Source organism: Ranitomeya variabilis, chromosome 3 (assembly GCF_051348905.1).
Source record: "Ranitomeya variabilis isolate aRanVar5 chromosome 3, aRanVar5.hap1, whole genome shotgun sequence".
Taxonomy (NCBI): domain Eukaryota; kingdom Metazoa; phylum Chordata; class Amphibia; order Anura; family Dendrobatidae; genus Ranitomeya; species Ranitomeya variabilis.
This window is the reverse complement of record NC_135234.1, coordinates 75,886,739-75,958,827: the sequence shown is the minus strand read 5'-3', so window position 1 is coordinate 75,958,827 and position 72,089 is coordinate 75,886,739.

Sequence of the window (72,089 nt, the reverse complement as noted above, 5' to 3'; positions counted from 1 at the left end):
GTGGGCTAGGCACAACTGTCCCGAAATTGATGTCCCCTGAGGACCCTGCATCCACCACATTCACCCAGTGTGCCGTGATGGACACATAACGTCCCTGGCCATGCCTACTGGTCCATGCATCTGTAGTCAGGTGCACCTTTGTACTCACAGATTGCCTGAGTGCATGGACGATGCGCTGTTTAACATGCTGGTGCAGGGCCGGGATGGCTTTTCTGGAAAAAAAGTGTCGACTGGGTAGCTCGTATCGTGGTTCAGCGTACTCCATCAGGGCTTTGAAAGCTTCGCTTTCAACTAACCGGTAGGGCATCATCTCTAACAATATTAGTCTAGCTATGTGGGCGTTAAAACCCTGTGTACGCGGATGCGAGGATAAGTACTTCCTTTTTCTAACCAGAGTCTCATGTAGTGTGAGCTGAACTGGAGAGATGGAGATCGTGGAACTTGCGGGTGTGCCGGTGGACATGGCAGACTGCGAGACGGTTGGAGATGGTATTGTTTCCGCCGGTGACCTAGATGCAATATTTCCTCCTACAAAACTGGTGATTCCCTGACCCTGAGTGCTTTTGGCTGGCAAAGAAACCTGCACAGATACTGCCGGTGGTGCGGAAAATGGTGGCCTTACAGTGACGGAAGGGATGTTGCGTTGCTGACTAGCTTCATTGGCCGAGGGTGCTACAACCTTAAGGGACGTTTGGTAGTTAGTCCAGGCTTGAAAATGCATGGTGGTTAAGTGTCTATGCATGCAACTAGTATTGAGACATTTCAGATTCTGACCTCTGCTTAAGCTAGTTGAACATTTTTGACAGATGACTTTGCGCTGATCAATTGGATGTTGTTTAAAAAAATGCCAGACTGCACTCTTCCTAGCATCGGATCCCTTTTCAGGGATTGCAGACTGAGCTTTAACCGGATGGCCACGCTGTCCTCCAACAGGTTTTGGCTTTGACACGCGTTTTGGGCCAGATACGGGCCCGGCAGATGGAACCTGTTGCGATGTTGATGCCTGCTGTGGCCCCTCCTCCACCTCCGCTTCTGAACTACTGCCGCCTGCACCCTGTTCCCCCAATGGCTGCCAATCGGGGTCAATAACTGGGTCATCTATTAACTCCTCTTCGAGCTCGTGTGCAACTTCGTCTGTGTCACTGTGTCGGTCGGTGGTATAGCGTTCGTGGCGGGGCAACATAGTCTCATCAGGGTCTGATTGTGGATCAGTACCCTGAGAGGGCAATGTGGTGGTCTGAGTCAAAGGAGCAGCATAGTACTCTGGCTGTGGCTGTGCATCAGTGCACTCCATGTCAGAATCAACTTGTAATGGGCATGGCCTGTTAAGTGTTTCACTTTGTAAGCCAGGGACGGTGTGTGTAAAGAGCTCCATGGAGTAACCCGTTGTGTCGCCTGCTGCATCCTTCTCTCTTGTTGTAGTTTTTGCTGAAGAGGACAAGGAAGCGACTTGTCCCTGACCGTGGACATCCACAAGCGACGCGCTGCTTTTACATTTACCAGTTTCAGAAGAGGAGGCAAAAGAGCTAGAGGCTGAGTCTGCAATGTAAGCCAAAACTTGCTGTTGCTGCTCCGCCTTTAAAAGCGGTTTTCCTACTCCCAGAAAAGAGAGCGTTCGAGGCCTTGTGTAGCCAGACGACGAAACTGGCTCCACAGCTCCAGACTTACGTGGAATATTTTTATCCCCACGACCACCTGATGCTCCACTACCACTACCATCATTACCAGCTGACAATGAACGCCCACGGCCACGACCTCTTGCACCAGACTTCCTCATTGTTTTAAAAACTTAACCAAAGTAACTTTATTTGTTGCTGTCAAACAACTTACACGGTAAGCTATAACTTCAGTATGATTTCAATTTCCCTTAACAGGTTGGTGAGACCACAAGGAAAATCAGGCACAATGTTACACACTCTGTTTTCTGTGGCACAAAATCACAGAGATGCCACACACGCCGGACTGTCACTCAAGCACAAATGTCAATATTAATCTCCCACCTATTTTTTTTTTTTTCCTCAGGGAGACTTTAGAAACCAAATAAGATAAATTGTTTTTTTCAGGGACAATTTAGAAACCAAATAATAATAATAAAAAAAAAGCTTTCTATGGCCCAGTGCCCACTGAGTGAGAGATGGCACACACAGGAGTCAGGATAAGGAGTGGCACACAAGCCCTGAGGACAGTATTAATCTCCCACTGATGGATGTAGTGATTTTTTTTTCAGTTAGATTTTAGAACCCAAATCAAGCAAAAAAATAAATAGGCTTTCTATGGCCCACTGAGTGAGAGATGGCGCGCACAGGAGTCAGGATCAGGAGTGGCACACAAGCCCTGAGGACAGTATTAATCTCCCACTGATGGATGTAGTGTTTTTTTTTTTCAGGTAGATTTTAGAACCCAAATCAAGCAAAAAAATAAATAGGCTTTCTATGGCCCACAGAGTGAGAGATGGCGCTCACAGGAGTCAGGATCAGGAGTGGCACACAAGCCCTGAGGACAATATTAATCTCCCACTGATGGATGTAGTGTTTTTTTTTCAGGTAGATTTTAGAACCCAAATCAAGCAAAAAAATAAATAGGCTTTCTATGGCCCACTGAGTGAGAGATGGCGCGCACAGGAGTCAGGATCAGGAGTGGCACACAAGCCCTGAGGACAGCATTAATCTCCCACTGATGGATGTAGTGTTTTTTTTTTCAGGTAGATTTTAGAACCCAAATCAAGCAAAAAAATAAATAGGCTTTCTATGGCCCACTGAGTGAGAGATGGCGCTCACAGGAGTCAGGATCAGGAGTGGCACACAAGCCCTGAGGACAATATTAATCTCCCACTGATTGATGTAGTGTTTTTTTTTCAGGTAGATTTTAGAACTAGTGTTGAGCGATACCTTCCGATATCGGAAAGTATCGGTATCGGAAAGTATCGGCCGATACCGTCAAAGTATCGGATCTAATCCGATACCGATACCCGATCCCAATGCAAGTCAATGGGACGAAAATATCGGAATTAAAATAAACCCTTTCTTTCCTTGTAGGTTCATTCTACATGAAGGAAAACAACTAAGAATAATGTAGGATGTATTGGGGGAGGTGGCGGAGACATTAAAGGCACAGAGGTTTAGCCCAAACAAATAGAATAGCAGGTTTTTTTGTTTTTTTTTATGACGGTCGGCGTTAGAAAGATTTTGACTATTTTTTTATTTTTATTTTGTCAGATATTGATGTTTCACTACTTCCACGTCCTTCACCTTCTTTTTTACTTCTCCCACACTTTCTTCTTCATTATCCTCATCATCAGCTTCTTTGACATCAACTATCTTCACCTTATTCATCTTCTTCTACCTCTAATTTTTTTTTTTTACATTGTTCATATTCTTTTTATTTAACTATTATCTTTTTCATATTCAACTTCTTCATCATATTCTTATTTGTGACAGGCATTCCCGTAGTTGTTATCTATAAAAGTTTGAAGATTACACCTTCCGTTCTGCCTGTCACAAAAGAGGTACATTTGTCCGCGTTCAGTTTGGCCTGCAGCATCAGGCTTTATCCAGGGGCACCACGAGGAGGAACGGACTCACCCCCATACACTGCTTAGTCTTCTTCTGCTTATAATTTAGATAATATCTTTTGCTCTGATATTTAGTGTTATGCTTAATGTTCTTCTGCTCTTTGTTCTGCAGCCTCTTGTTCTTCTGCTTCTCGGTCTCCCATGTCGTCGTCGTCTCCAGGGTCGTCGTCTCCGGGGTCGTCGTCATCGGGGTCGTCGTCATCGGGGTCGTCTTCAGGGTCATCGTCTCCAGGGTCGTCGTCATCTCGGTGGTTGTCGTCTCTGGTGTCGTCATCATCTTAGGGGTGGTCTTCCGGGTCATCGTCTTTAGGGTCTTGAACTTGGAAATGTAGCAGAAGGTACAAGAAGGCTGAGAAAATGCCAAGAAACAGCTGATGGAACTGGAACTCGGATGGCTACCCGAAGGTCCAAGAGCCAATGGAACTACCGTGGACCAGCTGACGTTACTGGAACCCGGTTACTAAGCAGGAGGTACCCGTGCCTGAAAGCACTACCAAGGACCACCTGACGTTGGTGGAACTCGGATACCCAGAGGGAGGCACCTAAGCCAAAGGCTCTGCCCGGAACCAGCTGACGGTACTGGAACCAGGATGGGGAGCAGAAGGTACAAGAGCAAAAGACACTGCCGAGAACCAGCTGACGGTACTGGAACCCAGATGGGTAGCTGAAGGTCCAAGAGCCAATGGAACTACCGAGGACCAGCTGACGTTACTGGAACCCGGTTACTAAGCAGGAGGTACCCGTGCCTGAAAGCACTACCAAGGACCACCTGACGTTGGTGGAACTCGGATACCCAGAGGGAGGCACCTAAGCCAAAGGCTCTGCCCGGAACCAGCTGACGGTACTGGAACCAGGATGGGGACCTATTCAAGCTTGTCTTCCTAGAGCCCCAACTGGCGGTGTTAGAGCCCAGGGTCAGCAGAAGGAGGAGCAGGGGGAGGGGAGTGTAGGCCGAAGCCTGCACTGGCGGCAGCTTTGGGTCTGTTGTGCCTGCGTGGCGGTCGCAGGACACGTTGCCGGCTACACAGCAGGGGAACAGCTGGCGGTGCTGAACCCCACTGACACATTGGCGAGGTGTTTGGCTCTGTGCAGCCAGCACTTCCGGACAGCAACTAGCATTGTTGGAGCCCGGGCTCTGCCAGTGGAGCAGAGTGTAGGCCGAAGCCATATTGAACCGATTTCAAAGGTAACCTTTAACCCCCCCTCAGGGGTTACAAACTAGAAGAGCCACAGCTTATGCAGCAGTAGTGCCGCACAAGTCAAAGGTTGCTCTTTTAATTTTTCTCCTTGCACACGCCGAATGAAACACGTATAACATTTAGCCCTTTATACAGTCAAACTGTGTTGGAGGCGCGAGTTCCCTTCGTAATGAGACGCAGCACAGATGTCAAGAATCCCACCTTGGTGCTGGGTGCAGCCTCCTGAGCGTTGTTATTTGCTGTACAGGAGTCTGCGCTGTCATGTTATCCCTTGGCCTAGCGCTGTTAGCGCTGCCCATCTTCTGACATCATTTAATGTCGGCCGTTGCGGTTCGCGATGACCATGAATCCCAGCCCCGCAGTGTCTTAACATTGTTAAAACACTGCGGGTCTGGGATTCATGGCCTGGCGCAGTACATATGTTCGCCTCTCGCACTCGGGTCCTTACACCCGCTTCAGACTGTGCGGCGTCAGCTGATCCCTTATCGCATGCCATGGCCATGAAGCCGCACAGTCTGAAGAAGGCGGAAGGAGATGAGTGACAACAGGTGAAGATATGCACTGCTCATGCCCATCAATCACACCCTCGCAGTCCAAATAAATAAGACACCGAGGGGCGTTGTGTGGGTCAGGGCGGCCGCAGAGGCGCAGGCAGCCAAACAATGATGCCAGAAGACGGGCAGCGCTACCAAGGGGGTTGCAGCGTGTCATTACAAAGGAAAGTCACACCTCCGGGACGGTTAAATGGTCACACAGAGGACACATTTTAGACGTGTTTTCAGTTCCACATGTGCGAGGAGAATACGTTTATGAGCCACCTTGCACACATGCAGCATTACTGCTGTACGAGGTGGCTGGAAAACACACAAACACCTGGGGGTGGGGCGACAGGATCCCTTCAATTTCAGTTCTTGTGTCTGCGTGGCTTTTGCAGGACACGATGCCGGCTACACAGCAGGGGAACAGCTGGCGGTGCTGAACCCCACTGACACATTGGCTGGTGTTTTTCTCTGTGCAGCTAGCAGTACCGGGCCCAAACTGGCGGTGTTAGAGCCCAGGGTCAGCAGGAGGAGAGGGAGCAGAGTGTAGGCCGAAGCCTGCACTGGCGGCAGCTTTGGGTCTGTTGTGCCTGCGTGGCTGTTGCAGGACACGTTGCCGGCTGCACAGCAGGGGAACAGCTGGCGTTGCTGAACCCCACTGACACTTTGGCTGGTGTTTTCCTCTGTGCAGCTAGCAGTACCGGGCACCAACTGGCGGTGTTAGAGCCCAGGGTCAGCAGGAGGAGGAGGAGCAGGAGGAGGAGCAGGGGGAGGGGAGTGTAGGCCGAAGCCTGCACTGGCGGCAGCTTTGGGTCTGTTGTGCCTGCGTGGCGGTCGCAGGACACGTTGCCGGCTACACAGCAGGGGAACAGCTGGCGGTGCTGAACCCCACTGACACTTTGGCTGGTGTTTTCCTCTGTGCAGCTAGCAGTACCGGGCCCCAACTGGCGGTGTTGGAGCCCGGGCTCTGCAGGGGGAGCAGAGTGTAGGCCGAAGCCTAATTGAACCAATTTTAAAGTAAACCTTTAACCCCCCCTCAGGGGTTACAAACTAGAAGAGCCACAGCTTATGCAGCAGTAGTGCCGCACAAGTCAAAGGTTGCTCTTTTAATTTTTCTCCTTGCACACGCTGAATGAAACACGTATAACATTTAGCCCTTTATACAGTCAAACTGTGTTGGAGGCGCGAGTTCCCTTCGTAATGAGACGCAGCACAGATGTCAAGAATCCCACCTTGGTGCTGGGTGCAGCCTCCTGAGCGTTGTTATTTGCTGTACAGGAGTCTGCGCTGTCGTGTTATCCCCTGGCCTAGCGCTGTTAGCGCTGCCCATCTTCTGACATCATGTAATGTCGGCCGGTGCGGTTCGCGATGACCATGAATCCCAGCCCCGCAGTGTCTTAACATTGTTAAAACACTGCGGGTCTGGGATTCATGGCCTGGCGCAGCACATATGTTCGCCTCTCACACTCGGGTCCTTACACCCGCTTCAGACTGTGCGGCGTCAGCTGATCCCTTATCGCATGCCATGGCCATGAAGCCGCACAGTCTGAAGAAGGCGGAAGGAGATGAGTGACAACAGGCGAAGATATGCACTGCTCATGCCCATCAATCACACCCTCGCAGTCCAAATAAATAAGACACCGAGGGGCGTTGTGTGGGTCAGGGCGGCCGCAGAGGCGCAGGCAGCCAAACAATGATGCCAGAAGACGGGCAGCGCTACCAAGGGGGTTGCAGCGTGTCATTACAAAGGAAAGTCACACCACCGGGACGGTTAAATGGTCACACAGAGGACACATTTTAGACGTGTTTTCAGTTCCACATGTGCGAGGAGAATACGATTATGAGCCACCTTGCACACATGCAGCATTACCGCTGTACGAGGTGGCTGTAAAACGTACAAACGCCTGGGGGAGGGGGGACAGGTTCCCTTCAATTTCAGTTCTTGTGTCTGCGTGGCTTTTGCAGGACACGTTGCCGGCTACACAGCAGGGGAACAGCTGGCGGTGCTGGACCCCACTGACACATTGGCTGGTGTTTTTCTCTGTGCAGCTAGCAGTACCGGGCCCAAACTGGTGGTGTTAGACCCCAGGGTCAGCAGGAGGAGAGGGAGCAGAGTGTAGGCCGAAGCCTAATTGAACCAATTTTAAAGTTAACCTTTAACCCCCCCTCAGGTGTTAAAACTAGAAGAGCCACGCCTTATGCAGCAGTAGTGCTGCACAAGTCAAAGGTTGCTCTTTTAATTTTTCTCCTTGCACACGCTGAAAGGGACACGTATAACATTTAGGCCCTTACACAGTCAAACTGATTTTGAGGCGTGAGTTCCCTTCGTAAAGAGACGCAGTACAGCTGGCAAAAATGCCACCTTGGTGCTTGGCGCGGCCTCCTGAGCATCTTTATTTGCTGCACAGGAGTCTGCGCTGTCGTGTTATCCCTTGGCCTTGCGCTGTTAGCGCTGCCCATCCTCTGACATCATGTAATGTTGGACGTTGCGGTTTGCGATGACCATGAATCCCAGCCCCGCAGTGTCTTAACATTGTTAAAACACTGCGGGGCTGGGATTCATGGCCTGGTGCAGTACATATGTTCGCCTCTCGCTTGGGTTCTTACACCTGCTTCAGACTATGCGGCGTCAGCTGATCCCTTATCGCATGCCACGGCCATGAAGACGCACAGTCCGAAGAAGGCGGAAGGAGATGAGGGACAGGCGAAGAAATGCACCGATCATGCCCATCAATCACACCCTCGCAGTCCCAATAAATAAGACACCGAGGGGTGTTGTGTGGGGCAAGGCGGCGGCAGAGGCGCAGCTAGCCAAACAATGAGGCCAGAAGACGGGCAGTGCTACCAAGGAGCTTGTTGCGTGTCAATACAAAGGAAAATCACACCTGAGGGATGTTTTAATGGTCTCAGAGGTCTCATTTTAGACGTGTTCAGTTCCCCATGGGCAAGGAGAATAAGTTTACGAGCCACCTTGCACACGTGCAGCATTACTGCTGTACAAGGTGGCTGTAAAACGTAGAAACACCTGGGGGAGGGGGGACAGGTTCCCTTCAATTTCAGTTCTTGTGTCTGCGTGGCTGTCGCAGGACACGTTGCCGGCTACACAGCAGGGGAACAGCTGGCGGTGCTGGACCCCACTGACACATTGGCTGGTGTTTTTCTCTGTGCAGCTAGCAGTACCGGGCCCCAACTGGCGGTGTTAGAGCCCAGGGTCAGCAGGAGGAGGAGGAGCAGGAGGAGGAGCAGGAGGAGGAGCAGGGGGAGGGGAGTGTAGGCCGAAGCCTGCACTGGCGGCAGCTTTGGGTCTGTTGTGCCTGCGTGGCGGTCGCAGGACACGTTGCCGGCTACACAGCAGGGGAACAGCTGGCGGTGCTGAACCCCACTGACACATTGGCGAGGTGTTTGGCTCTATGCAGCCAGCACTTCCGGACAGCAACTAGCGGTGTTGGAGCCCGGGCTCTGCCGGTGGAGCAGAGTGTAGGCCGAAGCCTAATTGAACCGATTTCAAAGGTAACCTTTAACCCCCCCTCAGGGGTTACAAACTAGAAGAGCCACAGCTTATGCAGCAGTAGTGCCGCACAAGTCAAAGGTTGCTCTTTTAATTTTTCTCCTTGCACACGCCGAATGAAACACATATAACATTTAGCCCTTTATACAGTCAAACTGTGTTGGAGGCGTGAGTTCCCTTCGTAATGAGACGCAGCACAGCTGGCAAAAATGCCACCTTGGTGCTTGGCGCGGCCTCCTGAGCATCGTTATTTGCTGCACAGGAGTCTGCGCTGTCGTGTTATCCCTTGGCCTTGCGCTGTTAGCGCTGCCCGTCCTCTGACAACATTTGATGTGGGCCGGTGCGGTTCGCGATGACCATGAATCCCAGCCCCGCAGTGTCTTAACATTGTTAAAACACTGCGGGGCTGGGATTCATGGCCTGGCGCAGTACATATGTTCGCCTCTCGCTTTTGTTCTTACACCTGCTTCAGACTATGCGGCGTCAGCTGATCCCTTATCGCATGCCACGGCCATAAAGCCGCACAGTCCGAAGAAGGCGGAAGGAGATGAGGGATAGGCGAAGAAATGCACCGTTCATGCCCGTCAATCACACCCTCGCAGTCCAAATAAATAAGACACCGAGGGGCGTTGTGTGGGTCAGGGCGGCCGCAGAGGCGCAGGCAGCCAAACAATGATGCCAGAAGATGGGCAGCACTACCAAGGGGGTTGCAGCGTGTCATTACAAAGGAAAGTCACACCACCGGGACGGTTAAATGGTCACACAGAGGACACATTTCAGACGTGTTTTCAGTTCCACATGTGCGAGGAGAATACGTTTATGAGCCACCTTGCACACATGCAGCATTACCGCTGTACGAGGTGGCTGTAAAACGTACAAATGCCTGGGGGAGGGGGGACAGGTTCCCTTCAATTTCAGTTCTTGTGTCTGCGTGGCTTTTGCAGGACACGATGCCGGCTACACAGCAGGGGAACAGCTGGCGGTGCTGGACCCCACTGACACATTGGCTGGTGTTTTTCTCTGTGCAGCTAGCAGTACCGGGCCCCAACTGGCGGTGTTAGAGCCCAGGGTCAGCAGGAGGAGGAGATGGAGCAGAGTGTAGGCCGAAGCCTGCACTGGCGGCAGCTTTGGGTCTGTTGTGCCTGCGTGGCTGTTGCAGGACACGTTGCCGGCTGCACAGCAGGGGAACAGCTGGCGGTGCTGAACCCCACTGACACATTGGCTGGTGTTTTTCTCTGTGCAGCTAGCAGTACCGGGCCCCAACTGGCGGTGTTGGAGCCCGGGCTCTGCAGGGGGAGCAGAGTGTAGGCCGAAGCCTAATTGAACCAATTTCAAAGGTAACCTTTAACCCCCCCTCAGGTGTTACAAAGTAGAAGAGCCACAGCTTATGCAGCAGTAATGCTGCACAAGTCAAAGGTTGCTCTTTTAATTTTGCTCCTTGCACACGCTGAAAGGAACACGTATAACATTTAGGCCCTTACACAGTCAAACTGATTTTGAGGCGTGAGTTCCCTTCGTAAAGAGACGCAGTACAGCTGGCAAAAATGCCACCTTGGTGCTTGGCGCGGCCTCCTGAGCATCGTTATTTGTTGCACAGGAGTCTGCGCTGTCGTGTTATCCCTTGGCCTTGCGCTGTTAGCGCTGCCCATCCTCTGACATCATGTAATGTCGGCCGTTGCGGTTTGCGATGACCATGAATTCCAGCCCCGCAGTGTCTTAACATTGTTAAAACACTGCGGGGCTGGGATTCATGGCCTGGTGCAGTACATATGTTCGCCTCTCGCTTGGGTTCTTACACCCGCTTCAGACTATGCGGCGTCAGCTGATCCCTTATCGCATGCCACGGCCATGAAGCCGCACAGTCCGAAGAAGGCGGAAGGAGATGAGGGACAGGCGAAGAAATGCACCGTTCATGCCCATCAATCACACCCTCGCAGTCCAAATAAATAAGATATCGAGGGGCGTTGTGTGGGGCAAGGCGGCCGCAGAGGCGCAGGCAGCCAAACAATGATGCCAGAAGACGGGCAGCGCTACCAAGGAGCTTGTTGCGTGTCAATACAAAGGAAAATCACACCTGAGGGATGTTTTAATGGTCGCAGAGGACTCATTTTAGACGTGTTCAGTTCAACATGGGCAAGGAGAATAAGTTTCCGAGCCACCTTGCACACATGCAGCATTACTGTCGTACAAGGTGGCTGTAAAACGTAGAAACACCTGGAGGAGGGGGGACAGGTTTCCTTCAATTCCAGTTCTTGTGTCTGCGTGGCTGTTGCAGGACACGTTGCTGGCTGCACAGCAGGGGAACAGCTGGCGGTGCTGAACCCCACTGACACATTGGCTGGTGTTTTTCTCTGTGCAGCTAGCACATCTGGGCTCCAACTGGCGGTGTTAGAGCCCAGGGTCAGCAGGAGGAGGAGAGGGAGCAGAGTGTAGGCCGAAGCCTGCACTGGAGCAAGTTGAAAGGGAAACTTTACCCCCCCCCAGGCGTTTGTAGCTGAAAGAGCCATCGTGTACAGCACTAATGCTGGAAAAGGTAAACTTAGCTCTTTTAATTATGGTCCTTGCACATGCTGAACCTAACACTTATGAAAAGTGTCCCCTCCTACCGTGATACCGTCCGGTAGGTGGAACTTTACTTTGTGATGTGAAGCAGCACAGCCGTCATTCTTACCCCCTTGGCGCCGTGCGCCGCCTCCTCAGCGTTGTTTGAATCAGTCCCGGAGCCTGCGCTGTTAGGTTAGCCCTTGGCCATGCACACATTTTGCGCTGCCCGTCTTCTGACATCATTTGGTGTCAGGCTGGCTGCGCCTGTGCGGCCGCGCTGGCCGAGATCCCGCCTCGTACTGTCTTCTGATTTAATCCCACTGGGGGCCTGAGATCCGTGGCCATGCGCAGTGCATATCCTCGCCTCTCACTCCCCTCCCTACGGCTTCTTCAGACTGTGCGGTGTCACGGCCGTGGCATGCTATTAGGGACCAGCTGACACCGCACAGTTTGAAGAAGCCGTAGGGAGATGAGTGAGAGGTGGAGGTTCAGATATGCACTGCGCATGTCCATGGATCTCAGGCCCCCAGTGGGATGAAATCAGAAGACAGTACGAGGCGGGCTCTCGGCCAGCGCGGCCGCACAGGCGCAGCCAGCCTGACACCAAATGATGTCAGAAGACGGGCAGCGCAAAATGTGTGCATGGCCAAGGGCTAACCTAACAGCGCAGGCTCCGGGACTGATTCAAACAACGCTGAGGAGGCGGCGCACGGCGCCAAGGGGGTAAGAATGACAGCTGTGCTGCGTCACATCACAAAGGAAAGTTCCACCTACCGGATGGTATCACGGTAGGAGGGGACACTTTTCATAAGTGTTAGGTTCAGCATGTGCAAGGAGCACCACGAAAAGGGGCACTTTTTCCCTTTGCATCATTACTGCTGCACAAGGTGGCTCCTTCAGTAACAAACGCCTGGGGGGACGGACAGGTTCCCTTAAATTTAACTTGTTGTGCCTGCGTGGCGGTCGCAGTACACGTTGCCGTATACACAGCAGGGGAACAGCTGACGTTACTGAACCCCAATAACACATTGGCGAGGTGTTTGTCTCTGTGCGGACAGCACTTCTGGACGGCAACTAGCGGTGTTGGAGCCCAGGGACAGGTGGAGGAGGAGGAGGTGGAGGAGGTAGGAGGGATTGCCACACACACAGCAGGGGAACAGCTGACGTTACTGAACCCCAATAACAGAGGAGGGACTGTTGACTGTGCATACAGCACTACCAGGCAACAACTAGCGGTGTTGGAGCCCAGGGACAGGTGGAGGAGGTGGAGGAGGTAGGAGGGATTGCCACACACACAGCAGGGGAACAGCTGACGTTACTGAACCCCAATAACAGAGGAGGGACTGTTGACTGTGCGTACAGCACTACCAGGCAACAACTAGCGGTGTTGGAGCCCAGGGACAGGTGGAGGAGGTGGAGGAGGTAGGAGGAGGTAGGAGGGATTGCCACACACACAGCAGGGGAACAGCTGACGTTACTGAACCCCAATAACAGAGGAGGGACTGTTGACTGTGCGTACAGCACTACCAGGCAACAACTAGCGGTGTTGGAGCCCAGGGACAGGTGGAGGAGGTGGAGGAGGTAGGAGGAGGTAGGAGGGATTGCCACACACACAGCAGGGGAACAGCTGACGTTACTGAACCCCAATAACAGAGGAGGGACTGTTGACTGTGCGTACAGCACTACCAGGCAACAACTAGCGGTGTTGGAGCCCAGGGACAAGTGGAGGAGGAGGAGGTGGAGGAGGTAGGAGGGATTGTCACACACACAGCAGGGGAAAAGCTGACGTTACTGAACCCCAATAACAGAGGAGGGACTGTTGACTGTGCGTACAGCACTACCAGGCAACAACTAGCGGTGTTGGAGCCCACGGACAGGAGGGGGAGGTGGAGGTGGAGGAGGAGGTAGGAGGGATTGCCACACACACAGCAGGGGAACAGCTGACGTTACTGAACCCCAATAACAGAGGAGGGACTGTTGACTGTGCGTACAGCACTACGAGGCAACAACTAGCGGTGTTGGAGCCCAGGGACAGGTGGAGGAGGAGGAAGTGGAGGAGGTAGGAGGGATTGCCACACACACAGCAGGGGAACAGCTGACGTTACTGAACCCCAATAACAGAGGAGGGACTGTTGACTGTGCGTACAGCACTACCAGGCAACAACTAGCGGTGTTGGAGCCCAGGGACAGGTGGAGGAGGTGGAGGAGGTAGGAGGAGGTAGGAGGGATTGCCACACACACAGCAGGGGAACAGCTGACGTTACTGAACCCCAATAACAGAGGAGGGACTGTTGACTGTGCGTACAGCACTACCAGGCAACAACTAGCGGTGTTGGAGCCCAGGGACAGGTGGAGGAGGTGGAGGAGGTAGGAGGAGGTAGGAGGGATTGCCACACACACAGCAGGGGAACAGCTGATGTTACTGAACCCCAATAACAGAGGAGGGACTGTTGACTGTGCGTACAGCACTACCAGGCAACAACTAGCGGTGTTGGAGCCCAGGGACAGGAGGGGGAGGTGGAGGTGGAGGAGATAGGAGGGATTGCCACACACACAGCAGGGGAACAGCTGACGTTACTGAACCCCAATAACAGAGGAGGGACTGTTGACTGTGCGTACAGCACTACCAGGCAACAACTAGCGGTGTTGGAGCCAAGGGACAGGTGGAGGAGGTGGAGGAGGTAGGAGGAGGTAGGAGGGATTGCCACACACACAGCAGGGGAACAGCTGACGTTACTGAACCCCAATAACAGAGGAGGGACTGTTGACTGTGCGTACAGCACTACCAGGCAACAACTAGCGGTGTTGGAGCCCAGGGACAGGTGGAGGAGGAGGTGTAGGAGGTAGGAGGGATTGCCACACACAGCAGGGGAACAGCTGACGTTACTGAACCCCAATAACAGAGGAGGGACTGTTGACTGTGCGTACAGCACTACCAGGCAACAACTAGCGGTGTTGGAGCCCAGGGACAGGTGGAGGAGGTGGAGGAGGTAGGAGGAGGTAGGAGGGATTGCCACACACACAGCAGGGGAACAGCTGACGTTACTGAACCCCAATAACAGAGGAGGGACTGTTGACTGTGCGTACAGCACTACCAGGCAACAACTAGCGGTGTTGGAGCCCAGGGACAGGTGGTGGAGGAGGTAGGAGGAGGTAGGAGGGATTGCCACACACACAGCAGGGGAACAGCTGACGTTACTGAACCCCAATAACAGAGGAGGGACTGTTGACTGTGCGTACAGCACTACCAGGCAACAACTAGCGGTGTTGGAGCCCAGGGACAGGTGGAGGAGGAGGAGGTGGAGGAGGTAGGAGGGATTGCCACACACACAGCAGGGGAACAGCTGACGTTACTGAACCCCAATAACAGAGGAGGGACTGTTGACTGTGCGTACAGCACTACCAGGCCACAACTAGCGGTGTTGGAGCCCTGGGACAGGTGGAGGAGGTGGAGGAGGTAGGAGGAGGTAGGAGGGATTGCCACACACACAGCAGGGGAACAGCTGACGTTACTGAACCCCAGTAACAGAGGAGGGACTGTTGACTGTGCGTACAGCACTACCAGGCAACAACTAGCGGTGTTGGAGCCCAGGGACAGGTGGAGGAGGTGGAGGAGGTAGGAGGAGGTAGGAGGGATTGCCACACACACAGCAGGGGAACAGCTGACGTTACTGAACCCCAATAACAGAGGAGGGACTGTTGACTGTGCGTACAGCACTACCAGGCAACAACTAGCGGTGTTGGAGCCCAGGGACAGGTGGAGGAGGAGGAGGTGGAGGAGGTAGAAGGGATTGCCACACACACAGCAGGGGAACAGCTGACGTTACTGAACCCCAATAACAGAGGAGGGACTGTTGACTGTGCATACAGCACTACCAGGCAACAACTAGCGGTGTTGGAGCCCAGGGACAGGTGGAGGAGGAGGAGGTGGAGGAGGTAGGAGGGATTGCCACACACACAGCAGGGGAACAGCTGACGTTACTGAACCCCAATAACAGAGGAGGGACTGTTGACTGTGCGTACAGCACTACCAGGCAACAACTAGCGGTGTTGGAGCCCAGGGACAGGAGGGGGAGGTGGAGGTGGAGGAGATAGGAGGGATTGCCACACACACAGCAGGGGAACAGCTGACGTTACTGAACCCCAATAACAGAGGAGGGACTGTTGACTGTGCGTACAGCACTACCAGGCAACAACTAGCGGTGTTGGAGCCCAGGGACAGGTGGAGGAGGTGGAGGAGGTAGGAGGAGGTAGGAGGGATTGCCACACACACAGCAGGGGAACAGCTGACGTTACTGAACCCCAATAACAGAGGAGGGACTGTTGACTGTGCGTACAGCACTACCAGGCAACAACTAGCGGTGTTGGAGCCCAGGAACAGGTGGAGGAGGTGGAGGAGGTAGGAGGAGGTAGGAGGGATTGCCACACACACAGCAGGGGAACAGCTGACGTTACTGAACCCCAATAACAGAGGAGGGACTGTTGACTGTGCGTACAGCACTACCAGGCAACAACTAGCGGTGTTGGAGCCCAGGGACAGGTGGAGGAGGAGGAGGTGGAGGAGGTAGGAGGGATTGCCACACACACAGCAGGGGAACAGCTGACGTTACTGAACCCCAATAACAGAGGAGGGACTTTTGACTGTGCGTACAGCACTACCGGACGGCAACTAGCGGTGTTGGAGCCCAGGGACAGGAGGGGGAGGTGGAGGTGGAGGAGATAGGAGGGATTGCCACACACACAGCAGGGGAACAGCTGACGTTACTGAACCCCAATAACAGAGGAGGGACTGTTGACTGTGCGTACAGCACTACCAGGCAACAACTAGCGGTGTTGGAGCCCAGGGACAGGTGGAGGAGGTGGAGGAGGTAGGAGGAGGTAGGAGGGATTGCCACACACACAGCAGGGGAACAGCTGATGTTACTGAACCCCAATAACAGAGGAGGGACCGTTGACTGTGCGTACAGCACTACCAGGCAACAACTAGCGGTGTTGGAGCCCAGGGACAGGTGGAGGAGGTGGAGGAGGTAGGAGGAGGTAGGAGGGATTGCCACACACACAGCAGGGGAACAGCTGACGTTACTGAACCCCAATAACAGAGGAGGGACTGTTGACTGTGCGTACAGCACTACCAGGCAACAACTAGCGGTGTTGGAGCCCAGGGACAGGTGGAGGAGGAGGAGGTGGAGGAGGTAGGAGGGATTGCCACACACACAGCAGGGGAACAGCTGACGTCACTGAACCCCAATAACAGAGGAGGGACTGTTGACTGTGCGTACAGCACTACCGGACGGCAACTAGCGGTGTTGGAGCCCAGGGACAGGAGGGGGAGGTGGAGGTGGAGGAGATAGGAGGGATTGCCACACACACAGCAGGGGAACAGCTGACGTTACTGAACCCCAATAACAGAGGAGGGACTGTTGACTGTGCGTACAGCACTACCAGGCAACAACTAGCGGTGTTGGAGCCCAGGGACAGGTGGAGGAGGTGGAGGAGGTAGGAGGAGGTAGGAGGGATTGCCACACACACAGCAGGGGAACAGCTGACGTTACTGAACCCCAATAACAGAGGAGGGACTGTTGACTGTGCGTACAGCACTACCAGGCAACAACTAGCGGTGTTGGAGCCCAGAGACAGGAGGAGAAGCAGAGGAACACAATGTAGGCCGAAGCCTGATTGGAGAAAGTCGAAAGGGAACCTTTAACCCCCCCCAAAGGCGTTTGTAGCTGAAAGAGCCAGCTTGTGCAGCAAAAAAGATGCAAAAGGAAAAGGTGGCTCTTTTCATGATGCTCCTTGCAAACACAGAACTAAACACTTATAAAATGTGTCCCCTGATACCGTGTGACCGTCCCGGAGGTGGGACTTTCCTTCGTAATATGACGCAGCACAGCCGTCATTCCTACCTCCTTGGCGCCGTTCCCCGGCTCCTCAGCGTTGTTTGATTCCATCCCGGAGCCTGCGCTGTTATGTTATCCCTTGGCCAGGCACACTTAGCGCTGCCCATCTTCTGACATCATTTGGTGTCAGGCTGGCTGCGCCTGTGCGGCCGCGCTGGCCGAGAGCCCGCCTCGCAGTGTCGTCTAATGTAATCCCACCGCGGGCCTGGGATCCGTGGCCATGCGCAGTGCATATCCTCGCCTCTCACTCCCCTCCCTACAGCTTCTTAAGACTGTGCGGTGTCACGGCCGTGGCATGCTATTAGGGACCAGCTGACACCGCACAGTCTGAAGAAGCCGTAGGGAGATGAGTGAGAGGTGGAGGTTCAGATATGCACTGCGCATGTCCATGGATCTCAGGCCCCCAGTGGGATGAAATCAGAAGACACTGCGAGGCGGGCTCTCGGCTCATCACCAAATGATGTCAGAAGATGGGCAGCACTAAGTGTGCCTGGCCAAGGGATAACATAACAGCGCAGGCTCCGGGACGGAATCAAACAACGCTGAGGAGCCGGGGCACGGCGCCAAGGGGGTAGGAATGACGGCTGTGCTGCGTCATATTACGAAGGAAAGTCCCACCTCCGGGACGGTTTTACGGTATCAGTGGACACATTTTATAAGTGTTAAGTTCTGCGTGTGCAAGGAGCTAAACAAAAATAGCTACCTTTTCCTTGTGCAGCATTACTGCTGTACAAGGTGGCTCTTTCAGTAACAAACGCCTTGGGGGGGGGGGACAGGTTCCCTTACATTTCAGTTGTTGTGTCAGCGTGGCGGTCGCAGGACACATTGCCGGCTACACAGCTGGGGATCAGCTGACGTTACTGAAACCCAATAACACTGGGTCGTATGTTTTGACTGTGCAGACGGCACTTCTGAGCCTCAACTGGCGGTGTTGGAGCCCAGGAATTTAAGTTCAGGTGGTAGAAAGATGAACACAACAGGAGACCTGGATACTGTAGACAGTCACCTAATTATTTAATCAGGAAGAGGAGTGGCAAATTCCTGCGAGATCCAGGCCTTGTTCATTTTCAGGAAAGTAAGCCGGTCAACGTTATCGGAGGATAGTCGCATGCGACGGTCAGTTAGTACACCACCTGCAGCACTAAAGACACGTTCCAATAATACACTGGCCGCAGGGCAAGACAGCACCTCCAATGCATACTGGCTTAGCTCTGGCCATGTATCCAGCTTTGAGACCCAAAACTTGAAAGGGGAAGAGCCGTCTGGGAGTACAGCAAGAGGGCAAGACATGTAGTCTGTCACCATCTGACGGAACCGTTGCCTCCTGCTGACTGGAGCCGTCTGTGATGGTGTAGACTTTTGTGGCGGGCACAGAAAACTGTGCCACAGTTGGGCCATACTGGTCTTGCCTTGGGCAGAGGCACTGCTTCTGCTCCCTCTTTGTGCAGAGCCTCCACCACTGCCTGGACGCACTGAGCTGCTTTGTAATGCACTAGCAGCACTTCTCTCACTTGGAATGGAGAAAATGATGGAATTCACCAGTGTGTCTTGGTACTCCCGCATTTTTCGCTCCCGGTTCAACGGTGTGATGAGGCTTTCTACGTTGTCCCGGTAGCGAGGATCGAGGAGGGTGAACACCCAATAATCAGACATGTTGAGAATGTGGGCGATGCGGCGGTCGTTTCTCAGGCACTGCAGCATGTAATCCACCATGTGCTGCAGACTGCCAACTGCCCAAGAAACGCTGTCCCCTGCTGGAGGCGTGATCTCTGCCCGCTCGTCATCACCCCACCCTCGCTGTACACACTGACTACTGGACAATTGTGTAACTCCCTCCTCTGGACGGATGTCTTCCTCCTCCATTGACTCCTCCTCATCCTCCTCACAAACTGTCCCCTGCCTACGCGTTTGTGAGGAACCACGTGGCGCTGACTGTCCAGAAGATGATGGAAATGCTGAATCCTCATCCTCCACCTCTTCCACAACATCATCCCTTAGCGCTTGCAGTGATTTTTCAAGCAGGCAGATAAGGGGGACAGTCATGCTGACTAGTGCATCATCTGCACTCGCCATCCGCGTGGAATAATCGAAGGGACGCAAAACCTGGCAGACGTCATTCATAGTGGCCCACTCTGTGGTTGTGAAGTCTGTACGGCGCTGAGTGCGACTTCTTTGCGCCTGAAGCAGCTGGTACTCCATTACAGCTTGCTGCTGCTCACACAACCGCTCCAACATATGTAACGTGGAATTCCACCTGGTAGGTAGGTCACATATGATGCGATGTTCCGGCAGGCGGTGTCGGCGCTGCAGAGCCGCAATGCGCGCTTTTGCCGTGCTGGAACGCCGCAAGTGAGCACACTCTAGGCGGACCTTGTGCAGCAGTGCATCAAGATCCGGATAGTCCCTCAGAAAACTCTGCACGACCAAATTGAGCACATGTGCCAGACATGGGATGTGAGTGAGGTTGCCGAGGCCCAGAGCTGCCACCAGATTTCGGCCATTATCACACACTACCATGCCTGGCTGGAGATTCGCTGGCACAAACCACACATCGCTCTCCTGCTTGATGGCATTCCAGAGCTCCTGCACTGTGTGGCTTCGATTCCCCAAAGAAATTAATTTCAAGACGGCCTGTTGACGTTTGGCCACGGCTGTGCTCATGTCGGTCGTAACAGGTACACATTCATCACGGGTCCATGTGGAGGTGGACTGTGACGGCTCCTGCAGCGATGATTCTGAGGAACTGGTGTAGGAGGAGGAGTCAATGCGTACAGAATGGATTCCTGCAATCCTTGGAGTGGGCAGGACACGTCCTGCGCCACTCGCACGGTCTGTACCCGACTCAACGACATTAACCCAATGGGCAGTGAGGGAAAGGTATCGCCCCTGTCCATGGTGACTGGTCCACGCATTGGTGGTGAGGTGGACCTTGCTACTGACGGCGTTCAGTAGCGCGTGTTGTTGTGTATCCGCTTTTTGGGCTCCCCTGGTGGTTGCTGGTGGTACTGGTGACTTGTTTGCCTTTGCTGCTTCTGTTCACCTGCTTCCATCAGTGTTTGGGAGTTTCCTATTTAGCCTTGCTCTCCAGTCATTTCCTTGCCGGTCATCATTGTAACCAGAGCCTTCGGTTGCATGTTCCTGCTACTAGTCTGCTGATCAGCTAAGTGGACTTTGTCCTTTTGTTTTGTATCTTTTGTCCAGTTTGCAGTTTTTGTAATTCTCTGTAGCTGGAAGCTCTTGCGGGCTGAAATTGCCACTCCTGTGTCATGAGTTGACACAGGAGTCTTAAAGTAATTTCAGGATGGTTTTTGAAAGGGTTTTCAGTTGACCGTGAAGTCCTCTTTTGTATCCTTCTGCTATCTAGTAAGTGGACCTCTCTTTGCTAAATCTACTTTCATACTGTGTATGTTTTTTCCTCTTAATTCACCGTTATTACATGTGGGGGGCTGCTATCATCTTTTGGGGTATTTCCCTAGAGGTAAGCCAGGTCTGTTTCTTCCTCTACCAGGTGTAGTTAGTCCTCCGGCTGGCGCGTGGCATCTAGGGTTAATCAGGTATGCTCCCTGGCTACTATTAGTTGTGTGGTAGATTTAGCTCACGGTCAACTTGAGTTTCCATCACCCGAGAGCTCGTTCGTTATTTATATGTTTCTTACGTTCCCTTGCCATTGGGAACCATGACAGTATGACCGGCCAGTGTTAAACTTATTGGCAGAAGAAAGGAGAGAAAAAAGAAGTCTGTAAAATTTTTTTTTTTTTTCTTTTTCCCTATGCTTGCTCCATAGTTGGATCAGTTGTATTTCAGCTCTAATTACTGCCTTTGCCTTTCTCTCCTTATAATCCTTGAATGGCTCTGAGCTCACCTGTTTAAAGATGGATCCCCAGAGTTTGGCTGCAGGTTTAAATAATCTTGCTACGAAGGTTCAAAATTTACAAGATTTTGTTATGCATACTCCTATTTCTGAACCTAAAATCCCTACACCAGAGGTATTTTCCGGAGATAGATCTCGGTTTCTGAATTTCAAATATAATTGTAAATTATTCCTTTCTCTCAGACCTCACTCCTCAGGAGATCCTGTCCAGCAGGTCAAGATTGTAATTTCTTTGCTGCGAGGTGACCCTCAAAATTGGGCATTTTCATTGGCACCAGGGGATCCTGCGCTCAATGTGGATGCGTTTTTCCTGGCTTTAGGGTTGCTTTATGAGGAACCTAATTTGGAGATTCAAGCTGAAAAAGCTTTGATAGCCCTATCTCAAGGGCAAGATGAAGCAGAGATATACTGCCAAAAATTTCGTAAATGGTCTGTGCTTACTCAGTGGAATGAGTGCGCCTTAGCGGCAAATTTCAGAGAGGGCCTTTCTGATGCCGTTAAAGATGTTATGGTCGGGTTCCCTGCACCCACAGGTCTGAATGAGTCCATGACAATGGCAATTCAGATTGATCGGCGTTTGCGGGAGCGCAAACCCGTGCACCATTTGGCGGTATCTTCTGAAGAGACGCCAGAGAAAATGCAATGTGACAGAATTATGTCCAGAAGCGAGCGGCAGAATTATAGGCGTAAAAATGGGTTATGCTTCTATTGTGGTGATTCTGCTCATGTTATATCGGCATGCTCTAAACGTACTAGGAAGGTTGACAAGTCTATTTCAATTGGCACTTTACAGTCCAAATTTATTTTATCTGTAACCTTGATTTGTTCATTATCAGTTATTACCATGGATGCCTATGTGGACTCTGGCGCCGCTCTGAGTCTTATGGACTGGTCCTTTGCCAGGCGCTGTGGGTTTGATTTAGAGCCTCTGGAAGTCCCTATACCTCTGAAGGGTATTGATTCTACACCTTTGGCTTGTAATAAACCACAGTTCTGGACGCAAGTGACTATGCGTATGACTCCAGACCATCAGGAGGTGATTCGCTTCCTTGTGTTGTACAATTTACATGATGTTTTGGTGCTTGGATTACCATGGCTACAGTCTCATAACCCAGTCCTTGACTGGAAAGCTATGTCTGTGTTAAGCTGGGGATGTCGGGGGGCTCATGGGGACACTCCTTTGGTGTCCATTTCGTCATCTATTCCATCTGAGATTCCGGCATTTTTGTCTGATTATCGTGATATTTTTGAAGAGCCTAAAATTGGTTCACTCCCTCCTCACAGGGATTGTGATTGCGCCATAGATCTGATTCCTGGCAGTAAATTTCCAAAGGGTCGTTTGTTTAACCTATCTGTACCTGAACATGCTGCTATGCGCGAGTATATTAAGGAGTCCCTGGAAAAGGGACATATTCGTCCTTCTTCATCACCTTTAGGAGCCGGTTTTTTTCTTTGTCTCCAAAAAGGATGGCTCTCTGAGGCCTTGTATTGATTATCGACTCCTGAATAAAATTACAGTCAAATATCAGTATCCGTTGCCTTTACTGACTGATTTGTTTGCTCGCATAAGGGGGGCTAAGTGGTTCTCTAAGATTGATCTTCGTGGGGTGTATAATTTGGTGCGAATTAAGCAGGGGGATGAGTGGAAAACCGCATTTAATACGCCTGAGGGCCATTTTGAGTATTTGGTAATGCCTTTCGGCCTTTCTAATGCACCTTCTGTCTTTCAGTCCTTAATGCATGATATTTTCCGTGAATATTTGGATAAATTTATGATTGTGTACTTGGATGATATTTTGATTTTTTCTGATGACTGGGAGTCTCATGTTCAGCAGGTCAGGAGGGTTTTTCAGGTTTTGCGGGAGAATTCTTTGTGTGTAAAGGGTTCAAAGTGTGTTTTTGGGGTTCAAAAAATTTCCTTTTTGGGGTACATTTTTTCCCCTTCTTCTATTGAGATGGACCCTGTCAAGGTTCGGGCTATTTACGACTGGACGCAGCCTACTTCTCTGAAGAGTCTTCAGAAATTCTTGGGCTTTGCTAATTTTTATCATCGATTTATAGCTGGTTTTTCTGGCGTTGCTAAACCTCTGACGGATTTGACTAAAAAGGGTGCTGATGTTGCCAATTGGTCCCCTGCTGCTGTGGAGGCCTTTCGGGAGCTTAAGCGCCGCTTTTTGTCTGCCCCTGTGTTGCGCCAGCCTGATGTTTCTCTTCCCTTTCAGGTTGAGGTCGATGCTTCCAAGATCGGAGCGGGGGCGGTTTTGTCGCAGAGAAGTTCCGACTGCTCAGTGATGAGACCTTGTGCGTTCTTTTCGCGAAAATTTTCGGCCGCCGAGCGAAACTATGATGTTGGTAATCGGGAGCTTTTGGCCATGAAGTGGGCATTTGAGGAGTGGCGTCATTGGCTTGAGGGTGCCAGACATCAGGTGGTAGTTTTGACTGATCACAAGAATTTAATTTATTTGGAGTCTGCCAGGCGCCTGAATCCTAGACAGGCACGTTGGTCATTGTTCTTTTCCCGGTTTAATTTTGTGGTCTCGTACTTACCGGGTTCTAGGAATGTGAAGGCAGATGCTCTTTCTAGGAGTTTTGAGCCTGACTCTCCTGGGAATTCTGAACCTGCTGGTGTCCTTAAGGATGGGGTGGTTTTGTCTGCTGTCTCTCCAGATCTGCGACGTGCTTTGCAAGAATTTCAGGCGGATAGACCGGATCGTTGTCCGTCTGGTAGACTGTTTGTTCCTGACGATTGGACCACTAGAGTCATCTCGGAAGTTCATTCTTCTACTCTGGCAGGTCATCCGGGAATTTTTGGCACCAGAGATTTGGTGGCTAGATCCTTCTGGTGGCCTTCCCTGTCTCGAGATGTGCGTGTTTTTGTGCAGTCTTGCGATGTGTGTGCTCGGGCCAAGCCTTGTTGTTCTAGGGCTAGTGGGTTGTTGTTGCCCTTGCCTATTCCTAAGAGGCCTTGGACGCACATCTCTATGGACTTTATCTCGGATCTCCCTGTTTCTCAGAAGATGTCTGTCATCTGGGTGGTGTGTGACCGTTTTTCTAAGATGGTTCATTTGGTGCCATTGCCTAAGTTGCCTTCCTCATCTGAGTTGGTCCCTCTGTTTTTTCAAAATGTGGTTCGCTTGCATGGTATTCCGGAAAACATCGTTTCTGACAGGGGTACCCAGTTCGTGTCTAGATTTTGGCGGGCAGTCTGTGCCAGGTTGGGCATTGATTTGTCCTTTTCGTCTGCATTCCATCCTCAGACCAATGGCCAGACGGAGCGAACTAATCAAACTTTGGAGACTTATTTGAGGTGTTTTGTGTCTGCGGATCAGGATGATTGGGTTGCCTTTCTGCCGTTGGCGGAGTTTGCTCTTAATAATCGGGCTAGTTCTGCCACTTTGGTTTCTCCTTTCTTTTGCAATTCAGGGTTTCATCCGCGGTTTTCATCTGGTCAGGTTGAATCTTCGGATTGTCTTGGAGTGGATGCGGTGGTGGATCGGTTGCATCGGATTTGGGGACAAGTGGTGGATAATTTGGAATTGTCCCAGGAGAGGACTCAGCAGTTTGCTAACCGTCGTCGTTGTGTTGGTCCACACCTTCGCGTTGGGGACTTGGTGTGGTTGTCTTCCCGTTTTGTCCCTATGAGGGTTTCTTCTCCCAAATTTAAGCCTCGGTTCATCGGTCCTTATAGGATTTTGGAGATTCTTAACCCTGTTTCCTTTCGTTTGGACCTCCCGGCATCTTTCGCTATCCATAATGTGTTCCATCGGTCGTTGTTGCGGAGATATGAGGTACCGGTGGTTCCTTCTACTGAACCTCCTGCTCCTGTGCTGGTGGAGGGTGAATTGGAGTACGTCGTAGAGAAGATCTTGGACTCCCGTATTTCCAGACGGAGACTTCAATATCTGGTTAAATGGAAAGGCTATGGTCAGGAAGATAATTCTTGGGTAACTGCCTCTGATGTTCATGCCTCGGATTTGGTTCGTGCCTTTCATAGGGCTCATCCAGATCGCCCTGGCGGTTCTTGTGAGGGTTCGGTGCCCCCTCCTTAAGGGGAGGGTACTGTTGTGTATCCGCTTTTTGGGCTCCCCTGGTGGTTGCTGGTGGTACTGGTGACTTGTTTGCCTTTGCTGCTTCTGTTCACCTGCTTCCATCAGTGTTTGGGAGTTTCCTATTTAGCCTTGCTCTCCAGTCATTTCCTTGCCGGTCATCATTGTAACCAGAGCCTTCGGTTGCATGTTCCTGCTACTAGTCTGCTGATCAGCTAAGTGGACTTTGTCCTTTTGTTTTGTATCTTTTGTCCAGTTTGCAGTTTTTGTAATTCTCTGTAGCTGGAAGCTCTTGCGGGCTGAAATTGCCACTCCTGTGTCATGAGTTGACACAGGAGTCTTAAAGTAATTTCAGGATGGTTTTTGAAAGGGTTTTCAGTTGACCGTGAAGTCCTCTTTTGTATCCTTCTGCTATCTAGTAAGTGGACCTCTCTTTGCTAAATCTACTTTCATACTGTGTATGTTTTTTCCTCTTAATTCACCGTTATTACATGTGGGGGGCTGCTATCATCTTTTGGGGTATTTCCCTAGAGGTAAGCCAGGTCTGTTTCTTCCTCTACCAGGTGTAGTTAGTCCTCCGGCTGGCGCGTGGCATCTAGGGTTAATCAGGTATGCTCCCTGGCTACTATTAGTTGTGTGGTAGATTTAGCTCACGGTCAACTTGAGTTTCCATCACCCGAGAGCTCGTTCGTTATTTATATGTTTCTTACGTTCCCTTGCCATTGGGAACCATGACAGTATGACCGGCCAGTGTTAAACTTATTGGCAGAAGAAAGGAGAGAAAAAAGAAGTCTGTAAAATTTTTTTTTTTTTCTTTTTCCCTATGCTTGCTCCATAGTTGGATCAGTTGTATTTCAGCTCTAATTACTGCCTTTGCCTTTCTCTCCTTATAATCCTTGAATGGCTCTGAGCTCACCTGTTTAAAGATGGATCCCCAGAGTTTGGCTGCAGGTTTAAATAATCTTGCTACGAAGGTTCAAAATTTACAAGATTTTGTTATGCATACTCCTATTTCTGAACCTAAAATCCCTACACCAGAGGTATTTTCCGGAGATAGATCTCGGTTTCTGAATTTCAAATATAATTGTAAATTATTCCTTTCTCTCAGACCTCACTCCTCAGGAGATCCTGTCCAGCAGGTCAAGATTGTAATTTCTTTGCTGCGAGGTGACCCTCAAAATTGGGCATTTTCATTGGCACCAGGGGATCCTGCGCTCAATGTGGATGCGTTTTTCCTGGCTTTAGGGTTGCTTTATGAGGAACCTAATTTGGAGATTCAAGCTGAAAAAGCTTTGATAGCCCTATCTCAAGGGCAAGATGAAGCAGAGATATACTGCCAAAAATTTCGTAAATGGTCTGTGCTTACTCAGTGGAATGAGTGCGCCTTAGCGGCAAATTTCAGAGAGGGCCTTTCTGATGCCGTTAAAGATGTTATGGTCGGGTTCCCTGCACCCACAGGTCTGAATGAGTCCATGACAATGGCAATTCAGATTGATCGGCGTTTGCGGGAGCGCAAACCCGTGCACCATTTGGCGGTATCTTCTGAAGAGACGCCAGAGAAAATGCAATGTGACAGAATTATGTCCAGAAGCGAGCGGCAGAATTATAGGCGTAAAAATGGGTTATGCTTCTATTGTGGTGATTCTGCTCATGTTATATCGGCATGCTCTAAACGTACTAGGAAGGTTGACAAGTCTATTTCAATTGGCACTTTACAGTCCAAATTTATTTTATCTGTAACCTTGATTTGTTCATTATCAGTTATTACCATGGATGCCTATGTGGACTCTGGCGCCGCTCTGAGTCTTATGGACTGGTCCTTTGCCAGGCGCTGTGGGTTTGATTTAGAGCCTCTGGAAGTCCCTATACCTCTGAAGGGTATTGATTCTACACCTTTGGCTTGTAATAAACCACAGTTCTGGACGCAAGTGACTATGCGTATGACTCCAGACCATCAGGAGGTGATTCGCTTCCTTGTGTTGTACAATTTACATGATGTTTTGGTGCTTGGATTACCATGGCTACAGTCTCATAACCCAGTCCTTGACTGGAAAGCTATGTCTGTGTTAAGCTGGGGATGTCGGGGGGCTCATGGGGACACTCCTTTGGTGTCCATTTCGTCATCTATTCCATCTGAGATTCCGGCATTTTTGTCTGATTATCGTGATATTTTTGAAGAGCCTAAAATTGGTTCACTCCCTCCTCACAGGGATTGTGATTGCGCCATAGATCTGATTCCTGGCAGTAAATTTCCAAAGGGTCGTTTGTTTAACCTATCTGTACCTGAACATGCTGCTATGCGCGAGTATATTAAGGAGTCCCTGGAAAAGGGACATATTCGTCCTTCTTCATCACCTTTAGGAGCCGGTTTTTTTCTTTGTCTCCAAAAAGGATGGCTCTCTGAGGCCTTGTATTGATTATCGACTCCTGAATAAAATTACAGTCAAATATCAGTATCCGTTGCCTTTACTGACTGATTTGTTTGCTCGCATAAGGGGGGCTAAGTGGTTCTCTAAGATTGATCTTCGTGGGGTGTATAATTTGGTGCGAATTAAGCAGGGGGATGAGTGGAAAACCGCATTTAATACGCCTGAGGGCCATTTTGAGTATTTGGTAATGCCTTTCGGCCTTTCTAATGCACCTTCTGTCTTTCAGTCCTTAATGCATGATATTTTCCGTGAATATTTGGATAAATTTATGATTGTGTACTTGGATGATATTTTGATTTTTTCTGATGACTGGGAGTCTCATGTTCAGCAGGTCAGGAGGGTTTTTCAGGTTTTGCGGGAGAATTCTTTGTGTGTAAAGGGTTCAAAGTGTGTTTTTGGGGTTCAAAAAATTTCCTTTTTGGGGTACATTTTTTCCCCTTCTTCTATTGAGATGGACCCTGTCAAGGTTCGGGCTATTTACGACTGGACGCAGCCTACTTCTCTGAAGAGTCTTCAGAAATTCTTGGGCTTTGCTAATTTTTATCATCGATTTATAGCTGGTTTTTCTGGCGTTGCTAAACCTCTGACGGATTTGACTAAAAAGGGTGCTGATGTTGCCAATTGGTCCCCTGCTGCTGTGGAGGCCTTTCGGGAGCTTAAGCGCCGCTTTTTGTCTGCCCCTGTGTTGCGCCAGCCTGATGTTTCTCTTCCCTTTCAGGTTGAGGTCGATGCTTCCAAGATCGGAGCGGGGGCGGTTTTGTCGCAGAGAAGTTCCGACTGCTCAGTGATGAGACCTTGTGCGTTCTTTTCGCGAAAATTTTCGGCCGCCGAGCGAAACTATGATGTTGGTAATCGGGAGCTTTTGGCCATGAAGTGGGCATTTGAGGAGTGGCGTCATTGGCTTGAGGGTGCCAGACATCAGGTGGTAGTTTTGACTGATCACAAGAATTTAATTTATTTGGAGTCTGCCAGGCGCCTGAATCCTAGACAGGCACGTTGGTCGTTGTTCTTTTCCCGGTTTAATTTTGTGGTCTCGTACTTACCGGGTTCTAGGAATGTGAAGGCAGATGCTCTTTCTAGGAGTTTTGAGCCTGACTCTCCTGGGAATTCTGAACCTGCTGGTGTCCTTAAGGATGGGGTGGTTTTGTCTGCTGTCTCTCCAGATCTGCGACGTGCTTTGCAAGAATTTCAGGCGGATAGACCGGATCGTTGTCCGTCTGGTAGACTGTTTGTTCCTGACGATTGGACCACTAGAGTCATCTCGGAAGTTCATTCTTCTACTCTGGCAGGTCATCCGGGAATTTTTGGCACCAGAGATTTGGTGGCTAGATCCTTCTGGTGGCCTTCCCTGTCTCGAGATGTGCGTGTTTTTGTGCAGTCTTGCGATGTGTGTGCTCGGGCCAAGCCTTGTTGTTCTAGGGCTAGTGGGTTGTTGTTGCCCTTGCCTATTCCTAAGAGGCCTTGGACGCACATCTCTATGGACTTTATCTCGGATCTCCCTGTTTCTCAGAAGATGTCTGTCATCTGGGTGGTGTGTGACCGTTTTTCTAAGATGGTTCATTTGGTGCCATTGCCTAAGTTGCCTTCCTCATCTGAGTTGGTCCCTCTGTTTTTTCAAAATGTGGTTCGCTTGCATGGTATTCCGGAAAACATCGTTTCTGACAGGGGTACCCAGTTCGTGTCTAGATTTTGGCGGGCAGTCTGTGCCAGGTTGGGCATTGATTTGTCCTTTTCGTCTGCATTCCATCCTCAGACCAATGGCCAGACGGAGCGAACTAATCAAACTTTGGAGACTTATTTGAGGTGTTTTGTGTCTGCGGATCAGGATGATTGGGTTGCCTTTCTGCCGTTGGCGGAGTTTGCTCTTAATAATCGGGCTAGTTCTGCCACTTTGGTTTCTCCTTTCTTTTGCAATTCAGGGTTTCATCCGCGGTTTTCATCTGGTCAGGTTGAATCTTCGGATTGTCTTGGAGTGGATGCGGTGGTGGATCGGTTGCATCGGATTTGGGGACAAGTGGTGGATAATTTGGAATTGTCCCAGGAGAGGACTCAGCAGTTTGCTAACCGTCGTCGTTGTGTTGGTCCACACCTTCGCGTTGGGGACTTGGTGTGGTTGTCTTCCCGTTTTGTCCCTATGAGGGTTTCTTCTCCCAAATTTAAGCCTCGGTTCATCGGTCCTTATAGGATTTTGGAGATTCTTAACCCTGTTTCCTTTCGTTTGGACCTCCCGGCATCTTTCGCTATCCATAATGTGTTCCATCGGTCGTTGTTGCGGAGATATGAGGTACCGGTGGTTCCTTCTACTGAACCTCCTGCTCCTGTGCTGGTGGAGGGTGAATTGGAGTACGTCGTAGAGAAGATCTTGGACTCCCGTATTTCCAGACGGAGACTTCAATATCTGGTTAAATGGAAAGGCTATGGTCAGGAAGATAATTCTTGGGTAACTGCCTCTGATGTTCATGCCTCGGATTTGGTTCGTGCCTTTCATAGGGCTCATCCAGATCGCCCTGGCGGTTCTTGTGAGGGTTCGGTGCCCCCTCCTTAAGGGGAGGGTACTGTTGTGTATCCGCTTTTTGGGCTCCCCTGGTGGTTGCTGGTGGTACTGGTGACTTGTTTGCCTTTGCTGCTTCTGTTCACCTGCTTCCATCAGTGTTTGGGAGTTTCCTATTTAGCCTTGCTCTCCAGTCATTTCCTTGCCGGTCATCATTGTAACCAGAGCCTTCGGTTGCATGTTCCTGCTACTAGTCTGCTGATCAGCTAAGTGGACTTTGTCCTTTTGTTTTGTATCTTTTGTCCAGTTTGCAGTTTTTGTAATTCTCTGTAGCTGGAAGCTCTTGCGGGCTGAAATTGCCACTCCTGTGTCATGAGTTGACACAGGAGTCTTAAAGTAATTTCAGGATGGTTTTTGAAAGGGTTTTCAGTTGACCGTGAAGTCCTCTTTTGTATCCTTCTGCTATCTAGTAAGTGGACCTCTCTTTGCTAAATCTACTTTCATACTGTGTATGTTTTTTCCTCTTAATTCACCGTTATTACATGTGGGGGGCTGCTATCATCTTTTGGGGTATTTCCCTAGAGGTAAGCCAGGTCTGTTTCTTCCTCTACCAGGTGTAGTTAGTCCTCCGGCTGGCGCGTGGCATCTAGGGTTAATCAGGTATGCTCCCTGGCTACTATTAGTTGTGTGGTAGATTTAGCTCACGGTCAACTTGAGTTTCCATCACCCGAGAGCTCGTTCGTTATTTATATGTTTCTTACGTTCCCTTGCCATTGGGAACCATGACAGTATGACCGGCCAGTGTTAAACTTATTGGCAGAAGAAAGGAGAGAAAAAAGAAGTCTGTAAAATTTTTTTTTTTTTCTTTTTCCCTATGCTTGCTCCATAGTTGGATCAGTTGTATTTCAGCTCTAATTACTGCCTTTGCCTTTCTCTCCTTATAATCCTTGAATGGCTCTGAGCTCACCTGTTTAAAGATGGATCCCCAGAGTTTGGCTGCAGGTTTAAATAATCTTGCTACGAAGGTTCAAAATTTACAAGATTTTGTTATGCATACTCCTATTTCTGAACCTAAAATCCCTACACCAGAGGTATTTTCCGGAGATAGATCTCGGTTTCTGAATTTCAAATATAATTGTAAATTATTCCTTTCTCTCAGACCTCACTCCTCAGGAGATCCTGTCCAGCAGGTCAAGATTGTAATTTCTTTGCTGCGAGGTGACCCTCAAAATTGGGCATTTTCATTGGCACCAGGGGATCCTGCGCTCAATGTGGATGCGTTTTTCCTGGCTTTAGGGTTGCTTTATGAGGAACCTAATTTGGAGATTCAAGCTGAAAAAGCTTTGATAGCCCTATCTCAAGGGCAAGATGAAGCAGAGATATACTGCCAAAAATTTCGTAAATGGTCTGTGCTTACTCAGTGGAATGAGTGCGCCTTAGCGGCAAATTTCAGAGAGGGCCTTTCTGATGCCGTTAAAGATGTTATGGTCGGGTTCCCTGCACCCACAGGTCTGAATGAGTCCATGACAATGGCAATTCAGATTGATCGGCGTTTGCGGGAGCGCAAACCCGTGCACCATTTGGCGGTATCTTCTGAAGAGACGCCAGAGAAAATGCAATGTGACAGAATTATGTCCAGAAGCGAGCGGCAGAATTATAGGCGTAAAAATGGGTTATGCTTCTATTGTGGTGATTCTGCTCATGTTATATCGGCATGCTCTAAACGTACTAGGAAGGTTGACAAGTCTATTTCAATTGGCACTTTACAGTCCAAATTTATTTTATCTGTAACCTTGATTTGTTCATTATCAGTTATTACCATGGATGCCTATGTGGACTCTGGCGCCGCTCTGAGTCTTATGGACTGGTCCTTTGCCAGGCGCTGTGGGTTTGATTTAGAGCCTCTGGAAGTCCCTATACCTCTGAAGGGTATTGATTCTACACCTTTGGCTTGTAATAAACCACAGTTCTGGACGCAAGTGACTATGCGTATGACTCCAGACCATCAGGAGGTGATTCGCTTCCTTGTGTTGTACAATTTACATGATGTTTTGGTGCTTGGATTACCATGGCTACAGTCTCATAACCCAGTCCTTGACTGGAAAGCTATGTCTGTGTTAAGCTGGGGATGTCGGGGGGCTCATGGGGACACTCCTTTGGTGTCCATTTCGTCATCTATTCCATCTGAGATTCCGGCATTTTTGTCTGATTATCGTGATATTTTTGAAGAGCCTAAAATTGGTTCACTCCCTCCTCACAGGGATTGTGATTGCGCCATAGATCTGATTCCTGGCAGTAAATTTCCAAAGGGTCGTTTGTTTAACCTATCTGTACCTGAACATGCTGCTATGCGCGAGTATATTAAGGAGTCCCTGGAAAAGGGACATATTCGTCCTTCTTCATCACCTTTAGGAGCCGGTTTTTTTCTTTGTCTCCAAAAAGGATGGCTCTCTGAGGCCTTGTATTGATTATCGACTCCTGAATAAAATTACAGTCAAATATCAGTATCCGTTGCCTTTACTGACTGATTTGTTTGCTCGCATAAGGGGGGCTAAGTGGTTCTCTAAGATTGATCTTCGTGGGGTGTATAATTTGGTGCGAATTAAGCAGGGGGATGAGTGGAAAACCGCATTTAATACGCCTGAGGGCCATTTTGAGTATTTGGTAATGCCTTTCGGCCTTTCTAATGCACCTTCTGTCTTTCAGTCCTTAATGCATGATATTTTCCGTGAATATTTGGATAAATTTATGATTGTGTACTTGGATGATATTTTGATTTTTTCTGATGACTGGGAGTCTCATGTTCAGCAGGTCAGGAGGGTTTTTCAGGTTGGAGAATTCTTTGTGTGTAAAGGGTTCAAAGTGTGTTTTTGGGGTTCAAAAAATTTCCTTTTTGGGGTACATTTTTTCCCCTTCTTCTATTGAGATGGACCCTGTCAAGGTTCGGGCTATTTACGACTGGACGCAGCCTACTTCTCTGAAGAGTCTTCAGAAATTCTTGGGCTTTGCTAATTTTTATCGTCGATTTATAGCTGGTTTTTCTGGCGTTGCTAAACCTCTGACGGATTTGACTAAAAAGGGTGCTGATGTTGCCAATTGGTCCCCTGCTGCTGTGGAGGCCTTTCGGGAGCTTAAGCGCCGCTTTTTGTCTGCCCCTGTGTTGCGCCAGCCTGATGTTTCTCTTCCCTTTCAGGTTGAGGTCGATGCTTCCGAGATCGGAGCGGGGGCGGTTTTGTCGCAGAGAAGTTCCGACTGCTCAGTGATGAGACCTTGTGCGTTCTTTTCGCGAAAATTTTCGGCCGCCGAGCGAAACTATGATGTTGGTAATCGGGAGCTTTTGGCCATGAAGTGGGCATTTGAGGAGTGGCGTCATTGGCTTGAGGGTGCCAGACATCAGGTGGTAGTTTTGACTGATCACAAGAATTTAATTTATTTGGAGTCTGCCAGGCGCCTGAATCCTAGACAGGCACGTTGGTCGTTGTTCTTTTCCCGGTTTAATTTTGTGGTCTCGTACTTACCGGGTTCTAGGAATGTGAAGGCAGATGCTCTTTCTAGGAGTTTTGAGCCTGACTCTCCTGGGAATTCTGAACCTGCTGGTGTCCTTAAGGATGGGGTGGTTTTGTCTGCTGTCTCTCCAGATCTGCGACGTGCTTTGCAAGAATTTCAGGCGGATAGACCGGATCGTTGTCCGTCTGGTAGACTGTTTGTTCCTGACGATTGGACCACTAGAGTCATCTCGGAAGTTCATTCTTCTACTCTGGCAGGTCATCCGGGAATTTTTGGCACCAGAGATTTGGTGGCTAGATCCTTCTGGTGGCCTTCCCTGTCTCGAGATGTGCGTGTTTTTGTGCAGTCTTGCGATGTGTGTGCTCGGGCCAAGCCTTGTTGTTCTAGGGCTAGTGGGTTGTTGTTGCCCTTGCCTATTCCTAAGAGGCCTTGGACGCACATCTCTATGGACTTTATCTCGGATCTCCCTGTTTCTCAGAAGATGTCTGTCATCTGGGTGGTGTGTGACCGTTTTTCTAAGATGGTTCATTTGGTGCCATTGCCTAAGTTGCCTTCCTCATCTGAGTTGGTCCCTCTGTTTTTTCAAAATGTGGTTCGCTTGCATGGTATTCCGGAAAACATCGTTTCTGACAGGGGTACCCAGTTCGTGTCTAGATTTTGGCGGGCAGTCTGTGCCAGGTTGGGCATTGATTTGTCCTTTTCGTCTGCATTCCATCCTCAGACCAATGGCCAGACGGAGCGAACTAATCAAACTTTGGAGACTTATTTGAGGTGTTTTGTGTCTGCGGATCAGGATGATTGGGTTGCCTTTCTGCCGTTGGCGGAGTTTGCTCTTAATAATCGGGCTAGTTCTGCCACTTTGGTTTCTCCTTTCTTTTGCAATTCAGGGTTTCATCCGCGGTTTTCATCTGGTCAGGTTGAATCTTCGGATTGTCCTGGAGTGGATGCGGTGGTGGATCGGTTGCATCGGATTTGGGGACAAGTGGTGGATAATTTGGAATTGTCCCAGGAGAGGACTCAGCAGTTTGCTAACCGTCGTCGTCGTGTTGGTCCACACCTTCGCGTTGGGGACTTGGTGTGGTTGTCTTCCCGTTTTGTCCCTATGAGGGTTTCTTCTCCCAAATTTAAGCCTCGGTTCATCGGTCCTTATAGGATTTTGGAGATTCTTAACCCTGTTTCCTTTCGTTTGGACCTCCCGGCATCTTTCGCTATCCATAATGTGTTCCATCGGTCGTTGTTGCGGAGATATGAGGTGCCGGTGGTTCCTTTTACTGAACCTCCTGCTCCTGTGCTGGTGGAGGGTGAATTGGAGTACGTCGTAGAGAAGATCTTGGACTCCCGTATTTCCAGACGGAGACTTCAATATCTGGTTAAATGGAAAGGCTATGGTCAGGAAGATAATTCTTGGGTAACTGCCTCTGATGTTCATGCCTCGGATTTGGTTCGTGCCTTTCATAGGGCTCATCCAGATCGCCCTGGCGGTTCTTGTGAGGGTTCGGTGCCCCCTCCTTAAGGGGAGGGTACTGTTGTGTATCCGCTTTTTGGGCTCCCCTGGTGGTTGCTGGTGGTACTGGTGACTTGTTTGCCTTTGCTGCTTCTGTTCACCTGCTTCCATCAGTGTTTGGGAGTTTCCTATTTAGCCTTGCTCTCCAGTCATTTCCTTGCCGGTCATCATTGTAACCAGAGCCTTCGGTTGCATGTTCCTGCTACTAGTCTGCTGATCAGCTAAGTGGACTTTGTCCTTTTGTTTTGTATCTTTTGTCCAGTTTGCAGTTTTTGTAATTCTCTGTAGCTGGAAGCTCTTGCGGGCTGAAATTGCCACTCCTGTGTCATGAGTTGACACAGGAGTATTAAAGTAATTTCAGGATGGTTTTTGAAAGGGTTTTCAGTTGATCGTGAAGTCCTCTTTTGTATCCTTCTGCTATCTAGTAAGTGGACCTCTCTTTGCTAAATCTACTTTCATACTGTGTATGTTTTTTCCTCTTAATTCACCGTTATTACATGTGGGGGGCTGCTATCATCTTTTGGGGTATTTCCCTAGAGGTAAGCCAGGTCTGTTTCTTCCTCTACCAGGTGTAGTTAGTCCTCCGGCTGGCGCGTGGCATCTAGGGTTAATCAGGTATGCTCCCTGGCTACTATTAGTTGTGTGGTAGATTTAGCTCACGGTCAACTTGAGTTTCCATCACCCGAGAGCTCGTTCGTTATTTATATGTTTCTTACGTTCCCTTGCCATTGGGAACCATGACAGCGTGTTTTATGTGTCCCTCCACATGCTTGTGCAGGGCAGGGACGGCTTGCCTGCTGAAGTAAAAGCGGCTGGGCACATTGTACTGTGGGACTGCCAATGACATCAAGTCACGGAAGCTGTCAGTCTCCACCAGCCTGAATTACAGCATTTCCAGTGACAGAAGTTTGGCAATGCCTGCAGTCAGAGCCTGTGCTCGTGGGTCGTTTGACGAGAAAGGCCGCCTTTTCTCCCATGCCTGTACTACCGATGGCTGTAGACTGGGCTGGGAGTGTGTGGATGACTGGGAAAGTGGTGCTGCGGGTGGAATTACAGCGGGTCTCTGGACAACAGGGCCAGAGGTTCTTCCACGGCGATCCTGGGAGGAAGCCGAACCAGCTGCGTGTGAGCTGGAGGAAGAGGCAACACGAGCTGAAGAGGTGGTAGCTGCCGCTGTTGGTTGGCCTAGCTCTTCAGTGTGTCTTTCTAACAGCGCCGCGTGCCTGGTCCGCACATGTTTCCACATGTTGGAGGTATTGAGGCTGCTGACATTTCGACCTCTTTTGACTTTGTGATGACACACCTTGCATTTGACATAGCAAATGTCATCTGCAACTGTGTCAAAAAAGGCCCAGGCACTGCAAGTCTTGGGAGCGCCCTTTTTGGCTTTTGGAAGAGACATGCTCCTAACGGGTGCCAAAGCGGAGGCTGCAGGATCCGCAGTCTTCCCCCTCCCTCTCCCTCTTTGGGCCGTATGGGGAATCTCTTCCTCAAAGCTGCTCCCACCACCTTCCTGTCCCTCACGCCAAGATGGGTCAAGGACCTCATCATCTACACTACCCTCTGCCCCCAACTGCTCCTCCTGGGTAGTCTCAGCAGCAGAGCACGCACCAGTAAGTGGCACCTGAGTGTCATCATCAGCGGATGCGGCCTGCGATGTGGTGACCGGAGGCACTGGCCCACCCGCCTTTTCAGACTCAGAGAGAAAAAGCTGTTGGGCATCACTGCACCCTGCCTCTTCTTCCATTTCTCCAATGCTGCTTGGCTGGCCCCCTGTTTCCAAGCCAAGAGATTCAGAGAACAGAAGTAGAGACGGCTCCTGTCCTGGGCTCTCTGTCTGCCTGGGCAATTTGGCAGGTGGTGAAGAGACAGATGGCTGCTCTCCAGTGCTCTGTGTCTGAGAGGATGTGGCACTAATTGAAGTTGATGCATTAGCTGCCATCCATCCGACAACGGCTTCAATTTGGTCTTCACGCAGCAGCGGTGTACGGCGCTCTGCGACAAAGCTGCGCATGAATGACTGTTCCCTTGTGAAAGTGGGTGCTGATGAGTCACCGGTGCCCGCAGCGGGCACAGAATCCCCACGTCCTCTCCCTGCTCCGCGCCCACGCCCACGCCCACGTGCCTTACTCACTGCCTTCTTCATCTTGGGTGACTGATAAAGATAAGCAGAAAAGTACTAACGGCTTTGTGTGCTTATTCCTGAACAACTCCTCCTAACAGGTATAAGAAACACTAATTTTCTAAAGTGTGGACTAGACTTTAATATGAGCTAATGTGGCCTACAGAAATGTAAAGTGGTGTCACTGGTGTGTTTGGTGAACTTTATTATTTATTTATTTTTTGGGGGCTGAACTGACAACAGAGAGAGCTGCAGTCACACGGAGACCGTGCAGACAGCCGTAAACGGCGCTGCAAGGCCCAAAAACCCTCCTCTACGTTATCCTATGTAGTGTTTTTCCACAAATTAGCTGGAGACGAATGGAAAGACACTAATAGGAATTTTTTGAAAAAATGTGCAGCAGCCTGCACTACTTAAAACAAAATGAAAATTGATTTTGCGGTATGACGCAGTGAACAACCCTGAGCTGGAGACAACCAGGCTATGGCTGCTCACAGACTACAGGGCGAGCTGCAGTCACACGGAGACCGTGCAGCCAGCCGTAAACGGCGCTGCAAGGCCCAAAAAAACTCCTCTACGTTATCCTATGTAGTGTTTTTCCACAAATTAGCTGGAGACGGGTGGAAAGACACTAATAGGATTTTTTGTTAAAAATTAGCAGCAGACTACACTACTTGGAAAAAAAAAAAAAAAAGAAAAAGAACAGTATGAGGCAATGAACCACCCTCCCTGAACTGAATACAACCAGCTATGGATGGCCTATGTGGCTGCACTCAGACTAGAGAGTGGGCTGCACTCACACACACACACACACACACAGACCTTGCAGATCGCTGTGAAAACAGCGCTACAAGGCAAAAGCAAGGTGAATAGTAGGTGAACACAGCGGTTGCTAAATTAGCCTTTGGAAAGCACAAAGAAGCAAATCGCTATCTCTAAACTGGCCCTCAGTCAGCAAACAGCGTCCTGTCACTAACTGAATTCACAGCAGAGTGATCGCAAAATGGCGCCAGCGACTTTTAAACTGCATCATGACATCATTTCAGCAGCCAATCACAGCCATGCCAGTAGTTTCATGCCCTCCATGCTGAACAGGATGTGCCCACACTTGAAATCATTCTCATTGGCTGAATTTGTGCATTTTGAATCTGGGAACTTCCGATTCCGGTATCCGATACGCGGCAAGTATCGGAATCCCGGTATCGGAATTCCGATACCGCAAGTATCGGCCGATACCCGATACTTGCGGTATCGGAATGCTCAACACTATTTAGAACCCAAATCAAGCAAAAAAATAAATAGGCTTTCTATGGCCCACTGAGTGAGAGATGGCGCGCACAGGAGTCAGGATCAGGAGTGGCACACAAGCCCTGAGGACAGTATTAATCTCCCACTGATGGATGTAGTGTTTTTTTTTTCAGGTAGATTTTAGAACCCAAATCAAGCAAAAAAATAAATAGGCTTTCTATGGCCCACTGAGTGAGAGATGGCGCGCACAGGAGTCAGGATCAGGAGTGGCACACAAGCCCTGAGGACAGTATTAATCTCCCACTGATGGATGTAGTGTTTTTTTTTCAGGTAGAGTTTAGAACCCAAATCAAGCAAAAAAATAAATAGGCTTTCTATGGCCCACTGAGTGAGAGATGGCGCACACAGGGATGGCACACACACGGATGGCACTGTAGCAGAAATGCAAATCTTAATCTCCCACAAAAAAAAAAAAAAAAAAACAGGGACTGTCCTACAATTACTATCTCCCTGCAGTAATCTCAGCCAGGTATGGCAGGCAGCAATAGGAGTGGACTGATGCACAAATTAAATAAAAAGTGTGGACAAACAAAAAAGATAGCTGTGCAGAAAGGAAGGAACAAGAGGATATGTGCTTTGAAAAAAGCAGTTGGTTTGCACAGTGGCGTACACACAGCAATACAGCTATCACGGAGCCTTCTAGGGCAGCCCAATGAGCTACAGCGCTGAGAGAAAAAAAAAAAATGTAGATTCCACTGTCCCTGCACACCGAAGGTGGTGTTGGACAGTGGAAATCGCTACAGCACAAGCGGTTTGGTGGTTAGTGGACCCTGCCTAACGCTCTCCCTGCTTCTGACGAAGCGGCAGCAACCTCTCCCTAAGCTCAGATCAGCAGCAGTGAGATGGCGGTCGGCGGGAACGCCCCTTTATAGCCCCTGTGATGCCGCAGACAGCAAGCCAATCACTGCAATGCCCTTCTCTAAGATGGTGGGGACCAGGACCTATGTCATCACGCTGCCCACACTCTGCGTTCACCTTCATTGGCTGAGAAATGGCGCTTTTAGCGTCATTGAAACGCGACTTTGGCGCGAAAGTCGCGTACCGCATGGCCGACAAGCACAGGGGTCGGATCGGGTTTCATGAGACGCCGACTTAGCCAAAAGTCGGCGACTTTTGAAAATGAACGACCCGTTTCGCTCAACCCTAGCCCCCAGCACTGAGCAGTAATAACTAGAGTTGAGTGCATTTTTCAACATTCAGTTCGTATTATGATCGCCGATATTGTTTTGCATAGCCGAACGACAATGGAGTGAATGGGAGTAGAAATGAGCAAATATGTTTGGAAACGATCGTCTAACATAAATTCGGCATGAATAGCATACCAATATGGCACTAATATGGAAATTCGGATTCTGCGACCGATTCCTAGCATATTCGCTCATCTCTAGTAATAACGACATGTATGCAAGCAATAGAAATGTCATTTTCATTTTAAAAGCTCTTACATTTCAGGCACTGTTCCTAATGGCTTATCCATACAGAGAACACAGACTCATTACTACTTATCACTAGGGTTGAGCGAAACGGGTCGTTCATTTTCAAAAGTCGCCGACTTTTGGCTAAGTCGGCGTCTCATGAAACCCGATCCGACCCCTGTGCTTGTCGGCCATGCAGTACGCGACTTTCGCGCCAAAGTCGCGTTTCAATGACGCGAAAAGCGCCATTTCTCAGCCAATGAAGGTGAACGCAGAGTGTGGGCAGCGTGATGACATAGGTCCTGGTCCCCACCATCTTAGAGAAGGGCATTGCAGTGATTGGCTTGCTGTCTGCGGCGTCACAGGGGCTATAAAGGGGCGTTCCCACCGACCGCCATCTCACTGCTGCTGATCTGAGCTTAGGGAGAGGTTGCTGCCGCTTCGTCAGAAGCAGGGATAGCATTAGGCAGGGTCCACTAACCACCAAACCGCTTGTGCTGTAGCGATTTCCACTGTCCAACACCACCTTCGGTGTGCAGGGACAGTGGAAGCTACATTTTTTTTTTCTCTCAGCGCTGTAGCTCATTGGGCTGCCCTAGAAGGCTCCGTGATAGCTGTATTGCTGTGTGTAAACCAACTGCTTTTTTTCAAAGCACATATCCTCTTGTTCCTTCTTTTCTGCACAGCTATCTTTTTTGTTTGTCCACACTTTTTATTTAATTTGTGCATCAGTCCACTCCTATTGCTGCAGCCTGCCATACCTGGCTGAGATTACTGCAGGGAGATAGTAATTGTAGGACAGTCCCTGTTTTTTTTTTTTTTTTTGTGGGAGATTAAGATTTGCATTTCTGCTACAGTGCCATCTGTGTGTGTGCCATCCCTGTGTGCGCCATCTCTCACTCAGTGGGCCATAGAAAGCCTATTTATTTTTTTGCTTGATTTGGGTTCTAAAATCTACCTGAAAAAAAAAACACTACATCCATCAGTGGGAGATTAATACTGTCCTCAGGGCTTGTGTGCCACTCCTGATCCTGACTCCTGTGCGCGCCATCTCTCACTCAGTGGGCCATAGAAAGCCTTTTTATTTTTTTGCTTGATTTGGGTTCTAAAATCTACCTGAAAAAAAAACCACTACATCCATCAGTGGGAGATTAATACTGTCCTCAGGGCTTGTGTGCCACTCCTGATCCTGACTTCTGTGAGCGCCATCTCTCACTCAGTGGGCCATAGAAAGCCTATTTATTTTTTTGCTTGATTTGGGTTCTAAAATCTACCTGAAAAAAAATCACTACATCCATCAGTGGGAGATTAATACTGTCCTCAGGGCTTGTGTGCCACTCCTGACTCCTGACTCCTGTGCGCGCCATCTCTCACTCAGTGGGCCATAGAAAGCCTATTTATTTTTTTGCTTGATTTGGGTTCTAAAATCTACCTGAAAAAAAAAAAACACTACATCCATCAGAGGGAGATTAATACTGTCCTCAGGGCTTGTGTGCCACTCCTGACTCCTGTGTGTGCTATCTCTCACTCAGTGGGCCATAGAAAGCCTATTTATTTTTTTGCTTGATTTGGGTTCTAAAATCTAACTGAAAAAAAAATCACTACATCCATCAGTGGGAGATTAATACTGTCCTCAGGGCTTGTGTGCCACTCCTGATCCTGACTCCTGTGCGCGCCATCTCTCACTCAGTGGGCCATAGAAAGCCTATTTATTTTTTTGCTTGATTTGGGTTCTAAAATCTACCTAAAAAAAAACACTACATCCATCAGTGGGAGATTAATACTGTCCTCAGGGCTTGTGTGCCACTCCTGATCCTGACTCCTGTGCGCGCCATCTCTCACTCAGTGGGCCATAGAAAGCCTATTTAATTTTTTGCTTGATTTGGGTTCTAAAATCTACCTGAAAAAAAAACACTACATCAATCAGTGGGAGATTAATATTGTCCTCAGGGCTTGTGTGCCACTCCTGATCCTGACTCCTGTGCGCGCCATCTCTCACTCAGTGGGCCATAGAAAGCCTATTTATTTTTTTGCTTGATTTGGGTTCTAAAATCTACCTGAAAAAAAAACACTACATCAATCAGTGGGAGATTAATATTGTCCTCAGGGCTTGTGTGCCACTCCTGATCCTGACTCCTGTGAGCGCCATCTCTCACTCAGTGGGCCATAGAAAGCCTATTTATTTTTTTGCTTGATTTGGGTTCTAAAATCTACCTGAAAAAAAAACACTACATCCATCAGTGGGAGATTAATACTGTCCTCAGGGCTTGTGTGCCACTCCTGATCCTGACTCCTGTGCGCGCCATCTCTCACTCAGTGGGCCATAGAAAGCCTATTTATTTTTTTGCTTGATTTGGGTTCTAAAATCTACCTGAAAAAAAAACACTACATCCATCAGTGGGAGATTAATATTGTCCTCAGGGCTTGTGTGCCACTCCTGATCCTGACTCCTGTGAGCGCCATCTCTCACTCAGTGGGCCATAGAAAGCCTATTTATTTTTTTGCTTGATTTGGGTTCTAAAATCTACCTGAAAAAAAAAAACACTACATCCATCAGTGGGAGATTAATACTGTCCTCAGGGCTTGTGTGCCACTCCTGATCCTGACTCCTGTGCGCGCCATCTCTCACTCAGTGGGCCATAGAAAGCCTATTTATTTTTTTGCTTGATTTGGGTTCTAAAATCTACCTGAAAAAAAAACACTACATCCATCAGTGGGAGATTAATACTGTCCTCAGGGCTTGTGTGCCACTCCTGATCCTGACTCCTGTGCGCGCCATCTCTCTCTCAGTGGGCCATAGAAAGCCTATTTATTTTTTTGCTTGATTTGGATTCTAAAATCTAACTGAAAAAAAAATCACTACATCCATCAGTGGGAGATTAATACTGTCCTCAGGGCTTGTGTGCCACTCCTGATCCTGACTCCTGTGCGCGCCATCTCTCACTCAGTGGGCCATAGAAAGCCTATTTATTTTTTTGCTTGATTTGGGTTCTAAAATCTACCTGAAAAAAAAAACACTACATCCATCAGTGGGAGATTAATATTGTCCTCAGGGCTTGTGTGCCACTCCTGATCCTGACTCCTGTGAGCGCCATCTCTCACTCAGTGGGCCATAGAAAGCCTATTTATTTTTTTGCTTGATTTGGGTTCTAAAATCTACCTGAAAAAAAAAACACTACATCCATCAGTGGGAGATTAATACTGTCCTCAGGGCTTGTGTGCCACTCCTGACTCCTGTGTGTGCCATCTCTCACTCAGTGGGCCATAGAAAGTCTATTTATTTTTTTGCTTGATTTGGGTTCTAAAATCTAACTGAAAAAAAAATCACTACATCCATAAGTGGGAGATTAATACTGTCCTCAGGGCTTGTGTGCCACTCCTGATCCTGACTCCTGTGCGCGCCATCTCTCACTCAGTGGGCCATAGAAAGCCTATTTATTTTTTTGCTTGATTTGGGTTCTAAAATCTAACTGAAAAAAAAATCACTACATCCATCAGTGGGAGATTAATACTGTCCTCAGGGCTTGTGTGCCACTCCTGATCCTGACTCCTGTGAGCGCCATCTCTCACTCTGTGGGCCATAGAAAGCCTATTTATTTTTTTGCTTGATTTGGGTTCTAAAATCTACCTGAAAAAAAAACACTACATCCATCAGTGGGAGATTAATACTGTCCTCAGGGCTTGTGTGCCACTCCTGATCCTGACTCCTGTGAGCGCCATCTCTCACTCTGTGGGCCATAGAAAGCCTATTTATTTTTTTGCTTGATTTGGGTTCTAAAATCTACCTGAAAAAAAACCACTACATCCATCAGTGGGAGATTAATACTGTCCTCAGGGCTTGTGTGCCACTCCTGATCCTGACTCCTGTGCGCGCCATCTCTCACTCAGTGGGCCATAGAAAGCCTATTTATTTTTTTGCTTGATTTGGGTTCTAAAATCTAACTGAAAAAAAAATCACTACATCCATCAGTGGGAGATTAATACTGTCCTCAGGGCTTGGGTGCCACTCCTGATCCTGACTCCTGTGAGCGCCATCTCTCACTCTGTGGGCCATAGAAAGCCTATTTATTTTTTTGCTTGATTTGGGTTCTAAAATCTAACTGAAAAAAAAATCACTACATCCATCAGTGGGAGATTAATACTGTCCTCAGGGCTTGTGTGCCACTCCTGATCCTGACTCCTGTGAGCGCCATCTCTCACTCTGTGGGCCATAGAAAGCCTATTTATTTTTTTGCTTGATTTGGGTTCTAAAATCTACCTGAAAAAAAAACACTACATCCATCAGTGGGAGATTAATACTGTCCTCAGGGCTTGTGTGCCACTCCTGATCCTGACTCCTGTGCGCGCCATCTCTCACTCAGTGGGCCATAGAAAGCCTATTTATTTTTTTGCTTGATTTGGGTTCTAAAATCTACCTGAAAAAAAAACACTACATCCATCAGTGGGAGATTAATACTGTCCTCAGGGCTTGGGTGCCACTCCTGATCCTGACTCCTGTGCGCGCCATCTCTCACTCAGTGGGCCATAGAAAGCCTATTTATTTTTTTGCTTGATTTGGGTTCTAAAATCTACCTGAAAAAAAAAACACTACATCCATCAGTGGGAGATTAATATTGTCCTCAGGGCTTGTGTGCCACTCCTGATCCTGACTCCTGTGAGCGCCATCTCTCACTCAGTGGGCCATAGAAAGCCTATTTATTTTTTTGCTTGATTTGGGTTCTAAAATCTACCTGAAAAAAAAAACACTACATCCATCAGTGGGAGATTAATACTGTCCTCAGGGCTTGTGTGCCACTCCTGACTCCTGTGTGTGCCATCTCTCACTCAGTGGGCCATAGAAAGTCTATTTATTTTTTTGCTTGATTTGGGTTCTAAAATCTAACTGAAAAAAAAATCACTACATCCATAAGTGGGAGATTAATACTGTCCTCAGGGCTTGTGTGCCACTCCTGATCCTGACTCCTGTGCGCGCCATCTCTCACTCAGTGGGCCATAGAAAGCCTATTTATTTTTTTGCTTGATTTGGGTTCTAAAATCTAACTGAAAAAAAAATCACTACATCCATCAGTGGGAGATTAATACTGTCCTCAGGGCTTGTGTGCCACTCCTGATCCTGACTCCTGTGAGCGCCATCTCTCACTCTGTGGGCCATAGAAAGCCTATTTATTTTTTTGCTTGATTTGGGTTCTAAAATCTACCTGAAAAAAAAACACTACATCCATCAGTGGGAGATTAATACTGTCCTCAGGGCTTGTGTGCCACTCCTGATCCTGACTCCTGTGCGCGCCATCTCTCACTCAGTGGGCCATAGAAAGCCTATTTATTTTTTTGCTTGATTTGGGTTCTAAAATCTAACTGAAAAAAAATCACTACATCCATCAGTGGGAGATTAATACTGTCCTCAGGGCTTGTGTGCCACTCCTGATCCTGACTCCTGTGAGCGCCATCTCTCACTCTGTGGGCCATAGAAAGCCTATTTATTTTTTTGCTTGATTTGGGTTCTAAAATCTACCTGAAAAAAAAACACTACATCCATCAGTGGGAGATTAATACTGTCCTCAGGGCTTGTGTGCCACTCCTGATCCTGACTCCTGTGCGCGCCATCTCTCACTCAGTGGGCCATAGAAAGCCTATTTATTTTTTTGCTTGATTTGGGTTCTAAAATCTAACTGAAAAAAAAATCACTACATCCATCAGTGGGAGATTAATACTGTCCTCAGGGCTTGGGTGCCACTCCTGATCCTGACTCCTGTGAGCGCCATCTCTCACTCAGTGGGCCATAGAAAGCCTATTTATTTTTTTGCTTGATTTGGGTTCTAAAATCTACCTGAAAAAAAAATCACTACATCCATCAGTGGGAGATTAATACTGTCCTCAGGGCTTGTGTGCCACTCCTGACTCCTGTGTGTGCCATCTCTCACTCAGTGGGCCATAGAAAGTCTATTTATTTTTTTGCTTGATTTGGGTTCTAAAATCTAACTGAAAAAAAAATCACTACATCCATAAGTGGGAGATTAATACTGTCCTCAGGGCTTGTGTGCCACTCCTGATCCTGACTCCTGTGCGCGCCATCTCTCACTCAGTGGGCCATAGAAAGCCTATTTATTTTTTTGCTTGATTTGGGTTCTAAAATCTAACTGAAAAAAAAATCACTACATCCATCAGTGGGAGATTAATACTGTCCTCAGGGCTTGTGTGCCACTCCTGATCCTGACTCCTGTGAGCGCCATCTCTCACTCTGTGGGCCATAGAAAGCCTATTTATTTTTTTGCTTGATTTGGGTTCTAAAATCTACCTGAAAAAAAAACACTACATCCATCAGTGGGAGATTAATACTGTCCTCAGGGCTTGTGTGCCACTCCTGATCCTGACTCCTGTGCGCGCCATCTCTCACTCAGTGGGCCATAGAAAGCCTATTTATTTTTTTGCTTGATTTGGGTTCTAAAATCTAACTGAAAAAAAATCACTACATCCATCAGTGGGAGATTAATACTGTCCTCAGGGCTTGTGTGCCACTCCTGATCCTGACTCCTGTGAGCGCCATCTCTCACTCTGTGGGCCATAGAAAGCCTATTTATTTTTTTGCTTGATTTGGGTTCTAAAATCTACCTGAAAAAAAAACACTACATCCATCAGTGGGAGATTAATACTGTCCTCAGGGCTTGTGTGCCACTCCTGATCCTGACTCCTGTGCGCGCCATCTCTCACTCAGTGGGCCATAGAAAGCCTATTTATTTTTTTGCTTGATTTGGGTTCTAAAATCTAACTGAAAAAAAAATCACTACATCCATCAGTGGGAGATTAATACTGTCCTCAGGGCTTGTGTGCCACTCCTGATCCTGACTCCTGTGAGCGCCATCTCTCACTCTGTGGGCCATAGAAAGCCTATTTATTTTTTTGCTTGATTTGGGTTCTAAAATCTACCTGAAAAAAAAACACTACATCCATCAGTGGGAGATTAATACTGTCCTCAGGGCTTGTGTGCCACTCCTGATCCTGACTCCTGTGCGTGCCATATCTCACTCAGTGGGCCATAGAAAGCCTATTTATTTTTTTGCTTGATTTGGGTTCTAAAATCTAACTGAAAAAAAAATCACTACATCCATCAGTGGGAGATTAATACTGTCCTCAGGGCTTGTGTGCCACTCCTGATCCTGACTCCTGTGAGCGCCATCTCTCACTCTGTGGGCCATAGAAAGCCTATTTATTTTTTTGCTTGATTTGGGTTCTAAAATCTACCTGAAAAAAAAACACTACATCCATCAGTGGGAGATTAATACTGTCCTCAGGGCTTGTGTGCCACTCCTGATCCTGACTCCTGTGCGTGCCATATCTCACTCAGTGGGCCATAGAAAGCCTATTTATTTTTTTGCTTGATTTGGGTTCTAAAATCTAACTGAAAAAAAAATCACTACATCCATCAGTGGGAGATTAATACTGTCCTCAGGGCTTGTGTGCCACTCCTGATCCTGACTCCTGTGAGCGCCATCTCTCACTCTGTGGGCCATAGAAAGCCTATTTATTTTTTTGCTTGATTTGGGTTCTAAAATCTACCTGAAAAAAAAACACTACATCCATCAGTGGGAGATTAATACTGTCCTCAGGGCTTGTGTGCCACTCCTGATCCTGACTCCTGTGCGCGCCATCTCTCACTCAGTGGGCCATAGAAAGCCTATTTATTTTTTTGCTTGATTTGGGTTCTAAAATCTAACTGAAAAAAAAATCACTACATCCATCAGTGGGAGATTAATACTGTCCTCAGGGCTTGTGTGCCACTCCTGATCCTGACTCCTGTGCGCGCCATATCTCACTCAGTGGGCCATAGAAAGCCTATTTATTTTTTTGCTTGATTTGGGTTCTAAAATCTAACTGAAAAAAAAATCACTACATCCATCAGTGGGAGATTAATACTGTCCTCAGGGCTTGTGTGCCACTCCTGATCCTGACTCCTGTGAGCGCCATCTCTCACTCTGTGGGCCATAGAAAGCCTATTTATTTTTTTGCTTGATTTGGGTTCTAAAATCTACCTGAAAAAAAAACACTACATCCATCAGTGGGAGATTAATACTGTCCTCAGGGCTTGTGTGCCACTCCTGATCCTGACTCCTGTGCGCGCCATCTCTCACTCAGTGGGCCATAGAAAGCCTATTTATTTTTTTGCTTGATTTGGGTTCTAAAATCTAACTGAAAAAAAATCACTACATCCATCAGTGGGAGATTAATACTGTCCTCAGGGCTTGTGTGCCACTCCTGATCCTGACTCCTGTGAGCGCCATCTCTCACTCTGTGGGCCATAGAAAGCCTATTTATTTTTTTGCTTGATTTGGGTTCTAAAATCTACCTGAAAAAAAAACACTACATCCATCAGTGGGAGATTAATACTGTCCTCAGGGCTTGTGTGCCACTCCTGATCCTGACTCCTGTGCGCGCCATCTCTCACTCAGTGGGCCATAGAAAGCCTATTTATTTTTTTGCTTGATTTGGGTTCTAAAATCTACCTGAAAAAAAAAACACTACATCCATCAGTGGGAGATTAATACTGTCCTCAGGGCTTGTGTGCCACTCCTGACTCCTGTGTGTGCCATCTCTCACTCAGTGGGCCATAGAAAGTCTATTTATTTTTTTGCTTGATTTGGGTTCTAAAATCTAACTGAAAAAAAAATCACTACATCCATAAGTGGGAGATTAATACTGTCCTCAGGGCTTGTGTGCCACTCCTGATCCTGACTCCTGTGCGCGCCATCTCTCACTCAGTGGGCCATAGAAAGCCTATTTATTTTTTTGCTTGATTTGGGTTCTAAAATCTAACTGAAAAAAAAATCACTACATCCATCAGTGGGAGATTAATACTGTCCTCAGGGCTTGTGTGCCACTCCTGATCCTGACTCCTGTGAGCGCCATCTCTCACTCTGTGGGCCATAGAAAGCCTATTTATTTTTTTGCTTGATTTGGGTTCTAAAATCTACCTGAAAAAAAAACACTACATCCATCAGTGGGAGATTAATACTGTCCTCAGGGCTTGTGTGCCACTCCTGATCCTGACTCCTGTGCGCGCCATCTCTCACTCAGTGGGCCATAGAAAGCCTATTTATTTTTTTGCTTGATTTGGGTTCTAAAATCTAACTGAAAAAAAATCACTACATCCATCAGTGGGAGATTAATACTGTCCTCAGGGCTTGTGTGCCACTCCTGATCCTGACTCCTGTGAGCGCCATCTCTCACTCTGTGGGCCATAGAAAGCCTATTTATTTTTTTGCTTGATTTGGGTTCTAAAATCTACCTGAAAAAAAACACTACATCCATCAGTGGGAGATTAATACTGTCCTCAGGGCTTGTGTGCCACTCCTGATCCTGACTCCTGTGCGCGCCATCTCTCACTCAGTGGGCCATAGAAAGCCTATTTATTTTTTTGCTTGATTTGGGTTCTAAAATCTAACTGAAAAAAAAATCACTACATCCATCAGTGGGAGATTAATACTGTCCTCAGGGCTTGTGTGCCACTCCTGATCCTGACTCCTGTGAGCGCCATCTCTCACTCTGTGGGCCATAGAAAGCCTATTTATTTTTTTGCTTGATTTGGGTTCTAAAATCTACCTGAAAAAAAAACACTACATCCATCAGTGGGAGATTAATACTGTCCTCAGGGCTTGTGTGCCACTCCTGATCCTGACTCCTGTGCGCGCCATCTCTCACTCAGTGGGCCATAGAAAGCCTATTTATTTTTTTGCTTGATTTGGGTTCTAAAATCTAACTGAAAAAAAAATCACTACATCCATCAGTGGGAGATTAATACTGTCCTCAGGGCTTGGGTGCCACTCCTGATCCTGACTCCTGTGAGCGCCATCTCTCACTCTGTGGGCCATAGAAAGCCTATTTATTTTTTTGCTTGATTTGGGTTCTAAAATCTACCTGAAAAAAAAACACTACATCCATCAGTGGGAGATTAATACTGTCCTCAGGGCTTGTGTGCCACTCCTGATCCTGACTCCTGTGCGCGCCATCTCTCACTCAGTGGGCCATAGAAAGCCTATTTATTTTTTTGCTTGATTTGGGTTCTAAAATCTAACTGAAAAAAAAATCACTACATCCATCAGTGGGAGATTAATACTGTCCTCAGGGCTTGTGTGCCACTCCTGATCCTGACTCCTGTGCGTGCCATATCTCACTCAGTGGGCCATAGAAAGCCTATTTATTTTTTTGCTTGATTTGGGTTCTAAAATCTAACTGAAAAAAAAATCACTACATCCATCAGTGGGAGATTAATACTGTCCTCAGGGCTTGTGTGCCACTCCTGATCCTGACTCCTGTGAGCGCCATCTCTCACTCTGTGGGCCATAGAAAGCCTATTTATTTTTTTGCTTGATTTGGGTTCTAAAATCTACCTGAAAAAAAAACACTACATCCATCAGTGGGAGATTAATACTGTCCTCAGGGCTTGTGTGCCACTCCTGATCCTGACTCCTGTGCGCGCCATCTCTCACTCAGTGGGCCATAGAAAGCCTATTTATTTTTTTGCTTGATTTGGGTTCTAAAATCTAACTGAAAAAAAAATCACTACATCCATCAGTGGGAGATTAATACTGTCCTCAGGGCTTGTGTGCCACTCCTGATCCTGACTCCTGTGCGCGCCATATCTCACTCAGTGGGCCATAGAAAGCCTATTTATTTTTTTGCTTGATTTGGGTTCTAAAATCTAACTGAAAAAAAAATCACTACATCCATCAGTGGGAGATTAATACTGTCCTCAGGGCTTGTGTGCCACTCCTGATCCTGACTCCTGTGAGCGCCATCTCTCACTCTGTGGGCCATAGAAAGCCTATTTATTTTTTTGCTTGATTTGGGTTCTAAAATCTACCTGAAAAAAAAACACTACATCCATCAGTGGGAGATTAATACTGTCCTCAGGGCTTGTGTGCCACTCCTGATCCTGACTCCTGTGCGCGCCATCTCTCACTCAGTGGGCCATAGAAAGCCTATTTATTTTTTTGCTTGATTTGGGTTCTAAAATCTAACTGAAAAAAAAATCACTACATCCATCAGTGGGAGATTAATACTGTCCTCAGGGCTTGTGTGCCACTCCTGATCCTGACTCCTGTGAGCGCCATCTCTCACTCTGTGGGCCATAGAAAGCCTATTTATTTTTTTGCTTGATTTGGGTTCTAAAATCTACCTGAAAAAAAAAACACTACATCCATCAGTGGGAGATTAATACTGTCCTCAGGGCTTGTGTGCCACTCCTGATCCTGACTCCTGTGCGCGCCATCTCTCACTCAGTGGGCCATAGAAAGCCTATTTATTTTTTTGCTTGATTTGGGTTCTAAAATCTAACTGAAAAAAAAATCACTACATCCATCAGTGGGAGATTAATACTGTCCTCAGGGCTTGTGTGCCACTCCTGATCCTGACTCCTGTGAGCGCCATCACTCACTCTGTGGGCCATAGAAAGCCTATTTATTTTTTTGCTTGATTTGGGTTCTAAAATCTACCTGAAAAAAAAAACACTACATCCATCAGTGGGAGATTAATACTGTCCTCAGGGCTTGTGTGCCACTCCTGATCCTGACTCCTGTGCGCGCCATCTCTCACTCAGTGGGCCATAGAAAGCCTATTTATTTTTTTGCTTGATTTGGGTTCTAAAATCTACCTGAAAAAAAAACACTACATCCATCAGTGGGAGATTAATATTGTCCTCAGGGCTTGTGTGCCACTCCTGATCCTGACTCCTGTGAGCGCCATCTCTCACTCAGTGGGCCATAGAAAGCCTATTTATTTTTTTGCTTGATTTGGGTTCTAAAATCTACCTGAAAAAAAAAACACTACATCCATCAGTGGGAGATTAATACTGTCCTCAGGGCTTGTGTGCCACTCCTGACTCCTGTGTGTGCCATCTCTCACTCAGTGGGCCATAGAAAGCCTATTTATTTTTTTGCTTGATTTGGGTTCTAAAATCTAACTGAAAAAAAAATCACTACATCCATCAGTGGGAGATTAATACTGTCCTCAGGGCTTGTGTGCCACTCCTGATCCTGACTCCTGTGCGCGCCATCTCTCACTCAGTGGGCCATAGAAAGCCTATTTATTTTTTTGCTTGATTTGGGTTCTAAAATCTAACTGAAAAAAAAATCACTACATCCATCAGTGGGAGATTAATACTGTCCTCAGGGCTTGTGTGCCACTCCTGATCCTGACTCCTGTGAGCGCCATCTCTCACTCTGTGGGCCATAGAAAGCCTATTTATTTTTTTGCTTGATTTGGGTTCTAAAATCTACCTGAAAAAAAAAACACTACATCCATCAGTGGGAGATTAATACTGTCCTCAGGGCTTGTGTGCCACTCCTGATCCTGACTCCTGTGCGCGCCATCTCTCACTCAGTGGGCCATAGAAAGCCTATTTATTTTTTTGCTTGATTTGGGTTCTAAAATCTAACTGAAAAAAAATCACTACATCCATCAGTGGGAGATTAATACTGTCCTCAGGGCTTGTGTGCCACTCCTGATCCTGACTCCTGTGAGCGCCATCTCTCACTCTGTGGGCCATAGAAAGCCTATTTATTTTTTTGCTTGATTTGGGTTCTAAAATCTACCTGAAAAAAAAACACTACATCCATCAGTGGGAGATTAATACTGTCCTCAGGGCTTGTGTGCCACTCCTGATCCTGACTCCTGTGCGCGCCATCTCTCACTCAGTGGGCCATAGAAAGCCTATTTATTTTTTTGCTTGATTTGGGTTCTAAAATCTAACTGAAAAAAAAATCACTACATCCATCAGTGGGAGATTAATACTGTCCTCAGGGCTTGTGTGCCACTCCTGATCCTGACTCCTGTGAGCGCCATCTCTCACTCTGTGGGCCATAGAAAGCCTATTTATTTTTTTGCTTGATTTGGGTTCTAAAATCTACCTGAAAAAAAAACACTACATCCATCAGTGGGAGATTAATACTGTCCTCAGGGCTTGTGTGCCACTCCTGATCCTGACTCCTGTGCGCGCCATCTCTCACTCAGTGGGCCATAGAAAGCCTATTTATTTTTTTGCTTGATTTGGGTTCTAAAATCTAACTGAAAAAAAAATCACTACATCCATCAGTGGGAGATTAATACTGTCCTCAGGGCTTGGGTGCCACTCCTGATCCTGACTCCTGTGAGCGCCATCTCTCACTCTGTGGGCCATAGAAAGCCTATTTATTTTTTTGCTTGATTTGGGTTCTAAAATCTACCTGAAAAAAAAACACTACATCCATCAGTGGGAGATTAATACTGTCCTCAGGGCTTGTGTGCCACTCCTGATCCTGACTCCTGTGCGCGCCATCTCTCACTCAGTGGGCCATAGAAAGCCTATTTATTTTTTTGCTTGATTTGGGTTCTAAAATCTAACTGAAAAAAAAATCACTACATCCATCAGTGGGAGATTAATACTGTCCTCAGGGCTTGTGTGCCACTCCTGATCCTGACTCCTGTGCGTGCCATATCTCACTCAGTGGGCCATAGAAAGCCTATTTATTTTTTTGCTTGATTTGGGTTCTAAAATCTAACTGAAAAAAAAATCACTACATCCATCAGTGGGAGATTAATACTGTCCTCAGGGCTTGTGTGCCACTCCTGATCCTGACTCCTGTGAGCGCCATCTCTCACTCTGTGGGCCATAGAAAGCCTATTTATTTTTTTGCTTGATTTGGGTTCTAAAATCTACCTGAAAAAAAAACACTACATCCATCAGTGGGAGATTAATACTGTCCTCAGGGCTTGTGTGCCACTCCTGATCCTGACTCCTGTGCGCGCCATCTCTCACTCAGTGGGCCATAGAAAGCCTATTTATTTTTTTGCTTGATTTGGGTTCTAAAATCTAACTGAAAAAAAAATCACTACATCCATCAGTGGGAGATTAATACTGTCCTCAGGGCTTGTGTGCCACTCCTGATCCTGACTCCTGTGCGCGCCATATCTCACTCAGTGGGCCATAGAAAGCCTATTTATTTTTTTGCTTGATTTGGGTTCTAAAATCTAACTGAAAAAAAAATCACTACATCCATCAGTGGGAGATTAATACTGTCCTCAGGGCTTGTGTGCCACTCCTGATCCTGACTCCTGTGAGCGCCATCTCTCACTCTGTGGGCCATAGAAAGCCTATTTATTTTTTTGCTTGATTTGGGTTCTAAAATCTACCTGAAAAAAAAACACTACATCCATCAGTGGGAGATTAATACTGTCCTCAGGGCTTGTGTGCCACTCCTGATCCTGACTCCTGTGCGCGCCATCTCTCACTCAGTGGGCCATAGAAAGCCTATTTATTTTTTTGCTTGATTTGGGTTCTAAAATCTAACTGAAAAAAAAATCACTACATCCATCAGTGGGAGATTAATACTGTCCTCAGGGCTTGTGTGCCACTCCTGATCCTGACTCCTGTGAGCGCCATCTCTCACTCTGTGGGCCATAGAAAGCCTATTTATTTTTTTGCTTGATTTGGGTTCTAAAATCTACCTGAAAAAAAAAACACTACATCCATCAGTGGGAGATTAATACTGTCCTCAGGGCTTGTGTGCCACTCCTGATCCTGACTCCTGTGCGCGCCATCTCTCACTCAGTGGGCCATAGAAAGCCTATTTATTTTTTTGCTTGATTTGGGTTCTAAAATCTAACTGAAAAAAAAATCACTACATCCATCAGTGGGAGATTAATACTGTCCTCAGGGCTTGTGTGCCACTCCTGATCCTGACTCCTGTGAGCGCCATCACTCACTCTGTGGGCCATAGAAAGCCTATTTATTTTTTTGCTTGATTTGGGTTCTAAAATCTACCTGAAAAAAAAAACACTACATCCATCAGTGGGAGATTAATACTGTCCTCAGGGCTTGTGTGCCACTCCTGATCCTGACTCCTGTGCGCGCCATCTCTCACTCAGTGGGCCATAGAAAGCCTATTTATTTTTTTGCTTGATTTGGGTTCTAAAATCTACCTGAAAAAAAAACACTACATCCATCAGTGGGAGATTAATATTGTCCTCAGGGCTTGTGTGCCACTCCTGATCCTGACTCCTGTGAGCGCCATCTCTCACTCAGTGGGCCATAGAAAGCCTATTTATTTTTTTGCTTGATTTGGGTTCTAAAATCTACCTGAAAAAAAAAACACTACATCCATCAGTGGGAGATTAATACTGTCCTCAGGGCTTGTGTGCCACTCCTGACTCCTGTGTGTGCCATCTCTCACTCAGTGGGCCATAGAAAGCCTATTTATTTTTTTGCTTGATTTGGGTTCTAAAATCTAACTGAAAAAAAAATCACTACATCCATCAGTGGGAGATTAATACTGTCCTCAGGGCTTGTGTGCCACTCCTGATCCTGACTCCTGTGCGCGCCATCTCTCACTCAGTGGGCCATAGAAAGCCTATTTATTTTTTTGCTTGATTTGGGTTCTAAAATCTAACTGAAAAAAAAATCACTACATCCATCAGTGGGAGATTAATACTGTCCTCAGGGCTTGTGTGCCACTCCTGATCCTGACTCCTGTGAGCGCCATCTCTCACTCTGTGGGCCATAGAAAGCCTATTTATTTTTTTGCTTGATTTGGGTTCTAAAATCTACCTGAAAAAAAAACACTACATCCATCAGTGGGAGATTAATACTGTCCTCAGGGCTTGTGTGCCACTCCTGATCCTGACTCCTGTGCGCGCCATATCTCACTCAGTGGGCCATAGAAAGCCTATTTATTTTTTTGCTTGATTTGGGTTCTAAAATCTACCTGAAAAAAAAAACACTACATCCATCAGTGGGAGATTAATACTGTCCTCAGGGCTTGTGTGCCACTCCTGATCCTGACTTCTGTGAGCGCCATCTCTCACTCAGTGGGCCATAGAAAGCCTATTCATTTTTTTGCTTGATTTGGGTTCTAAAATCTACCTGAAAAAAAATCACTACATCCATCAGTGGGAGATTAATACTGTCCTCAGGGCTTGTGTGCCACTCCTGACTCCTGACTCCTGTGCGCGCCATCTCTCACTCAGTGGGCCATATAAAGCCTATTTATTTTTTTGCTTGATTTGGGTTCTAAAATCTACCTGAAAAAAAAAAAACACTACATCCATCAGTGGGAGATTAATACTGTCCTCAGGGCTTGTGTGCCACTCCTGACTCCTGTGTGTGCTATCTCTCACTCAGTGGGCCATAGAAAGCCTATTTATTTTTTTGCTTGATTTGGGTTCTAAAATCTAACTGAAAAAAAAATCACTACATCCATCAGTGGGAGATTAATACTGTCCTCAGGGCTTGTGTGCCACTCCTGATCCTGACTCCTGTGCGCGCCATCTCTCACTCAGTGGGCCATAGAAAGCCTATTTATTTTTTTGCTTGATTTGGGTTCTAAAATCTACCTGAAAAAAAAAACACTACATCCATCAGTGGGAGATTAATACTGTCCTCAGGGCTTGTGTGCCACTCCTGATCCTGACTCCTGTGCGCGCCATCTCTCACTCAGTGGGCCATAGAAAGCCTATTTATTTTTTTGCTTGATTTGGGTTCTAAAATCTACCTGAAAAAAAAAACACTACATCAATCAGTGGGAGATTAATATTGTCCTCAGGGCTTGTGTGCCACTCCTGATCCTGACTCCTGTGCGCGCCATCTCTCACTCAGTGGGCCATAGAAAGCCTATTTATTTTTTTGCTTGATTTGGGTTCTAAAATCTACCTGAAAAAAAAACACTACATCAATCAGTGGGAGATTAATATTGTCCTCAGGGCTTGTGTGCCACTCCTGATCCTGACTCCTGTGAGCGCCATCTCTCACTCAGTGGGCCATAGAAAGCCTATTTATTTTTTTGCTTGATTTGGGTTCTAAAATCTACCTGAAAAAAAATACTACATCCATCAGTGGGAGATTAATACTGTCCTCAGGGCTTGTGTGCCACTCCTGATCCTGACTCCTGTGCGCGCCATCTCTCACTCAGTGGGCCATAGAAAGCCTATTTATTTTTTTGCTTGATTTGGGTTCTAAAATCTAACTGAAAAAAAAATCACTACATCCATCAGTGGGAGATTAATACTGTCCTCAGGGCTTGTGTGCCACTCCTGATCCTGACTCCTGTGCGTGCCATATCTCACTCAGTGGGCCATAGAAAGCCTATTTATTTTTTTGCTTGATTTGGGTTCTAAAATCTAACTGAAAAAAAAATCACTACATCCATCAGTGGGAGATTAATACTGTCCTCAGGGCTTGTGTGCCACTCCTGATCCTGACTCCTGTGAGCGCCATCTCTCACTCTGTGGGCCATAGAAAGCCTATTTATTTTTTTGCTTGATTTGGGTTCTAAAATCTACCTGAAAAAAAAACACTACATCCATCAGTGGGAGATTAATACTGTCCTCAGGGCTTGTGTGCCACTCCTGATCCTGACTCCTGTGCGCGCCATCTCTCACTCAGTGGGCCATAGAAAGCCTATTTATTTTTTTGCTTGATTTGGGTTCTAAAATCTAACTGAAAAAAAAATCACTACATCCATCAGTGGGAGATTAATACTGTCCTCAGGGCTTGTGTGCCACTCCTGATCCTGACTCCTGTGCGCGCCATATCTCACTCAGTGGGCCATAGAAAGCCTATTTATTTTTTTGCTTGATTTGGGTTCTAAAATCTAACTGAAAAAAAAATCACTACATCCATCAGTGGGAGATTAATACTGTCCTCAGGGCTTGTGTGCCACTCCTGATCCTGACTCCTGTGAGCGCCATCTCTCACTCTGTGGGCCATAGAAAGCCTATTTATTTTTTTGCTTGATTTGGGTTCTAAAATCTACCTGAAAAAAAAACACTACATCCATCAGTGGGAGATTAATACTGTCCTCAGGGCTTGTGTGCCACTCCTGATCCTGACTCCTGTGCGCGCCATCTCTCACTCAGTGGGCCATAGAAAGCCTATTTATTTTTTTGCTTGATTTGGGTTCTAAAATCTAACTGAAAAAAAAATCACTACATCCATCAGTGGGAGATTAATACTGTCCTCAGGGCTTGTGTGCCACTCCTGATCCTGACTCCTGTGAGCGCCATCTCTCACTCTGTGGGCCATAGAAAGCCTATTTATTTTTTTGCTTGATTTGGGTTCTAAAATCTACCTGAAAAAAAAAACACTACATCCATCAGTGGGAGATTAATACTGTCCTCAGGGCTTGTGTGCCACTCCTGATCCTGACTCCTGTGCGCGCCATCTCTCACTCAGTGGGCCATAGAAAGCCTATTTATTTTTTTGCTTGATTTGGGTTCTAAAATCTAACTGAAAAAAAAATCACTACATCCATCAGTGGGAGATTAATACTGTCCTCAGGGCTTGTGTGCCACTCCTGATCCTGACTCCTGTGAGCGCCATCACTCACTCTGTGGGCCATAGAAAGCCTATTTATTTTTTTGCTTGATTTGGGTTCTAAAATCTACCTGAAAAAAAAAACACTACATCCATCAGTGGGAGATTAATACTGTCCTCAGGGCTTGTGTGCCACTCCTGATCCTGACTCCTGTGCGCGCCATCTCTCACTCAGTGGGCCATAGAAAGCCTATTTATTTTTTTGCTTGATTTGGGTTCTAAAATCTACCTGAAAAAAAAACACTACATCCATCAGTGGGAGATTAATATTGTCCTCAGGGCTTGTGTGCCACTCCTGATCCTGACTCCTGTGAGCGCCATCTCTCACTCAGTGGGCCATAGAAAGCCTATTTATTTTTTTGCTTGATTTGGGTTCTAAAATCTACCTGAAAAAAAAAACACTACATCCATCAGTGGGAGATTAATACTGTCCTCAGGGCTTGTGTGCCACTCCTGACTCCTGTGTGTGCCATCTCTCACTCAGTGGGCCATAGAAAGCCTATTTATTTTTTTGCTTGATTTGGGTTCTAAAATCTAACTGAAAAAAAAATCACTACATCCATCAGTGGGAGATTAATACTGTCCTCAGGGCTTGTGTGCCACTCCTGATCCTGACTCCTGTGCGCACCATCTCTCACTCAGTGGGCCATAGAAAGCCTATTTATTTTTTTGCTTGATTTGGGTTCTAAAATCTAACTGAAAAAAAAATCACTACATCCATCAGTGGGAGATTAATACTGTCCTCAGGGCTTGTGTGCCACTCCTGATCCTGACTCCTGTGCGTGCCATATCTCACTCAGTGGGCCATAGAAAGCCTATTTATTTTTTTGCTTGATTTGGGTTCTAAAATCTAACTGAAAAAAAAATCACTACATCCATCAGTGGGAGATTAATACTGTCCTCAGGGCTTGTGTGCCACTCCTGATCCTGACTCCTGTGAGCGCCATCTCTCACTCTGTGGGCCATAGAAAGCCTATTTATTTTTTTGCTTGATTTGGGTTCTAAAATCTACCTGAAAAAAAAACACTACATCCATCAGTGGGAGATTAATACTGTCCTCAGGGCTTGTGTGCCACTCCTGATCCTGACTCCTGTGCGCGCCATCTCTCACTCAGTGGGCCATAGAAAGCCTATTTATTTTTTTGCTTGATTTGGGTTCTAAAATCTAACTGAAAAAAAAATCACTACATCCATCAGTGGGAGATTAATACTGTCCTCAGGGCTTGTGTGCCACTCCTGATCCTGACTCCTGTGAGCGCCATCTCTCACTCTGTGGGCCATAGAAAGCCTATTTATTTTTTTGCTTGATTTGGGTTCTAAAATCTACCTGAAAAAAAAACACTACATCCATCAGTGGGAGATTAATACTGTCCTCAGGGCTTGTGTGCCACTCCTGATCCTGACTCCTGTGCGCGCCATCTCTCACTCAGTGGGCCATAGAAAGCCTATTTATTTTTTTGCTTGATTTGGGTTCTAAAATCTAACTGAAAAAAAAATCACTACATCCATCAGTGGGAGATTAATACTGTCCTCAGGGCTTGTGTGCCACTCCTGATCCTGACTCCTGTGAGCGCCATCTCTCACTCTGTGGGCCATAGAAAGCCTATTTATTTTTTTGCTTGATTTGGGTTCTAAAATCTACCTGAAAAAAAAAACACTACATCCATCAGTGGGAGATTAATACTGTCCTCAGGGCTTGTGTGCCACTCCTGATCCTGACTCCTGTGCGCGCCATCTCTCACTCAGTGGGCCATAGAAAGCCTATTTATTTTTTTGCTTGATTTGGGTTCTAAAATCTAACTGAAAAAAAAATCACTACATCCATCAGTGGGAGATTAATACTGTCCTCAGGGCTTGTGTGCCACTCCTGATCCTGACTCCTGTGAGCGCCATCACTCACTCTGTGGGCCATAGAAAGCCTATTTATTTTTTTGCTTGATTTGGGTTCTAAAATCTACCTGAAAAAAAAAACACTACATCCATCAGTGGGAGATTAATACTGTCCTCAGGGCTTGTGTGCCACTCCTGATCCTGACTCCTGTGCGCGCCATCTCTCACTCAGTGGGCCATAGAAAGCCTATTTATTTTTTTGCTTGATTTGGGTTCTAAAATCTACCTGAAAAAAAAACACTACATCCATCAGTGGGAGATTAATATTGTCCTCAGGGCTTGTGTGCCACTCCTGATCCTGACTCCTGTGAGCGCCATCTCTCACTCAGTGGGCCATAGAAAGCCTATTTATTTTTTTGCTTGATTTGGGTTCTAAAATCTACCTGAAAAAAAAAACACTACATCCATCAGTGGGAGATTAATACTGTCCTCAGGGCTTGTGTGCCACTCCTGACTCCTGTGTGTGCCATCTCTCACTCAGTGGGCCATAGAAAGCCTATTTATTTTTTTGCTTGATTTGGGTTCTAAAATCTAACTGAAAAAAAAATCACTACATCCATCAGTGGGAGATTAATACTGTCCTCAGGGCTTGTGTGCCACTCCTGATCCTGACTCCTGTGCGCGCCATCTCTCACTCAGTGGGCCATAGAAAGCCTATTTATTTTTTTGCTTGATTTGGGTTCTAAAATCTAACTGAAAAAAAAATCACTACATCCATCAGTGGGAGATTAATACTGTCCTCAGGGCTTGTGTGCCACTCCTGATCCTGACTCCTGTGAGCGCCATCTCTCACTCTGTGGGCCATAGAAAGCCTATTTATTTTTTTGCTTGATTTGGGTTCTAAAATCTACCTGAAAAAAAAACACTACATCCATCAGTGGGAGATTAATACTGTCCTCAGGGCTTGTGTGCCACTCCTGATCCTGACTCCTGTGCGCGCCATATCTCACTCAGTGGGCCATAGAAAGCCTATTTATTTTTTTGCTTGATTTGGGTTCTAAAATCTACCTGAAAAAAAAAACACTACATCCATCAGTGGGAGATTAATACTGTCCTCAGGGCTTGTGTGCCACTCCTGATCCTGACTTCTGTGAGCGCCATCTCTCACTCAGTGGGCCATAGAAAGCCTATTCATTTTTTTGCTTGATTTGGGTTCTAAAATCTACCTGAAAAAAAATCACTACATCCATCAGTGGGAGATTAATACTGTCCTCAGGGCTTGTGTGCCACTCCTGACTCCTGACTCCTGTGCGCGCCATCTCTCACTCAGTGGGCCATATAAAGCCTATTTATTTTTTTGCTTGATTTGGGTTCTAAAATCTACCTGAAAAAAAAAAAACACTACATCCATCAGTGGGAGATTAATACTGTCCTCAGGGCTTGTGTGCCACTCCTGACTCCTGTGTGTGCTATCTCTCACTCAGTGGGCCATAGAAAGCCTATTTATTTTTTTGCTTGATTTGGGTTCTAAAATCTAACTGAAAAAAAAATCACTACATCCATCAGTGGGAGATTAATACTGTCCTCAGGGCTTGTGTGCCACTCCTGATCCTGACTCCTGTGCGCGCAATCTCTCACTCAGTGGGCCATAGAAAGCCTATTTATTTTTTTGCTTGATTTGGGTTCTAAAATCTACCTGAAAAAAAAACACTACATCCATCAGTGGGAGATTAATACTGTCCTCAGGGCTTGTGTGCCACTCCTGATCCTGACTCCTGTGCGCGCCATCTCTCACTCAGTGGGCCATAGAAAGCCTATTTATTTTTTTGCTTGATTTGGGTTCTAAAATCTACCTGAAAAAAAAACACTTCATCAATCAGTGGGAGATTAATATTGTCCTCAGGGCTTGTGTGCCACTCCTGATCCTGACTCCTGTGCGCGCCATCTCTCACTCAGTGGGCCATAGAAAGCCTATTTATTTTTTTGCTTGATTTGGGTTCTAAAATCTACCTGAAAAAAAAACACTACATCAATCAGTGGGAGATTAATATTGTCCTCAGGGCTTGTGTGCCACTCCTGATCCTGACTCCTGTGCGCGCCATCTCTCACTCAGTGGGCCATAGAAAGCCTATTTATTTTTTTGCTTGATTTGGGTTCTAAAATCTACCTGAAAAAAAAACACTACATCAATCAGTGGGAGATTAATATTGTCCTCAGGGCTTGTGTGCCACTCCTGATCCTGACTCTTGTGAGCGCCATCTCTCACTCAGTGGGCCATAGAAAGCCTATTTATTTTTTTGCTTGATTTGGGTTCTAAAATCTACCTGAAAAAAAACACTACATCCATCAGTGGGAGATTAATACTGTCCTCAGGGCTTGTGTGCCACTCCTGATCCTGACTCCTGTGCGCGCCATCTCTCACTCAGTGGGCCATAGAAAGCCTATTTATTTTTTTGCTTGATTTGGGTTCTAAAATCTAACTGAAAAAAAAATCACTACATCCATCAGTGGGAGATTAATACTGTCCTCAGGGCTTGTGTGCCACTCCTGATCCTGACTCCTGTGCGCGCCATATCTCACTCAGTGGGCCATAGAAAGCCTATTTATTTTTTTGCTTGATTTGGGTTCTAAAATCTAACTGAAAAAAAAATCACTACATCCATCAGTGGGAGATTAATACTGTCCTCAGGGCTTGTGTGCCACTCCTGATCCTGACTCCTGTGAGCGCCATCTCTCACTCTGTGGGCCATAGAAAGCCTATTTATTTTTTTGCTTGATTTGGGTTCTAAAATCTACCTGAAAAAAAAACACTACATCCATCAGTGGGAGATTAATACTGTCCTCAGGGCTTGTGTGCCACTCCTGATCCTGACTCCTGTGCGCGCCATCTCTCACTCAGTGGGCCATAGAAAGCCTATTTATTTTTTTGCTTGATTTGGGTTCTAAAATCTAACTGAAAAAAAAATCACTACATCCATCAGTGGGAGATTAATACTGTCCTCAGGGCTTGTGTGCCACTCCTGATCCTGACTCCTGTGAGCGCCATCTCTCACTCTGTGGGCCATAGAAAGCCTATTTATTTTTTTGCTTGATTTGGGTTCTAAAATCTACCTGAAAAAAAAAACACTACATCCATCAGTGGGAGATTAATACTGTCCTCAGGGCTTGTGTGCCACTCCTGATCCTGACTCCTGTGCGCGCCATCTCTCACTCAGTGGGCCATAGAAAGCCTATTTATTTTTTTGCTTGATTTGGGTTCTAAAATCTAACTGAAAAAAAAATCACTACATCCATCAGTGGGAGATTAATACTGTCCTCAGGGCTTGTGTGCCACTCCTGATCCTGACTCCTGTGAGCGCCATCACTCACTCTGTGGGCCATAGAAAGCCTATTTATTTTTTTGCTTGATTTGGGTTCTAAAATCTACCTGAAAAAAAAAACACTACATCCATCAGTGGGAGATTAATACTGTCCTCAGGGCTTGTGTGCCACTCCTGATCCTGACTCCTGTGCGCGCCATCTCTCACTCAGTGGGCCATAGAAAGCCTATTTATTTTTTTGCTTGATTTGGGTTCTAAAATCTACCTGAAAAAAAAACACTACATCCATCAGTGGGAGATTAATATTGTCCTCAGGGCTTGTGTGCCACTCCTGATCCTGACTCCTGTGAGCGCCATCTCTCACTCAGTGGGCCATAGAAAGCCTATTTATTTTTTTGCTTGATTTGGGTTCTAAAATCTACCTGAAAAAAAAAACACTACATCCATCAGTGGGAGATTAATACTGTCCTCAGGGCTTGTGTGCCACTCCTGACTCCTGTGTGTGCCATCTCTCACTCAGTGGGCCATAGAAAGCCTATTTATTTTTTTGCTTGATTTGGGTTCTAAAATCTAACTGAAAAAAAAATCACTACATCCATCAGTGGGAGATTAATACTGTCCACAGGGCTTGTGTGCCACTCCTGATCCTGACTCCTGTGCGCGCCATCTCTCACTCAGTGGGCCATAGAAAGCCTATTTATTTTTTTGCTTGATTTGGGTTCTAAAATCTAACTGAAAAAAAAATCACTACATCCATCAGTGGGAGATTAATACTGTCCTCAGGGCTTGTGTGCCACTCCTGATCCTGACTCCTGTGAGCGCCATCTCTCACTCTGTGGGCCATAGAAAGCCTATTTATTTTTTTGCTTGATTTGGGTTCTAAAATCTACCTGAAAAAAAAACACTACATCCATCAGTGGGAGATTAATACTGTCCTCAGGGCTTGTGTGCCACTCCTGATCCTGACTCCTGTGCGCGCCATATCTCACTCAGTGGGCCATAGAAAGCCTATTTATTTTTTTGCTTGATTTGGGTTCTAAAATCTACCTGAAAAAAAAAACACTACATCCATCAGTGGGAGATTAATACTGTCCTCAGGGCTTGTGTGCCACTCCTGATCCTGACTTCTGTGAGCGCCATCTCTCACTCAGTGGGCCATAGAAAGCCTATTCATTTTTTTGCTTGATTTGGGTTCTAAAATCTACCTGAAAAAAAATCACTACATCCATCAGTGGGAGATTAATACTGTCCTCAGGGCTTGTGTGCCACTCCTGACTCCTGACTCCTGTGCGCGCCATCTCTCACTCAGTGGGCCATATAAAGCCTATTTATTTTTTTGCTTGATTTGGGTTCTAAAATCTACCTGAAAAAAAAAAACACTACATCCATCAGTGGGAGATTAATACTGTCCTCAGGGCTTGTGTGCCACTCCTGACTCCTGTGTGTGCTATCTCTCACTCAGTGGGCCATAGAAAGCCTATTTATTTTTTTGCTTGATTTGGGTTCTAAAATCTAACTGAAAAAAAAATCACTACATCCATCAGTGGGAGATTAATACTGTCCTCAGGGCTTGTGTGCCACTCCTGATCCTGACTCCTGTGCGCGCCATCTCTCACTCAGTGGGCCATAGAAAGCCTATTTATTTTTTTGCTTGATTTGGGTTCTAAAATCTACCTGAAAAAAAAACACTACATCCATCAGTGGGAGATTAATACTGTCCTCAGGGCTTGTGTGCCACTCCTGATCCTGACTCCTGTGCGCGCCATCTCTCACTCAGTGGGCCATAGAAAGCCTATTTATTTTTTTGCTTGATTTGGGTTCTAAAATCTACCTGAAAAAAAAAACACTTCATCAATCAGTGGGAGATTAATATTGTCCTCAGGGCTTGTGTGCCACTCCTGATCCTGACTCCTGTGCGCGCCATCTCTCACTCAGTGGGCCATAGAAAGCCTATTTATTTTTTTGCTTGATTTGGGTTCTAAAATCTACCTGAAAAAAAAACACTACATCAATCAGTGGGAGATTAATATTGTCCTCAGGGCTTGTGTGCCACTCCTGATCCTGACTCCTGTGAGCGCCATCTCTCACTCAGTGGGCCATAGAAAGCCTATTTATTTTTTTGCTTGATTTGGGTTCTAAAATCTACCTGAAAAAAAACACTACATCCATCAGTGGGAGATTAATACTGTCCTCAGGGCTTGTGTGCCACTCCTGATCCTGACTCCTGTGCGCGCCATCTCTCACTCAGTGGGCCATAGAAAGCCTATTTATTTTTTTGCTTGATTTGGGTTCTAAAATCTAACTGAAAAAAAAATCACTACATCCATCAGTGGGAGATTAATACTGTCCTCAGGGCTTGTGTGCCACTCCTGATCCTGACTCCTGTGCGCGCCATATCTCACTCAGTGGGCCATAGAAAGCCTATTTATTTTTTTGCTTGATTTGGGTTCTAAAATCTAACTGAAAAAAAAATCACTACATCCATCAGTGGGAGATTAATACTGTCCTCAGGGCTTGTGTGCCACTCCTGATCCTGACTCCTGTGAGCGCCATCTCTCACTCTGTGGGCCATAGAAAGCCTATTTATTTTTTTGCTTGATTTGGGTTCTAAAATCTACCTGAAAAAAAAACACTACATCCATCAGTGGGAGATTAATACTGTCCTCAGGGCTTGTGTGCCACTCCTGATCCTGACTCCTGTGCGCGCCATCTCTCACTCAGTGGGCCATAGAAAGCCTATTTATTTTTTTGCTTGATTTGGGTTCTAAAATCTAACTGAAAAAAAAATCACTACATCCATCAGTGGGAGATTAATACTGTCCTCAGGGCTTGTGTGCCACTCCTGATCCTGACTCCTGTGAGCGCCATCTCTCACTCTGTGGGCCATAGAAAGCCTATTTATTTTTTTGCTTGATTTGGGTTCTAAAATCTACCTGAAAAAAAAAACACTACATCCATCAGTGGGAGATTAATACTGTCCTCAGGGCTTGTGTGCCACTCCTGATCCTGACTCCTGTGCGCGCCATCTCTCACTCAGTGGGCCATAGAAAGCCTATTTATTTTTTTGCTTGATTTGGGTTCTAAAATCTAACTGAAAAAAAAATCACTACATCCATCAGTGGGAGATTAATACTGTCCTCAGGGCTTGTGTGCCACTCCTGATCCTGACTCCTGTGAGCGCCATCACTCACTCTGTGGGCCATAGAAAGCCTATTTATTTTTTTGCTTGATTTGGGTTCTAAAATCTACCTGAAAAAAAAAACACTACATCCATCAGTGGGAGATTAATACTGTCCTCAGGGCTTGTGTGCCACTCCTGATCCTGACTCCTGTGCGCGCCATCTCTCACTCAGTGGGCCATAGAAAGCCTATTTATTTTTTTGCTTGATTTGGGTTCTAAAATCTAACTGAAAAAAAAATCACTACATCCATCAGTGGGAGATTAATACTGTCCTCAGGGCTTGTGTGCCACTCCTGATCCTGACTCCTGTGAGCGCCATCACTCACTCTGTGGGCCATAGAAAGCCTATTTATTTTTTTGCTTGATTTGGGTTCTAAAATCTACCTGAAAAAAAAAACACTACATCCATCAGTGGGAGATTAATACTGTCCTCAGGGCTTGTGTGCCACTCCTGACTCCTGTGTGTGCCATCTCTCACTCAGTGGGCCATAGAAAGCCTATTTATTTTTTTGCTTGATTTGGGTTCTAAAATCTAACTGAAAAAAAAATCACTACATCCATCAGTGGGAGATTAATACTGTCCTCAGGGCTTGTGTGCCACTCCTGATCCTGACTCCTGTGCGCGCCATCTCTCACTCAGTGGGCCATAGAAAGCCTATTTATTTTTTTGCTTGATTTGGGTTCTAAAATCTAACTGAAAAAAAAATCACTACATCCATCAGTGGGAGATTAATACTGTCCTCAGGGCTTGTGTGCCACTCCTGATCCTGACTCCTGTGAGCGCCATCTCTCACTCTGTGGGCCATAGAAAGCCTATTTATTTTTTTGCTTGATTTGGGTTCTAAAATCTACCTGAAAAAAAAACACTACATCCATCAGTGGGAGATTAATACTGTCCTCAGGGCTTGTGTGCCACTCCTGATCCTGACTCCTGTGCGCGCCATATCTCACTCAGTGGGCCATAGAAAGCCTATTTATTTTTTTGCTTGATTTGGGTTCTAAAATCTACCTGAAAAAAAAAACACTACATCCATCAGTGGGAGATTAATACTGTCCTCAGGGCTTGTGTGCCACTCCTGATCCTGACTTCTGTGAGCGCCATCTCTCACTCAGTGGGCCATAGAAAGCCTATTCATTTTTTTGCTTGATTTGGGTTCTAAAATCTACCTGAAAAAAAATCACTACATCCATCAGTGGGAGATTAATACTGTCCTCAGGGCTTGTGTGCCACTCCTGACTCCTGACTCCTGTGCGCGCCATCTCTCACTCAGTGGGCCATATAAAGCCTATTTATTTTTTTGCTTGATTTGGGTTCTAAAATCTACCTGAAAAAAAAAAAACACTACATCCATCAGTGGGAGATTAATACTGTCCTCAGGGCTTGTGTGCCACTCCTGACTCCTGTGTGTGCTATCTCTCACTCAGTGGGCCATAGAAAGCCTATTTATTTTTTTGCTTGATTTGGGTTCTAAAATCTAACTGAAAAAAAAATCACTACATCCATCAGTGGGAGATTAATACTGTCCTCAGGGCTTGTGTGCCACTCCTGATCCTGACTCCTGTGCGCGCCATCTCTCACTCAGTGGGCCATAGAAAGCCTATTTATTTTTTTGCTTGATTTGGGTTCTAAAATCTACCTGAAAAAAAAACACTACATCCATCAGTGGGAGATTAATACTGTCCTCAGGGCTTGTGTGCCACTCCTGATCCTGACTCCTGTGCGCGCCATCTCTCACTCAGTGGGCCATAGAAAGCCTATTTATTTTTTTGCTTGATTTGGGTTCTAAAATCTACCTGAAAAAAAAAACACTTCATCAATCAGTGGGAGATTAATATTGTCCTCAGGGCTTGTGTGCCACTCCTGATCCTGACTCCTGTGCGCGCCATCTCTCACTCAGTGGGCCATAGAAAGCCTATTTATTTTTTTGCTTGATTTGGGTTCTAAAATCTACCTGAAAAAAAAACACTACATCAATCAGTGGGAGATTAATATTGTCCTCAGGGCTTGTGTGCCACTCCTGATCCTGACTCCTGTGAGCGCCATCTCTCACTCAGTGGGCCATAGAAAGCCTATTTATTTTTTTGCTTGATTTGGGTTCTAAAATCTACCTGAAAAAAAACACTACATCCATCAGTGGGAGATTAATACTGTCCTCAGGGCTTGTGTGCCACTCCTGATCCTGACTCCTGTGCGCGCCATCTCTCACTCAGTGGGCCATAGAAAGCCTATTTATTTTTTTGCTTGATTTGGGTTCTAAAATCTAACTGAAAAAAAAATCACTACATCCATCAGTGGGAGATTAATACTGTCCTCAGGGCTTGTGTGCCACTCCTGATCCTGACTCCTGTGCGCGCCATATCTCACTCAGTGGGCCATAGAAAGCCTATTTATTTTTTTGCTTGATTTGGGTTCTAAAATCTAACTGAAAAAAAAATCACTACATCCATCAGTGGGAGATTAATACTGTCCTCAGGGCTTGTGTGCCACTCCTGATCCTGACTCCTGTGAGCGCCATCTCTCACTCTGTGGGCCATAGAAAGCCTATTTATTTTTTTGCTTGATTTGGGTTCTAAAATCTACCTGAAAAAAAAACACTACATCCATCAGTGGGAGATTAATACTGTCCTCAGGGCTTGTGTGCCACTCCTGATCCTGACTCCTGTGCGCGCCATCTCTCACTCAGTGGGCCATAGAAAGCCTATTTATTTTTTTGCTTGATTTGGGTTCTAAAATCTAACTGAAAAAAAAATCACTACATCCATCAGTGGGAGATTAATACTGTCCTCAGGGCTTGTGTGCCACTCCTGATCCTGACTCCTGTGAGCGCCATCTCTCACTCTGTGGGCCATAGAAAGCCTATTTATTTTTTTGCTTGATTTGGGTTCTAAAATCTACCTGAAAAAAAAAACACTACATCCATCAGTGGGAGATTAATACTGTCCTCAGGGCTTGTGTGCCACTCCTGATCCTGACTCCTGTGCGCGCCATCTCTCACTCAGTGGGCCATAGAAAGCCTATTTATTTTTTTGCTTGATTTGGGTTCTAAAATCTAACTGAAAAAAAAATCACTACATCCATCAGTGGGAGATTAATACTGTCCTCAGGGCTTGTGTGCCACTCCTGATCCTGACTCCTGTGAGCGCCATCACTCACTCTGTGGGCCATAGAAAGCCTATTTATTTTTTTGCTTGATTTGGGTTCTAAAATCTACCTGAAAAAAAAAACACTACATCCATCAGTGGGAGATTAACCCCTTCACCCCCAAGGGTGGTTTGCACGTTAATGACCGGGCCAATTTTTACAATTCTGACCACTGTCCCTTTATGAGGCTATAACTCTGGAACGCTTTGACGGATCTTGGCGATTCTGACATTGTTTTCTCGTGACATATTGTACTTCATGTTAGTGGTAAAATTTATTCGATATAACTTGCATTTATTTGTGAAAAAAACGAATATTTGGCGAAAATTTTGAAAATTTCGCAATTTTCCAACTTTGAATTTTTATGCCCTTAAATCACAGACATATGTCACGCAAAATACTTAATAAGTAACATTTCCCACATGTCTACTTTACATCAGTACAATTTTGGAACCAAAATTTTTTTTTGTGACGGAGTTATAAGGGTTAAAAGTTGACCAGCAATTTCTCATTTTTACAACACCATTTTTTTTTAGGGACCACATCTCATTTGAAGTCATTTTGAGGGGTCTATATGATAGAAAATACTCAAGTGTGACACCATTCTAAAAACTGCACCCCTCAAGGTGCTCAAAACCACATTCAAGAAGTTTATTAACCCTTCAGGTGTTTCACAGGAATTTTTTGAATGTTTAAATAAAAATGAGCATTTAACTTTTTTTCACACACAATTTATTTCAGCTCCAATTTGTTTTATTTTACCAAGGGTAACAGGAGAAAATGGACCCCCAAAGTTGTTGTACAATTTGTCCTGAGTACGCTGATACCCCATATGTGAGGGTAAACCACTGTTTGGGCGTATGGCAGAGCTCGGAAGGAAAGGAGCGCCATTTGACTTTTCAATGCAAAATTGACTGGAATTGAGATGGGACGCCATGTTGCGTTTGGAGAGCCCCTGATGTGCCTAAACACTGAAACCCCCTACAAGTGACACCATTTTGGAAAGTAGACCCCCTAAGGAACTTATCTTGATGTGTGGTGAGCACTTTGACCCACCAAGTGCTTCACAGAAGTTTATAATGCAGAGCCGTAAAAATAAAAAATCATATTTTTTCACAAAAATGATCTTTTTGCCCCCAATTTTTTATTTTCCCAAGGGTAAGAGAAGAAATTGGACCCCAAAAAATGTTGTGCAATTTGTCCTGAGTACGATGATACCCCATATGTGGGTGTAAACCATTGTTTGGGCGCATGGCAGAGCTTGGAAGGGAAGGAGCGCCATTTGACTTTTCAATGCAAAATTGACTGGAATTGAGATGGGACGCCATGTTGCGTTTGGAGAGCCCCTGATGTGCCTAAACATTGAAACTCCCTACAAGTGACACCATTTTGGAAAGTAGACCCCCTAAGGAACTTATCTTGATGTGTGGTGAGCACTTTGACCCACCAAGTGCTTCACAGAAGTTTATAATGCAGAGCCGTAAAAATAAAAAATCATATTTTTTCACAAAAATGATCTTTTTGCCCCCAATTTTTTATTTTCCCAAGGGTAAGAGAAGAAATTGGACCCCAAAAAATGTTGTGCAATTTGTCCTGAGTACGCTGATACCCCATATGTGGGTGTAAACCATTGTTTGGGCGCATGGCAGAGCTTGGAAGGGAAGGAGCGCCATTTGACTTTTCAATGCAAAATTGACTGGAATTGAGATGGGACGCCATGTTGCGTTTGGAGAGCCCCTGATGTGCCTAAACACTGAAACCCCCTACAAGTGACACCATTTTGGAAAGTAGACCCCCTAAGGAACTTATCTTGATGTGTGGTGAGCACTTTGACCCACCAAGTGCTTCACAGAAGTTTATAATGCAGAGCCGTAAAAATAAAAAATCATATTTTTTCACAAAAATGATATTTTTGCCCCCAATTTTTTATTTTCCCAAGGGTAAGAGAAGAAATTGGACCACAAAAAATGTTGTGCAATTTGTCCTGAGTACGCTGATACCCCATATGTGGGTGTAAACCATTGTTTGGGCGCATGGCAGAGCTTGGAAGGGAAGGAGCGCCATTTGACTTTTCAATGCAAAATTGACTGGAATTGAGATGGGACGCCATGTTGCGTTTGGAGAGCCCCTGATGTGCCTAAACACTGAAACCCCCTACAAGTGACACCATTTTGGAAAGTAGACCCCCTAAGGAACTTATCTTGATGTGTGGTGAGCACTTTGACCCACCAAGTGCTTCACAGAAGTTTATAATGCAGAGCCGTAAAAATAAAAAATCATATTTTTTCACAAAAATGATCTTTTTGCCCCCAATTTTTTATTTTCCCA